Below are 71839 nucleotides of genomic sequence, written 5' to 3'. Positions count from 1 at the left end.
TTAAAAAAAATTCTTCATCAACCTGCCTTACTTTTGGAATGAGGATTTCTAATACTTACAATGCATAATATCAGAACCAAGTTGTGTTTATGGAAACAGTAGACTTAGCTAGGGCTTAGCTTTAAAACCTTAAACTGATTAGGTTACCCTTTTGTCTTCCAGGTTGTAAAAATCTAATATTTACAAAAAAGTTAGAAAGACCTGGTTAGGTGGCTAGAATAATACACCAGAAGTTCATTATCCTACATAAACTAATGTACAACAAATCTCAGAACTATTAGTGAGAGCTCCAAAATATCCTTGAGAATTCAACAAATGAACTTGACTGGATCTAGAGCACCATTACAGATGGAACTGTTGTCAACAATCGTTGTGACCCATAAAAATTGAAGAACAATATTTTTAATAGATGTTACGTTTGTTGTTCTTGTTGTTCTGTCATGTCCAACTACTCATGACCCCACCCGGGATCCTCCTGACAGAGATACTGGTATGGTTTGTCACCTCCTTCTCTAGCTCACCTTACATATGGGGAAACTGAGGCAAAAAGGTTCAAATGGCTTGCCCACTGACACAGCCAGTGTCTGAGGCTGGATTTGAACCCAAGTCCTCCTGACTCCATCCACTGTGTCACCCAGTTGCTCTATTTAATGTCACTAATAATTTTCAAACTAGATGGAATGGAAAGCTTTCAAAATATTGTCAAGGCAGAAGAAATTAAAACCATGTGGGAATGAGGCCAGATACATTTAATCCTATCTGCTACCAGAGTTATTCTGAATATACTTTCAAGGGAGTCTGCCTAAGATGAGCTCACCTTCTGATGTTCTTTTTTAAATTAATTAATTTTTATTTTATTTTAACTTATGGAATAAAACAAGCATTTCTATAACACAGTACAACAAAAAAAGATGATTGTAAATGAAACTGCAAATCTACCATACACAACTTGCTATTTCTTTCAAAGAGAGAAATCATTTTCCTCCTGAAGGATTAGTTTCCATTGAAGTGATCTGCATAAGGTGTCTCCAGGCAAAGGATTTATGAATCATTTGGATATATGTTTTGGGAAGAATTGAATGGATCGAGTCTCCTGAAGGCATTTCTGTTGAAAAGTCAGTGGATCCATAGAAACATACATACTTCTTTGTGAAAAGAGAATAAGGGCTAGGAGTGATATATACACTAATTGACATTCATTTTAAGATAAACTGCAGGAGGCATAAGATCCATTGGTAGTAGCACTTGTAGTGTTTCCTCCATGGCCTGAAATAAACATTTTGTTAAAAATTTATTAAACTCTAACTATTTGCTTTGAAGAGTAGTAATCTCTAACTTTGTTTCCAAGGATCCATGTGAGGGAAATGATTTTGGCAGCCAAACGTCCAAAGCCAAGCTGTGGAGCGGTAATGCAGATACTCTCTTTCCCTGGGAGTTTGAGTGCAGGTGTTTGAGGGCTTTGAGAGACAGTTTTAAAAATTAGTCCACTTTTCCCACGGATGGAAGGTCCTCAGCTTGAGGACCTTTGAATGTTGTGAGCTGCACTGGCTATATAGTTTGCTGGAAGAGATGAGATCCATCAGAAGGGCATGATTGCATGACGACCTTCAGGCTTATTATATGACTTTCTTCTGCAGATTTTGTGGTATGTTATTCATTTGAACATTGCTCTAACTTGGTGGGTAATGACAAAATGATGGAAGACAACTAGAAATCACTGGGCCAATCCACATCCTTTCAGTCATCAAGGACCACTTGAGTATGAAAGTGATGGACCATGAGCATGAGGCAATAAATATGTGAAACTTTGAGAAAACTTGAACATAAAAACACTGTCAATATGCACAGAGAACATGGGAGAAGGGCCATGGCTTATAAAAACAAATGCCTTGCCATGAGTACAGTGGGGTCCTGGATATTATGAAGTACTATATTTTAAGTACTGCAGAAGTAAAATTTTAGAGAGCAATTTAACAAGAAAATAATATTTTTTGAACAGAAATCTGGAGAGATATCACTTTATTGCAAAAGATGAATTAGACTAATTTCATACTTTTTTTGTGTGTGTGTGAGGCAATTGGGGTTAAGTGACTTGCCCAAAGCCACCCAGCTAGTTAAGTGTCTCAGGCCAGATTTGAACTCAGGTCCTCCTGACTCCAGGACTGGTGCTCTATCCACTGCATCACCCAGTTGCCCTGAGACTATTTTCTGCAATGGCAAACAAACATAAGTCAAGATTGAAAATGTCTTCATGGTGTGAGGCTGAAACTCAAATACAAAGACTGCAAGGAAGAGAGGTGAAAACAGTTTTGCTAAGACAGTCAAACAAGTTTATTAGAAAACTATAACAGACACCTCAGCTGTGGTATATTAGAGCTGAGCAAACTTGCTGGAAATGAACTGTTGTTGAGGGAGTCTCCCTCATGACAGGTGAGATTGTGCATCATTTCCTGGAAGGATAGGTCCTGCTGCTTCTCAGTCCTTGGTACGTCCCTTCCCTGAGTGCTCCATAGACATTTACTGACCTCTTGTGGTAGCTCTCCTTTGATACCCAGTTGTAGAGGCAAATGGAATGTGATGCCCTTATAATGCCAAGGAATTATGCCAAACTGGGTCAGAAAAAGATTCTATGACACTGCAGAAGCAGGTGCTTTTTCAGTAGAAGCCAGAAGAATAATATCTTCCCCAGGTAGATGGGCGATAGCCATAGCCATAGCCACCATAACCCAGGCCTCCATAGCCATAGCCACCAAAGCCATAGCCTAGGCCACGGAAGCTACCACATCCACAGCCATAACCAGAGCCATAGTCATAGCCCAGGCCCCCATAATAGCTGCTGTAGTAGCTCATTGTGTCAAGATTCACAGATTTGGATGGATGTCAGGGTTTAGTTTGTGTGAGTGTGTATGGTGCTTTCTGCACAGGGACTTTTATACACTTCTAGCAGGAGGTGTGGCAGATTCACTCCAGAATTGCATCATTCCTGTTAATGGACTTGCAAGAACAAAGTCACATTCTTGTCATTGTTTGTTGCCCGAGAAGAATTTCTCTAGCTAATTAAGGGTATTTTTTTCTTGATTTGCTGTTTCACTATGAAGACTCCAACAAGGATCTCATGCATGTCATGAGAAATGATTATAATGTTGTCAAAGCCTATGTGGTTAATGTGGCTGGTGCTCTAGCCAGTCTTCATGACAGCCCTCTCCTGGGGACATTGTGACATTGTCCTGGTTTCACAGCTTGATGGCCTGACCTTATGATTCTTTAGGTGTGCTTTTGAATTTTATCTCTTTTGATCAATGCTATTTGAGGATGAAGTGACGGCCAATTTCAGATTGAAGTTGAGATAATTTTGGGGAAAAATGTATGGAATGAGTGAATCAAAAAAACATTCCAAAAGCACTAAAACACAAACCACCTCCCCAGTGTTTATACTCTACCAGACATTGTAGGGCTAGGGATACAAAGAAAAGTCAACAGAGTGCATGTCCTCAGGCAGCTCTCAAGTTCTAAGGACAGTGAAAGCATGAAAACAGCAAGGTATATGCCACAAACATGGAGAGTTGATGGAAGAAGACCTCAGAGGCAAAGGCACAAGTTCCTAGGACAGTGAGTTAAGGCCATGTGCCATGGATGGGATTAGACATGAGACTTTCTTGGCCAAGGGAAGGTTAGAGATGATAGTAGAAGAGAGGAGAGGATTCTTGGCAGGGTGGACAGATAGGCTATGCAAAATCAAGCCAGAAGGATATGAAGTGCATTGTCTAAGCCAGGGGTGGGGAACCTGCAGCCTCGAGGCCACATGTGGCCCTTTAGGTCCTCAAGTGTGTCTCTTTGACTGAATCTAAACTTCACAGAACAAATTCCTTTAATAAAAGGATTTGTTCTGTGAAGTCTGGACTCAGTCAAAGCAATGCACTTGAGGACCTAGAGAGCCATATGTGGCCTCAAGGCTGCAGGGTCCCCACCCCTGGTACTAAGCAAAAACAGGTAGGCTGCACTGGGTAGGATTATAAAATGTATGAAGGAGAGTTAAATGTATTGAGACTGGAAAGTTAGGAAAGGGTCACCTGATGAAAAGGGTGAAATGTCAGACAGAGGGTATCTACTTAAACTAGTAAAAAATAAGGAGCAACTGGAGTTTCCAAGGTTATTGGTGTGGTGATTTGAGATTTGGGGTAGTTAAAGTGGGAGAGCAGACAGAAGGATATTTTAGGACAATCTCTTGATTAGGTGATTAGAGTGGGATGTGCTTGGAAGAAGATTGAGGCAGGCAGGCCAATCAAAGGGCTTGCAGAGAGGGGCTGTGAAGGCTGATCTAAGTTGGGGAGAGTATGAATAGAAAGAAGTGTTTGCTATTGATTGGAGAAATGCAAATTAAAAAAACTCTGAGGTACCACCTTACACCTATCAGATTGGCTAAAATGACAAAAAAAGGAAAATGTTGTATATTGGAGAGGATGTGGGAAAACTTGGGCACTAATGCACCATTGGTGGAGTTGTGAACTGGTCCAACCATTTTGGAGAGCAATTTGGAACTATGCCCAAAGGGCTATAAAACTTTGCATACTTTGATCCAGCAATTTCACTGCTAGGTCTATATCCCAAAGACATTCCCCCCAAAAAGGGAAAAGAACCTCTTGGTACAAAAATATTTATAACCACTCTTTTTGTGGTGGCTAATAATTGGAAATTGAAGGGATGCCTATCAATTGGGGAATGGCTAAACAAGCTGTGGTATATGATTGTAATGGAATATTACTGTGCTCTAAGAAATGACAAGCAAGATGATTTCAGAAAAACCTGTAAAGACTTACATGAACTGATGCATAGTAAAGGGAACAGAATGAAGAGAATATTGTACATAGTAACAGCAATATTGTTCAATGAAGATCAATGAATGACTGAGTTATTCTCAGCAATACAATGATTCAAGATAATCCTCATAAGGACTAAACCCTATAAGGACTAATGATGAAGCATACTATCCACCTATATAGAACAACTGATATTATTTGAATACGAACTGAAGCATGCTATTTTTCCACTTTCAGTTTTTTCTTTTATTTGTCTTCTTATACAAAATGACTAATATGGAAATGTTTTACATAATTGCACATGTATAACCTATATCTGATTGCTTACTGTCTCAGGGAGCTGTTTTGGGAGGAAGAAAGGGACAGAATTTGGAACTCAAATCTTTAAATAAAAATGTTAATTTTTTTAAAATGAAAGAAGTGTTTGGATTCTAGAGACTTAGGGAAGGCAGAAAGGACAAATTTTGTCAACTGTTTGGATAGGTGTGGTGATACAGAGGGGTTAAGGCTGTCCCCAAATTTGTGAACCTGATTTCCTGGCTTGGTGATAGCTTGAAAGCTGCAGAGAAGTTTTGAATAGGTAAGTTGCTTTTGAACATGCAGAATGAGGAGATCTGTTGTACAGTTGAGAATTTTGAGATGTGTAGATGACATGAAGTTGAAATTGTCCAATCAGATAGTCCATGATGTGGGACTGGAGCTGAGGAGAGATTTTTGTCTGTATTTGGATATTTGACAGTGAGTTGAGGAGAGAAAAAAACACAGAAAGACAGAGAGAGATAGAGAGACAGAGAGACACCCTGAAACAGAGAGAGACAGAGAGAGACAAAGATAGAGACAGAGACAGAGATGTACCCCAAACCCCTAAGAACTTAGGAAGGTCTAATTTCTCACCACAAAAGAGAGCTTAGTGAAATGCTCTAAATCACTATGGATTAGAAAACTGCAAATTAAAACAACTTTAAGGTACCACCTAAAACCTGTAAGATTGGTTAATATGACAGAAAGGGAAAATGATAAATGTTGGAGAAGATGTGGGAAAACTGGGACACTAATGCATTGTTGGTGGAGTTGCCAAGTGATCCAACCATTCTGGACAGCAATCTGGAACTATGCCAAAGGGCAATCAAATTGCACATACTCTTTGATCCAGTAATACCACTACTGTGGTCTGTGTCCCAAAGACATCATAAAAAAGAGAAAAGAACCTACATGTACAAAAATATTTATAGCAGCTCTTTTTGTGGTGGCAAAGAAGTGGAAATTGAGGGAATGTCCATCAATTGGGGCATGACTGAACAAGTTGTGGCATATGAATGTAATGGAATACTATTATGCTATAAGAAATGATGAGTAGGTAGATTTCAAAAAGACCTGGAAAGACTTACATGAACTGATGCTGAGTAAAGTGAGCAGAATCAGGAGAACATTGTATGTAGTAAAAGTAATATTGTACGATTATCAACTATGATAGACTCAGCTTTTCTCAGCATTACAATGATCCAAGACAATTCCAATAGACTCATGATAGAAAATGCTAAACACATCCAGACAAAGAACTGGGAGTCTGAATGCAAACTGAAGCATACAATTTTCACTTTTTTTGTGGTTTTTCCCTTTTTTTCTGTTTCTTCTTTCACAATATGACTAATGTGGAAATATGCTTAACATGATTGCATATGTATAACCTATATCAGATTGCTTGCTATCTTGGAGAGGGGTGAGGAGGTAGGGAGGTGTAGAATTTGGAACTCAAAATTTAAAAAATGAATGTTGAAAACTAACTTTACATGCAATTGGAAAGTGGAGAGGAAAGAAAGGAGAGTCTTAGAATTCATCCCATAGTCGTTAGATGACAAGACAATTGACACCAGCTTATGCCACTGGAAATGAATAATCAGGCTAGAAGCACAGTGTTAAACCTGTGCAGACATACCAATTGGTTTTCAGTTTCAAAGCCAGTGTTTTCAAGAGCCCAAGGGAGATCAAGATTAAAAAGACTCAGAAGAGACTATTAGTTTTGGTCATGAAGAAGTCACTGAACGCTTTGGAGATAACAGTTTTTCTTCAACATTAGTTTTAGGAATCATGTGGCTAGGACTTTCAAAGACAGTTAGAGGAGAGTTGGCAGGGATCCTGAGATGGCGCCATTGTTTGTAGTATAGCATTGGACTTTTTAAAGGTGGTAGTACTGGGAAATGCTGACAATATGAGTTTGGGCAGGATTATACATTTCAGGCATAGGGAGACAGCCAGCCGGACCTGCAAGTTCAGGTGAAATGCTGGTCCGCAACCTGAGATGGGGTAATGAATGTCAGAGAGAAAGTAACTGAGCTGATTTTACCAACTGAGAGAGTGTAGTAGTAGTAGAGAAGTAGAGTGGTAGTAGAGAAGGCAGATTGTAGTCCTCTGGTTGTGGAATGTCTCAGAAAGTAAGCGATCAGGAGAAAAATGAAGTCAAAGTAGTAGGGACAGTAATAAATGTTGTATTTCTCCTCCCAGCTTCTAAATCTCCTGGAACTGCTTTCTAAAGGATAAGGAAGCCTAATAGAATGTCATATGACAGCTAGACATCCAACTGTGACCTTGAGATTTCATGAAGAGGAACATAAGGGACTAGAATTCAGGAAAATTGGGGTGATGGTCCATCTGTAATTTGCATTGCTCAGTGCATGGCTGGTCTTTGGCTGAGCTGTAGAGCACATAGAAGAGATGAGACCAGTTGGAAGCAGGCGCTCCAGCTCAGGGACTGTGAGACTCACTTGCCGAATGGGGACTTTTGGTCTTAGAGGACACTCAAATTACTCTGCCAGGTCTCTTATAGTTTTTTTTAATGGCCATCGCAAAGTACAGGTTCTAGATATTTTTTGTTTGTTCCCATTTGGGAGAACTTAGATCCAGAGATAGGCTTTTACCCCCTTAAATTGTTTTTCAATTTTGTTACAGAGAATGAAATAATTTTTTCCCTGGGAAAGCTGTCACAGAGATAAATCATCTTCTTCCTGAAGGATTAGGTTCCATTTAAGTGACCTTCACAGGATGTCTCCAGGCAAAGGATTTATGAATCATTTGGAGATATGTTTTGGAAAGAATTGAATGGATCAAGTCTCCTGAGGACATTTCCTGTGAAAAGCAGTGAATCCATAGAAACATACATGCTTTTTTTGTGAAAGGAGAACAAGGACTAGGAGTGACATATACAGTAATAGACATTAATTTTAAGATAAACTGTAGGAGGTATATGATGCATTGATAGTAAGATTTGTAGTGTTTCCTCCACTGCCTGAAACACTGGTTCAATCAAACATTTCAACAGATAAAAATTGATTAAGCTCCAACTATTTGCCTTGTTGAGTACTAAGCTCTAACTTTCTTCCAAAGGATCTATCTGAGGGACATAATTTTGGTGGCCAAAGGTCCAAAGCCAAGCTGTGGAGCAGTAAGCAGAGACTCTTTTCCCCTGGGAGTTTGAGTTCAGGTGTTTGAGGGGTTTGAAAGACAGTCTTTAACAATTAGTCCACTTCCCCCCTCAGCTAGAGGCCCTTCTAATGTTGTGAGCTGCACTGGCTGTGTAGTTTACTGGAGGAGATGGGACCTGTCAGAAGGGCATGATTCCATGACAACCTTCAGGCGTATTATGTGACTTTCTTCTGTAGATTTAGTGGTATGGTGTTCACTTGCCCAGTGCTCCAAAACTTCAACTTCGGTGGGTATTGTCAGAAAGATAGAAGCCAACTAGAAATCACTGGGCCAATCCACATCCTTTCAGTCATCAAGGTCCATTTGTATCTGGAAGTGATGGACCATGAGCATGAGGCAATAAATATGTGAATCTTTGAGAAAACTTGATCATAAAAACCCTGTCAATATGCACAAAGAATGTGGGAGAAGGGTCATGGCTTACAAAAACAAATGCCTTGCCATAAGTACAGTGGGGTCCTGGGTATTATGAAGTACTAAATTTTAAGTACTGCAGAAGTGAAATTTTAGAGAGGGATATAACAAAGAAATAAAAATTTTTTGAACAGAAATATGGAGAGATATCACTTCATTGCAAAAAATGAGTTGGAGACTATCTTCTGCAATGACACACAAACATAAATCAAGATTGAAAATGTCTTCATGATGTGAGGTTGAAACCCAAATACAAAGACTTCAAGGAAGAGAGGTGAAAACAGTTTTGCTAAGACAGTCAAACAAGTTTATTAGAAAACAATAACAGATTCCTCAGCCATGGTATATCAGAGCTGAGCAAACTTGCTGGAGGTGTAGTTGGAGAGGTCTTAACATTTTCCAGGAGGATGGGTCCTGCTGCTTCTCAGTCCCTGGCACTTCCCTTCCCAGTGCTCCGTTGGGATTCACAGACCTCTTGTGGTAGCTCTCCTTTGATACCCAGTTGTAGAGGCAAATGGAATGTGATGCCCTTATAATGCCAAGGAATTATGCCAAACTGGGTCAGAAAAAGATTCTATGACACTGCAGAAGCAGGTGCTTTTTCAGTAGAAGCCAGAAGAATAATACCTTCCCCAGGTAGATGGGCGATAGCCATAGCCATAGCCACCATAGCCCAGGCCTCCATAGCCCCAGCCGCCAAAGCCACAGCCTAGGCCACGGAAGCTGCCACATCCACAGCCATAACCAGAGCCATAGCCATAGCCCAGGCCCCCATAATAGCTGCCGTAGTAGCTCATTGCGTCAAGATTCACAGATTTGGATGGATGTCAGGGTTTAGTTTGTGTGAGTGTGTATGGCACCATCTGCACAGGGACTTTTATACACTTCTAGCAGGAGGTGTGGCAGATTCATTTCAGAACTGCATAATTCCCATTAATGGACTTGCCTGGGCAGAATCACATTCTTGTCATTGTTTGTTGCCTGAGAAGAATTTCTCCAGCTCATTAAGGGTGTTTTTTCTTGATTTGCTGTTTCACTATGAAGACTCCAACACGGTTCTCATGCTTGTCATGAGAAATAATTGTAACGTTGCCAAACCTTAGGTGGTTAATGTGGCTGGTGCTCTAACAAGTCTTTATGGCAGCCCTCTCCTGGGACATTGTGACATTGTTCTCATTTCACAGCCTGATGACCTGACCTTATGATTCTGTCTCTTTTGAGCCATGTTGTTTGAGAACAAAGTGACAGCAAGTTTCAGGTTGGAGTTGAAATAATTGTGGGGAAAAATGTATGGAATTAGTGAATCAAAAAACCATTCCAAATGCACTAAACACAAACTGTCTCCCAATGTTTAGCAGCCATTGTCCTCAGGGATAGACATACAAAGAAAGGTCACCAGAGTCACTGTCCTCAGGAAGCTTCAACATTGGAAAAACAGTGAAAGCATGAAAACAACAAGGTACCTGCCACAAACATGGGGAATTGATGGGAGAAGACCTCAGAGGCAAAGGCACAAGCCCCCATATGTGCCATATATTTGATTATACTTGAGACTCTCTTGGACCAGGGAAAATCAGAGGTTACAGGAGGAGAGAAGAGAGGATTCTTGGAAGGGTAGACAACCAACCAGTGCAAAATCAAGCTTAAGTGATATAAAATTCATTGTCTGATCAAAAGCAGGTAGGCTACATTGGGCAGGACTATAAAGGGTGCAGAGGAGAATTAAGTGTACTGAGAACTATAATGGTAGGAAGGGGTCAGCTGATGAAGAGGGTGAAATGCCAGATGGAGGGTTTCTACTTAAACTAGTACAGAAGAGAAAACAACTATAGTTTACAAGATTATTGGTACAGTGATTTGGGATTTGGGGTAGTTAAAGTGGGAAAGGAGTTAGAAAAATATATTAGGACAATCCCCTTGATCAGAGGATGGATCTAGGTGGGAAGAAAATTGAGGCAGGGAGATCAATCAAGGAATCTTGCAGAGAGGGCAGTGAAAGCTGATCTAATATGGCAGCTGTATAAGCAAAAAGAAGCGTTTGGCTTCCAGAGACTTTGGGAAGACAAAAAGGAGACGTTTTGCCCACTGTTTGGATAGGTGTGATGGTACAGAGTGGTCAAGGCCTTCCCTGTGTCTGTGAACCTGTTTCCCCAGCTTGATGACAGCTCTCCTAAAAGCTGTAGAGAAGTTTTGAATAGATAAGTTGCTTTTGAAGAGGTAGGATAAGATCTGTTGTAGAGTTGTATTTTTTGAGATATGTAGGGGACATGAAGTTGAAATTGTCCAATTGGACTGGAGCTCAGGAGAAATTTTTGCCTGTATCTAGAGATGAAACAGTGAATGAGAGAGAGAGAGAGAGACAGACAGACAGACAGAGACAGAGAGAGACAAAGGGAGAGAGAGGTACCCTGAAACCCTGAGAACTTAGGAAGGTCTACTCTCTCACCACAAGAAAGAGCTTAGTTGAGAGGAAAGAAAAGAATGTTAGGGTCAAGAACCTGATTTCTAGGATCTTCAAAGTCAGTGAAAAGAGTGCAGGGAAGGACTCTAAGTAGGCTCCATTGATTGCAGTACAGTCATGGACTTTTTAAATGTGGAAGTACTGGGAGGTGCTGCTAGTTTGAGTTTGGGTAGGCTCATGCATTTTGAGCATAGGTAGATGGCCAGATGGTCAAGTGAGTTCAGGTGAAATGCTCTTCTGGCATTTGAGATGTGGTAGTGAGTGTCAGAGAGAAAGCAACTGAGTCCGTGACAGATGAGGATGTTACTAACTGAGACAGTGTACAGAAAGAAGAGAAGGCAGGCTGTAGTTCTCTGGTTGTGGAGTGTCTCTGAAAGATTATAAATGACCATGTGAAAAATGAAGTCAAAATGGTTGGGACAGCAATAGACATCGCATCTCCCTTCCAGCTTCTAAATATCTCAAAACTTCACTCTAAAGGATAAACTTAATAGGATGCTATATAGGATGCTTAATAGGATGCAGACATTCCACTGTGATTTTGAGATTGCATGAAGAGGGGCATAAGAAACTAGATTTCAGGAAAACAGAGGTGATGTTGCAAATGCTCAGTGCATGGCTGGTCTGTGGCTGAGTTGTAGACCATTTAGAGGATTACAGCTCATTTGGAAGAAGAGCTTTCATCTCAGGGCTTATGACACTTCTTTGAAGATACTGGGACTCTTGGACTTGGAGGACACTCAGGGAATTTTGCCTGTCTTCTTAAAGTTTTTTTTTTTAAGGCTACCATGAAGTATAGCTACTAGATATATTTTATTTGTTTCCATGTGGGATAACTTGGATTGATAGATGATCTTTTCCCCCATAAACTTATTTCAACTTTGCTACAGAGAATGAATTGTTCTTTTCCCAATGAGAGCTGTGAAGTAGAGAAATAACCTTTTTCCTGAAGGGTTAGTTTCCACTGAAATGATTTTCATAGGATGTCTCCCAGAAAAGGATTGAGGAATCATTTTGAGATACATTTTGGGAGGAATTAAATGGAATGAGTCTACTGAGGACATTTTCCTTGAAAAGCCATTGGATCCACAGAAAATACATGCTTTTTTGTGAATGGAGAATAAGGGCTAGGAGCAGTGTATATAGTCATTCATTTTAAGATAAACTGAAAGAGGCATACAATGTATTGGTAGTATCACTTGTAGTGTTTCCTCCACTGCCTGAAACACTAGTTCAATCAATAACATTTTAATCAGTAAACATTTATTAAGTTCCTACTATGTGCCAGGTAGAGTAAACTCAGGCTTTTTTCCCCAAGGACCTACCTGAAAGACATGATTTTGGGGATCAAAAATCCAAAGCCAGTCTGTGCAGCAGTAAAGCTGATATTCTCTTTCCCTGGGAGTTTGAATTGATTAGTGAGTTCAGGGGTTTGAGGGGTTTGAGAGACATTCTTTAAAAATTAACCTTCTTCTCTTGTGGATGGAAGGGCCTCAGCTCAAGGGCAGTGCTGTGAAGTGGACTGGCTCTGCAGTTGGCTGGAGGAGATGGGAGCCATCAGAAGGGCACGGTTTCAGCACTACCTTCAGGCCTGGTAAATGACTCTTTTCTTTTTTTTAAAATTAATTTATTTTGAATTATCAATAATCACTTCCGTAGACTTTTGAGTTCTAAACTTTTCTTTCCTTTCCTCCCCACCTTCCTCCCCAAGATGGCACCCAATCTGTTATAGGCTATACATATACATTCCTATTAAACATATTTTCACATTAGTGATGTTGTAAAGAAGAATTAGAACCAATAGGAGGAACCACCAGAAAGAGGAAACAAAACACAACAGAAGAAAAAAAATAGCAAATAGTATGCTTCGATCTGCATTCAAACTCCATAGTTCTTTCTTCATATGTGGATAGCATTTTCCATCATGAGGCCTTTGGAGATGTCTTAGATCCTTGTATTGCTGGGAAGGGTTAAGTCTATCAATATTAGTCATCACACAATGTGGCTGTTACTGTGTATAACACTCTCCTGGTTCTGCTCACTTCACTCAGCATCAGACCATACAAGTCTTTCCAAATTTTTCTGAAGTCTGTCTGTTCATCATTTCTTATAGCACAATAGTATTCCATTATATTCATATACCACAACTTCAGTCATTCCCCAACTGATGGGCATTCCCTCAATTTCCAATTCTTTGCCACCAGAAAAAGAGCTGCTATAAATATGGTACATGTGGGTCCTTTTCCCATTTGTATGATCTCTCTGAGATATAGCCCTAGAAGTGCTATTGCTGGGTCAAAGCTATGACTCTTTCCTATCGTCTTTAAGTGTGCCATTTACTTATGCAGCTCTCCATAACTTCAAATTGGTGAGTGATAACAAAGTGGTGAAAGACAAGTAGAAAAGTAATGGGCTAATCCACATTCTGAGAGTCATCAGGGACACTTGGATCTGGAAGTGATGAACTGTGAGCATGAGGTGATGAACATATGACTCTTTGAGAAACCCTGAACATAAAAACCCTAGCAGTATGAGCGTACAATGTGAGAGAGGTGGCGTGGGCTATAGAGGGAAATGTCTTGCCATTGGCACAATTGGAGCCTGGATATCATGAAACACTAAAACTTAAGGAAATGATGTTTTTTTTAAATACTATTCAAAATGCAGAGCTATCACTTCATTGCAAAAGAAGAACTGGAGAATAAGTCTGCAATGATGCAGAAGAGTAGGTCAAAATTGAACATCTCTTCACAGTATGAGGCCAAAACCCAAGTACAGTGAGATCAAGAAGGAGTGGGGAAAAGAGTTTTGCTAAGCTAGTGAAACACATCTTAACGGACGCTTCATCTGGGTTAAATCAGAGCTGAACAAACTTACTGGAAATAGGTTGTTGTTGGGGGAATCTCCTTCATGAAAGGAGAGACTTTGCATCATTTCCCAGAGGAAAATTCATCTTGCTCATTGTTCTGTGACACTTGGCTGCTCTGGGTGCTCCATAGGGATTCCAAGACCCTCTTTTGGTAACTCTTCTATCCCACCCAGCCATATAGGCCGATGAGATTTGATATTTTTACAAAGTCATGGAATTATCCCAGAGCATGGTGGTAACATGTATTCCATGACAGCCATGGAGTAAGCAATTTTTAGTAGAAGTCATAGGAATAAAACCTTCCACAGGAAGATGGCTGGCAGTAGCCATAGCTATAGCCACCATAAACTGGGCATCCACAGTCACAGCCACCAAAGGCATAAGTGAGGCCATGGAAGTTGCCACATCCACAGCCATAACCAGAGCCATAGCCATAGCCCAGGCTTCAGTAGCAGCTGCCATAGTAGCTCACTGTGTCAGGATTAATTTAGTTGGATGAATGTCAAGGGTAGGTTGTGTGAGTATGTTTAATATGATCTGCATAGGGACTTCTAGACACTTTCAGCAGGAGACCTGGTAGATTCTCAGCAGAAATGCACATTTCCAATTAATAAACTTGTCAGGGAAACATCACATCCTTCTTATTTTTTGTTCCCTAAGAACAATTCATCCAACCCATTGAGTGTTTTCTCTCCATTTGCTATTTCTCTGAGAAGGCTCTGCCATGATCTTGTTCCTGTAATGAGAAATGATTACAGTGTTGTCAAAGCCTATATAGTTTATGGTACTGGTGCCCTACCCAGGCTTCATGACAGCCATCTCCTGTGTGGCACTGTCCTTCTTCCATTATAATTGTCACCCTGGCCTTCTGACTCCTTAGGTAGGTGGTTGAATCCTGTCTCTTTTAATCAGTACTGTTTGAGACCAAATTAGCAGGATCCCACACGTTTCAGATTGGAATTGAGATGATGGTTAAGCATCAATGTATGGAATAGGTCAATCAAATTACCATTCTGAAAGCACCCCAAGCACTTCTCCAGTGCTTGCGATGTGCCAACAATTGTGTTAAGTGCTGGGGATACAAAGAAATGTCAACAGAGTCCTTGCCCCTGGGCAGCTCTAAAATTCCAAGATCAATGAGAACTCCCACAAACAAGGAGAGCTGGTGGGGGATCACAGATGTGAAAAGTGGTAACAGCACTTGTTATAGGTGGGATTAGAGCTGATACTCAAAGGGAGCAGGGAAAATCAGAGGGGAAGGGAAGAGAAAGGAGAACAATCTGGGCAGGTTGGTTAGCAAGACAAGGAACAGGGACATGCAGTTTCTCAATTCTGGGAAAGCTTTCAAGGGACAGACTATAAAATGTGGAGAGGGGAATAAACTATACCAAGATTGAAAAGGGAAGAGGCTAGTTTATGAAGAGGGTGAAATACCAGACAACAGTATCAATTTGTACTAGCACATAACAGGAGGCAGCAAGAATTTACCAGATAACACGTGGCCTGGGGCTTTTGAATGTTGGAGGGAGTGAGGAGTAAGATGAATGTTTTAGGAAAATCCCTTGGGCAGCTGAGTGGAGGATGGATTGTACTAGAAAGAGGATTGAAGTGGGGGGAGCAATCACAAAGCCCTTGCAGAGAAACATTGTGAGGTCCTGATCTAAGAAGGAGACTGTATGAGTGGAAAGAAGGATAGGTATTTCAGGGGTGTGGTCCAGGTTAGAAGGACAAGTTTTGCCAACTGGTTAGGTGAAATGACAGAGAATTTTTAAGCATGTCTCTGAAGGTCTGAATCTGAGTTCCTGGCAGCAGGCGGGTGCTATTAAAGTGGCAGAGAGGTAGGCTGCTTTTAAAGAAGTAGGATGAGGAGCTATGCTCTAAACTTGGAGGCTTTGTGATGTCTAGGGCGCCTCAAGTCGAAATTGCATACATTGACAATTCATGATGTGTGACTGGAGCTCAGGAGAGATGTAGGGCTGGAGCTGAAGTTATGGCAGGGAGTGGCAGGAGGAAGGTCTCTGAAGCCTTGTCTCTGAAGCCTGAGTCTAGCCTCTTGCCCCTGGAGAAAGCATAGCAGAGAAGAAAGAAAAAAGACACAACCTTGGGGTTCAGTCAGAGTAAATGTGAATGACATGACGTGATGGTGAACTAGTTAAAATGAGCAAGAAGGAACAGTCAAGCAGGAAGAACAGTATCAAGCACACCCAGGATCTCCAGTTAGCCAGAAGAGTCAAAAGCCAAAGGGGAGCCAAGAAAAAAAGGGGATTCAGAAGAGGGCATTCATTTGGGCAATGAGGACATCACTGGGAACTTTGTAGAGAGCAATTGTATTGTTTCCTCCATTGTCTGAAAAACAAGTTCAATCAATAAACATTTATTTAGCACTGACTATGTGCCAGGTAGAGTGGTAAGCTTTGGCTTTTTTCCACCATGAACTGAGGGACTTCATACCAGGGATTATGTTGGTCCACAGAACTGAGGAATCCAAAGGACTTGACACAGTTTGTGGGGCAACAAAGTAGATGTTCTCTTTCCCTGGGAATTTGAGTTGATTAGAGAGTTCAGGTTTTTAGATGATTTGCAGGATTGTCTTGCAATAACACTTCCACAGTGGAAGAATGGGCCTCAGCTCGAGGGCAGTGTTGTGTGTTGGACATGGCGTGTAAGCCACTGGAGAAGAGGGGACCCACATGATGGGTAAGATTCCATAATAACCTACAGACCTGATAAATGACTATCTTATGTAATTTTTGTGGTGTGCCAGTCACTTTTGTCTCACTCCAAAACTTCAAATTGGTTGATTATAACGAAGTAGTAGAAGAAAGCTATAGAAGGGATAGGCTAAGCCAGATACTGACAGTCATCAGGCACTTTTGATCTGGAGGCGATGAACTATACGACGCATGAGACAATGAACATGTGAATCTTTGAGAAACCCTGAAGATAAAGCCCCTGTCTGTGTCCAGAATGTGGGAAAGGGGTCACAATTTATAAGGACAAGTTCCATGACTTTAGCAAAATGGAGCCTGGGCTAAAGTACTAAAATTTAAATATTGTAGAATTCAAATTCTACAGGGCAACTAAGTGGTACATTGGATGGAGTACTGGGCCAGGAGTCAGAAAGCCTAGTCTTCCTGAATTCAAAGTCTCAGATGCTAACTAGCCTATGTGACCTTAGGCAAGTCACTTAACCCTGTTTGTCTCCATTCCTCATTTGTAAAATGATCTAGAAAAGGAAATGGCAAACCACTCCCATATCTTTTCCAAGAAAACCCCAAATAGGGTCATGAAGAGTTGGATGTGACTGAAACAACTGAACAACAACAAAAGAGCTTAAATTTTAGAAAGACATTTAATAAGGAAATAGTGATTTTTTAAACAGCAATCTCTTCACTATATGAGGCTGAAACCTGAGTACAGGGACTTCAAGGAAGAGAGGTGAAAACAGTTTTGCTAAGTCAAAGAAACAAGTTTATTATAAAGTTGTAACAGACACCTCAGCTGTGGTATGTCAGAGCTGAGCAAACTTACTGGAAATGAGCTGGCATTGGGGGAGTCTCTCCCGTGAAAGGTGAGATAGTACAGCTTTTCCCAGAAGGACGAGTCCTGCTGCTTCTTAGTCTCTGTCACTTCAGTACCCTGAGTGCTCTGTAAGGATTCCAAGACTCTCTTGTAGTAGCTCTCCTATGCCACCCAGCTATAGAGGCAGATGGAATGTGATGACCTTATAATGCCATGGAATTATGCCAAGCTGGGTCAGACAAGGATTCCATGACAGACTTGGAGCAAATGGTTTTTCAGTAGAAGTCAGAAGAATAATACCTTCCATAGCAAGATGGGCGGCAGCATCCATAGCCATAGCCACCATAGCCCAGGCCTCCATAGCCATAGCCACCAAAGCCATAGCCTAGGCCATGGAAGCTACCACATCCACAGCCATAACCAGAGCCATAGCCATAGCCCAGGCCTCCATAGTAGCCACCATAATAGCTCATCATGCCAGGATTCACGGATTTGGATGGATGTTGAGGGTAGATTGTGTGAGTGTGTACAGTACCATGTGCACAGGGGCTTTTATACTCTTCCAGCAGAAGGTGTGGCAGACTCATTTCTGAATTGTGTAATTCTCATTAATCAAATTACCAGGGCAAAATCACATTATCTTTGTTTGTTTCTTGAGAATAATTCTTTCAGCTCATTAAGGGTGTTTCTCTTGATTTGCTTTTTCTCTGAGAAGACTTTGCCAGGATCTCATTCTTATAATGAAAAATGATTATAGTGCTACCAAAGCTTATATGGTTAATGTGGCTGGTGCCCTACCCAGACTTGCATGGCAGCCCTCTCCCAGATGTCACTGTCCTTCCATTATATTTGTCAGCCTGGCCTTCTGGTTCTTTAGACAGGCTATGGAATACTGTTTCTTTTAATAAGTGTTTCTGGGAACTCAAGTGACAGAGCAATTCATGCAAATTTCATATTGGAGTTGAAATGATGATGGGGCACAACTATATGTAATATAGGTCAACCAATCATTTCAAAAGCACCTGAAGAACAAACTGCATTCTCAGTGTTTGCATTGTGCTAGCTTCTGTACTCAGCAATGGGAATACAAAGAAATGTCAACAGAGTCCCTATCCTCCCAACAGGGTTCTAAGGCCAATGAAAATATGAAAACGCCGGGGCACCTGCCACAAACGTGGAGAATTGACGGTAGAAGATCACAGAGGCAGAGGCACAAGCCACTGGGAGAAAGGGTAAGGCCACTTGCCACAGTCAGGATTAGAGCTAAGACTCTCCTGGACCAGAGAAAATCAGAGGGGAGGGGCAAAAAGAGGGGAGAATTCTGGGTAGGGTCAACAGCCAGTCAGTGCAAAAGAAAGCAGAAAGGATATGCAACTTGCACTGCTCAGTACATGGCTTGCCTTCAAGTTCCAGACCAGGTCTTCAGTTTAGGCCCTAGGACATTTACTTGAAGGAACTGGGAGTCTTGAGCTTAGAGGCCACTCAGGGGTTAGTGGTAGCTCTTTTCAGGTGTTTTAAATGCCACTATGTGGTACAAGTACTAGATATATTGTGTCTGTTCTCAGGTGGGGGAACATGGATCCAGAGTTGCCATTTTCCCCTCATAAACTGATTTTCAACTTTCCTAAAGAGAATGAAATATTACTCAAATAATTGGTGCCCTGCTGGGCGCCTACAGGTGAGAGGGGTAGAGAAATCAGAAGAATGCTTTAGGAAAATGCCTTGGGCAGCTGAGTGGAGAAGGAAGAAAACTGAGGCAGGGAGGCCAATGAAAGGCTCTTGTAGAAAGGTGTTGTAAGGGTTTGATCTAAGGGGAGTATTGTGTGAGTGGAGAGGTGTCAAAGAGAGAAATGATTTTCTTCCTGAAGGATTAATTTTCACTGAAGTGACCTCCAAAGAATGCCTCCTGGCAAAGGATTGGTAAATCATTTGGAAATGTGTTTTGAGAAGTGAATGAAATGATGCTGCTGAGGGCATTTCTGTAAAAAAAAACTAGTGTATCCATAGAAACAAATAGTTTTTTTTTGTGAATGGAGAATAATGACATGGAATAATATATAGTAATAGAAATTAATTTTTATTTTATTTTTGCTTTAATTTAGAAATTCATTATAAACTAAAAAGCAGTAAAAAGGATGAAATCTATTGGTAATAGCACTTGTACTGTTTTCACCACTGTCTGAAACACAATTTTAATCAATAAACATTTATTGAGCACCTACTGTGTGCCCGGCAGAGTGCTAAGCTCTGGCTTTCTTCCCAAGAATCCCTCTGAGGGACAGGATTACAAGGTACAAGTTGGTTTATGGAGTTGAGGAATGCAAAGGTGCCAAGGCCTGTTGTGAAACAGCAAAGTAGATGGTCTCTTTCCTGGGAATTGAGTTGCTTAGAGAACCCAGGTGTTGGATTTGCAGGATACCCATGCAGCAATGAGTCTACTTCCCCTGTTGAAAGGTAGGATTTAGCTTGAGGGCAATGTTGCAAGTTGAATCAACAGTGCAGGTGGCTGGAGGAGATGACAAACACCCAAAGGGAAAGTTTCCTTGACAACTTTGAGACTTGGTGTATGGTTCCCTTCTGTTGCCTTTATGTTGTTCCATTGACTTGTGCTGTGCTACAAAACTTAAAATTACTTGATAATAAAAAAATGGTGGAAGACAGGTAGATAAAGTATAGGCTAAATTCTGGTAGTCCTTAGAGATACCTTGGATCTGGAGGTCATAAACCATGAACATGAGGGCCTCAACATGTCAATCCTTTTGAAACCTCAAAGATGAAATATCTCTCTGTGAGCACCAAAAACATTGGAGAAGGGAAACAGCTTATAGTTGGAAGCTGAACATTATGAAGTACTAAAATTGAAGTCCTACAGAAATCAAATTTTAGAAAGACATATAACAAGAAAATAATATATTATTTCAATAGAAAACTGGAGCAGTATCTCTTCATTGCAAAAGATGAATTGGAGAATAAATCTTCTGCAATGGCATACAAGCATAGGTCAAAATTGAAAATCTCTTCACAATGTGAGGCTGAAACCCAAGCATAGTGAGGTCAAGGAGACACGAAAACAGTTTTGCTAAGACAGTGAAAGAAGTTTATTAGAACATTGTAACAGGCATCTCAGCTGTGGCATGTAAGATTTGGGTAAACTTGCTGGAAATGAGTTGCTGTTGAGAGAGTGATCTCCCTCATGACAGGTGAGATTCTTCATCATTTCCAAGAAGGATGGGTCCTGCTGCTTCTCAGCGCCTGCCACTTCAATGCGCTGAGTGCTCCAATAGGAATTGCAAGTCTCTCTTGTGATAACTCTTCCATGTCACCCAGCAGTAGTGGCAGATACAATGATGTCCTTACGTGCTATGGAATTAGCTCCAAACCCAAGGATTCCTTGACAGCTCAGAAAGAAGTGGTTTTTCAATAGAAGCCATAGGAATAATACCTTCCACAGCAAGATGGGCGGTAGCAGCCATAGCCATAGCCACCATAGCCCAGGCCTCCAAAGCGATAGCCACCAAAGCCACAGCCTAGGCCCCGGAAGCTGCCACATCCACAGCCATAACCAGAGCCATAGCCATAGCCCAGGGTTCCATAGTAGCTGCCCTTACAGTAGCACATTTTGTCAGGATTCAGAGATTTGGATTGATGTCAGTGAGAAGTGGTGAGTGGCTATGGCACCAGATGCATGGGGAACTTTTATACACGTCCAGCTGGAGGTGTGGCAGATCTATTTCAAAATTGCGTCATTCACATTAATGAAATTGCAAAAGCAATATCACATTCTTTCCATTTTTTGGTTCCATGAAAACAATTACTCTAGCTTATTAAGGGCATTTTTTCTCAATTTGTTGTTTCTCTGAGAAGGCTCTGTCAGGATTTCATTCTTGTAATGAGAAATGATTATAGTGTTGCCAAAGCTTATATTGTTAGTGTGGGTGATGCCCAACTCATGCTTCATGGTAGCTCTCTCCTGGGGGGCATTGTCCTTCTTCCATTAGGCTTGCCATCCTAGTCTTCTGATTCTTGAGACAGGCTATGAAATCCTGTCTCTAATAAGTGCTTCTTGAGACTCAAGTGACAGAATCACACTAGTTTCAGGTTGGAGTTGTGATAGTCTTGGGGCACAACTGTATGGAATAGCTCAATCAATCAACCATTCCAAAATCAGTCCATGCACAAACCAGTCCTCCAATGTTTGCGTTGTGCCAGCCATTGTGCTCAGAGCTAGGGATACAAAAAATGTCAACAGAGTCCCTTTCATCAGGCTGCTCTAAAGTTCTAAGGCTGGTGAGAATATGAAAACAGCAAGGTATCTATGACAAACAGTTGTAGGGAGACTATCTCAGAGGCAAAGGCACAAGCTAGTAGGGGAAACTTGCAACAGGTGGGATTAAAGCTGAGATTCTGTTAGGTCAGGGAAAGTCAGATGGGAGGGGTAGAAAGAAGAGAGGATTCTGGGCAAGTTGGACAGCCAACTAGTGCAAAGGCAAACAGAAGAAACATGGAATGTGCTGTTCTAACTAAAGGCATGAAGTATGGTGAGGATAATAAAATGTATGAAGTCTAGAAAAATAGGAAGAGGCCAGCTCATGAAGAGCAAGAAATGCCTGGAAGGAGGTATCTATTTAAATCAACATAGAAAAGGAAGCAACTGGAGGTTACAAGATAATTGGTGCCCTCCTTGGCACCTACAGGTGAGAGGGGTAGAAGAATCAGAAGAATGTTTTAGGAAAATGCCTTTGGACAGCTGAGTGGAGAAGGAAGAAAACTGAGGCAGAGGCCAATGAAAGATTCTTGTAGAAAGGTGTTGTGAGGGTCTGATCTAAGAGGGGTATTGTGTGAGTGGAGAGCAGTGTTTGGCTGCCAGAGATATTGTGAAAGTAGAAAAGATTTTTTTTTTACCACCTGATCAGATAGGTGTGATGATAGGGAGGGGTGAAGGACTTTCCTGAAGCTGTGAACCTCAGTTCTTAGCTTGATATTGATGTTATGGAAAGGAGTAGAGAACTTGGGAATAAGTTGTTGCTGTTGTTATTCATCTTTCCTTTCCCAAAAGGACCAATGACATCATTGGGTGACGTCTTGACTTGGGCATGAATTGGATTTAAGTGAGGCAGAGTTATACAAAATCATCAGCTTCACTCTCTCTTACTGAATCATCAAAGTCCAATGGCAAGACAAAGTCAAGATGACTGCAGATATCCTCGGATGCAGTGGATGACCTTGGCATCTTCGATGTCTGACCAATCTCTAAGCACTCTACAATGCCTGCTTCAGACACATTCATGGCTGTTGGAACAAATTGTTCTTATCTGCCCATTCTGCTAAAGGAAGTATTCACATGCCTGGGGTAGACATCTCCCCGAGGTTACGCTCAACCTAGTTTAGCCCATCTCCAAAATGGTTTTTTACCTAGGTGTGGCTGCTGTGAATGATACAGCTTCTTGGAGCCACAGGTGATGGCTCAGTGACAAATAGACACTAAAGATGGATAAACGGTGCTGAAAAGAGCTCAGCAGACCATCACTGTAGTGGTACTAGTCCTCCCTGAACACTCCATATACCTGTGGGAAGAGGTAGGGTATTTTTAAAGAGGTCAAATTAGATCTGTTCTAAAGTTGGGGGCTTTAGATGTTTATCAATTTGAAATTTTCTAATCCGATAGTTCATGATGCGGGACAGGAGCTCAGAAGAGAACCAGGTCTGGGTGTAGAGATGTGGTAGTGAGTGGCAGAGAGAAGGTTCTTAAAGCCTTGAAACCTGAGGAGGATCTACTCTTTCACCCCTGAAGGGAAGCATGGTGGAAAGAAAAGAAAAGAGACACAACTTTCAGGTTCAGCCAAAGATAGTGGGCATGAAATAATGTGACAGTGGGTCAGCCAAAGTGACCAGGAAGGAAGTCAAGCTAGAAGAACATTATCAAATACCCAGGAGCACCAGTTGGTCAGTGGTGTCAAAAGCTGAAGGGAGGTTAAGAAGAAGGAAAATTTAGAAGTGGCCATTCCTTAGTTTAGGTCATGAGGACCTCACTCAGTACCTTGGAGAGCTCAGTTGTTTTTGAAGATGGGGGTGGTCAGGAAACGGAGTTCAGGCCTTTTTAAGACAGTGAAAAGATAGCAACCAGGGACTCTAAGTATGCTCTAATGACTACAGTATAGCCATGGACTTCTAAAATGTTCAATTCCTGATAATATGAGTTTAGGTAGGATCCTGCATTCAGGGCATGATTAGACACCAGCTAGGCATGTTAGTTCAGGGGAGATTTGGACTGGATCTGGACATGGAGTAGTGAGGGCCAGAAAGAAGGGAACTGAGGCCATGGCAGATGAGGAGGTCACCAACTGAGAGAACATGGTAGAGAAAAGAGAAGGCAGGCTGTAGCTTTTTGGCTGTGGAATTTCAGAAAGATTTCAATTGACCAGGAGAAAAATGAGCTCAAGGCATTTGGGGCAACAATATGTATCTCCTCTCTTCTCTCAGCTTCCAAACCTTTCAGAACTGCCCTCTAAAGGAAAAACAATCCCAATAGGATTTCACATGGCCACCAGAAATCCCACTATGACCTTGAAAATGTATGAAGAGGGGCTTAAGGAACTAGCCCTCAAGAAAATGGAGGTGGTGGTCTATCTGTAGCCTACTATGTGTCAGGTAGAGTGCTGAGCTTTGGCTTTCTTCCAAGAACCCCTCTGAGGGACAGGATTACAAGGGACATGTTGGTTTATGGATCTGAAGAATCCAAAAGCCCCAAGGCCTGTTGTGGAGCAGCAAAGCAGATGGTCTCTTTTCCCAGGAGTTGAGTTGCTTAGAGAGCCCAAGTGTTTGATTTGCAGGATACTCATATAGCAATGAGTCTACTTCCCCTGCAGAAAGGTAGGCCTCAGTACAAGGGCAGTGTTGTGAGTTGGATCAACAGTGCAGGTGGCTGGAGGAGATGACAAAGACTCAGACGGAACAACTTTCAGACTTGGTGTATGACTGCCTTCTGTAGTCTTTGTATTTCGCCACTGACTTGTGCTGTGCTACAAAACTTCAAATTGCTTAATGAAAACAAAATAGTGAAGACAGATAGACAAGGTATAGGTTAAATTCTGGCAGTCATTGGGGACACCTTAGATCTGGAGGTCATAAACCATGAACATGAGGCCCTGAACATGTCAATCTTTTTGAAATCTTGAAGATGAAAACCCTGTCATCGTGCGCAGAGAAAGTGGAATTAGGGAAATAGCTTATAGGTACAAATGCCTTACCTTCAGTAAAGTGGGGGTGGGACATTATGAAGTACTAAAATTTAAGTACTACAGAAATGAATTTTTAGAAAGATATTTAACAAGGAAATATGTTTTTATTTTCAGTAGAAATCTGGAGATATGTCCCTTCATTGCAAAAGATGAATTGGATAATAAATCTTTTCCAACATAGGTCAAAATTGAAAATCTCTTCACAATGTGAGGCTGAAACTCAAGCACTGGCAGGTCAAGGAAGAGAGGTGAAAACAGTTTTGCTATGCCAGTAAAACAAATTTATTAGAACATCATAACATACATCTTAGCCATGGTGAAATTGGAACAAACTTGTGGGAAATGAGCTGTTGTTGGGGGCAGGAGAGATTCTGCATCATTTCCAAGAAGGGCAGGTCTTGCTGCTTCTCTATGCCTGCCACTCTCTATGAGTTCTTCATATAAATTCCAAGGCTCTCTTCTGTATCACCCAGCCTTAGAGGTAGATGGAATGTGATGTCCTTACTAGGCCATGAAATTATCTCAAGCAGGGTCAGACAAGGATTCTGTGACACTGGCGGAGCAGGTGGTTTTTTAGTAGAATCCGGAGGAATAATACCTTCCACAGCAAGATGGGCGCCAGCAGCCATAGCCACAGCCACCATAGCCTAGGCCTCCATAGCCATATCCACCACAACCCAGGCCTCCATAGCCATAGCCGCCAAATCCACAGCCTAGGCCATGGAAGCTGCCACGTCCACAGCCATAACCAGAGCCATAGCCATAGCCCAGGCCTCCACAGTAGCTGCCCTTACAGTAGCTCATTTTGTCAGGATCCACAGATTTGGATTGATGTAAATGAGAAGTGGTGAGTGGGTACGGCACCAGATGCATGGGAACTTTATACATGTCCAGCTGAAGGTGTGGCAGATCTATTTTAGAACTGCGTAATTCACATTAATGAAATTGCAAAGGCAATATCACATTCTTTTCATTTTTGTTCCATGAAAACAATTGCTCTAGCTTATTAAGGGTATTTTCTCTCAATTTGTTGTTTCTCTGAGAAGACTCTACCTGTATTTTCATTCTTATAATGAGAAATGATTATAGTGTTACCAAAGCCTATGTGGTTAAATATGGCTGATGCCTACCTCGCCTTCATGACAGCCATTTCCCAGGTGGCATTGTCCTCCTTCTAGTATGTTTGTCATTTTGTCCTGATTCTTTTCACAGGCTGTGAAATTGTGTCTCTTTTAATATGTGCTTTTTGAGGCTAAAGTGACAGAATCATACTAGTTTCAGATTGGAGTTGAGATGATGGTGTGTCACAACTATACGGAATAGTTTTAAATCAAACAAAGACAATGAAAGGAGAGCAGGGAGAGTTCCTGGGTGGGCATCAAAGACCACACAGTAAATCCATCAACCTTTTAATTGTAGAAGTACCGGGAAGTGCCTACAATATGAGTTTACATAGAATCATGCATTTTTAGATCATTGCATATTTAAGCAACCAGTGGAACAAGAGAATTCAGGGGAAACACTGGGCTGGACCTGGAGATGGTAGAGAAGGGAGTTGAGCCCAGGGCAAATGAAGTCACCAACCGAGAGAATGAAATGGAGAGAAGAGAAGGCAATCCGTAACTCTGGTTGTGAAGAATCTCAGAAAGACTTCAATTGACCATGAGAAGAATGAGGTAGTTGGGGCATCAATAGGTTCTCTTCTGAGCTCCTAATTCTTTTATAGGTCTACTCTAAAGGATAAGTAACCTCAATAGGTTGGACATGACCACAGAAATCCTACTGTGACCTTGAGATTACGTAAAGAGGGGCTTAAGGAACTAGCCCTCAAGAAAATGGAGCTAATGGTTTATCTGGAGTGCCTCTTGAGAAGTACAGACCTGGCAGTAAAGGGGCTTCCAGTTCAGGCCCTAGAACATTCATTTGAAGGAACTGGGGGGTCTTAGGCTTACAGGATCCTCAGGGTTAGATAGTGCTAGCTCTCACAAGGAGTTTTAGTGGCCATCACATGGAATAGGTATCAGATCTATTTTGATTTTCCCCAGGCAGGAGAATTTAGATCTAGAGGTGGCGATTCCCAATCAGAAACTCAGAAACTGAATTTTGACTTTGCTGAAGAGAATGAAATATTCTTTGCCCAAAGAGAGCTGTCCAAGAGAGAAATAATCATCTTCCTGAAGGATTAGTTTCCACTGAAGTAACTTCCATGCAATGTATCCTGGCAAAGAATTCATGAATCATTTGGAGATGTGTTTTGGGAAGAATAGATTGAAATCAGGCTGCTAAGAGAATTTCTGTAGAAAAGCAATTGGATTCATAGAAGTGGACAGACTTTTTATAAATGGAGAATAATGCTTAGGAGCCATATGTAGTAATAGAAATTCATTTTAAGCTAAAAAACAGCAGCAGAATAAGATCCATTTGTAGTGGCACTTGTCTTGTTTTCTTCACTGTTTGAAACAAAAGTTCAATTAATAATCATTTATTAAGAACCCATTATATGCTGGATAGAGTGCTAAGCTCTGGCTTGTTTCCTGAGAACCCATCTGAGGGACATGATTATGGGGCCATCATATGAAGCTCAGGAATCTAAATGCCTCAATGCCAATTTTGGAGAAGCAAAGCTCTCTTTCCCTGGGAGTTTGAGTTGATTAGAGAGTCCAGGTGTTTGAATGATTTTCAGGACTCTCTTGCAAGAATGAGTCCACATCCCCAGTGGAAGGGTGGGCTTCAGATCCAGGGCAGACTTGAACCAATAGTGCAGGTGGCTGCAGTAGATGGCACCCACCCAACAGGAAAGTTTCCATGACAACCTTCAGACTTCGTATATGATTCTCTTCTGTATTCTATGTCGTGTGCCAAAATTACTTGTGTTCTGCTCCAAAACCTCGAATTTCTTGGTGATAATAAAGTGGTGGAAGACAGATAGATGAGGGAGAGTCTAAGCCTAATTCTGAAAGTCATCAGGGGCACCTTGTATCTGGAAGTCTTAAACCATGAACATGAGGCCCTGAACATATGAGTTTTTGGAAACCTTGAAGATAATCCTGACCACATACATAGAGAACATGTGAGGAGGGTTATAGCTTAGAGGGACAGATTCCTTATCTTTGGTAAAGTTGGAGTTAGATATTATGAAGTACTAAAATGTAAGTGCTGTTGAAATAAAATTTTAGAAAAACATTTAATAAGGAAAAATACACTTTTTTTCAATAGAAATTTGAAGAGGTATTTCATTGCAAAAGGTAAATTGGGTAATAAATCTTCTGCAATGATGCAGAAGAGTAGGTCAAGAGGAAAAATCTCTTCATGATGTGAAGCTGAAACCCAGGTATTGGGAGGTTGAGGAAGAGAGGGGAAAACAATTTTGATAAGAGAGTGATGCAGGTATATTAGAACATTGTAACAGACACTTCAGCTGTGGTGTATCAAAGTTAAGCAACCGCACTGGAAATGAGCAGTTGTTGAGGGCATCTCCCTCATGAAAGGTGAGATTCTGCATCATTTTTCCTGTCCTTTTACTTCTTAGTGCCTGCCAGTTTGCTGCTCTCAGTACTCATTAGGGATTCCAAGGCCCTGTTGTGGTGTCTCTTCCAGGCCATCCAGCCATAGAGGCAGATAAAATGATGTCCATACAATGTCATGGAATTAGCCCAAAGCAGGGAGGGACAAGATTTCTGTGACAGGCCAGAAGCAAGTGGTTTTTCAGTAGCAGCCATAAGAATAATACGTTCTACTGTAAGATGGGTGGCAGCAGCCATAGCCATTGACATTAGACCATAGCCTAGACCGTGGAAGCTACCTCATCCACAGTCATAGCCCAGGCCCTCATGGTAGTTGCCATAGAAGCCCATTGTGTCTGGGTTCACAAATACAAATGGATGGCAAGGGCAGGTTGCGTGAGTGTGTATAGCACCATCTGCACAGAGCTTTTAGACACTTTTAGAAGGAGGTGTGGCAGTTCCCTAGCAGAAATGCATATTTCCTATTAACAAGCTCATGGGGCAAAATCATGTTCTTGTCATTATTTGTTCCATGAGAACAGTTCCCCCAGCTCATTAAGGGTATTTTCTCTTGATCTGCTGTTTCTCAGAGAAGGCTTTGACAGGTTCTCATTCTTGCAATTAGAGATGATTATAGTGTTCCAAAGCCTATGTGGTTAATATGGCTATTGTCCAATCAAGGCTTCATAGCAGCCCTCTCTCAGATGTCACTGTCCTCCTTCCATTACACTTGACAGACTGGTCTTCTGATTCTTTTGGCAGGCTATGAAATCCTGCCTCTTTTAATAAGTGATTCTTGAGACACAAATGACAGAATTACGCAAGTTTCAGATTGGAGTTGAGGTGCTGATGGGACATTCTCTCATTTCTTTTCCCAATTTTTCTCCCACCTCTCTTTTTTGATTTTTAAAATCCTTTTTTAGCTCTTTCAGGAGAAATTTTGGAGCCTGAGACACATTCATATTTCTCTTTGAGGCTTCACATATAGGCATTTTGACATTGTTGTCCACTTCTGAGTTTGTGTTTTGGCTTAATTTCTGGTCTATGTTGTGACTTTTGAGATTGAGCTCTGGTCCTGGGGTACCAGGTGAATGTCCCAAGCTTCTTGAATGAAAGGCAAAGGACTAGTCACTGGCTTTCTGTGCTGGGGCCTCTGGGGCTGGCAGCTTACCTGCTGCACTGGAGTCCCCCAACCTAGTCTAACTGGCTGTGCTAGGTCCTCCAGTTCAGGGGAGATTCTGGGCTGGAACTGGAGATGGGATAGCGAGTATCAGAGAGAAGGGAACTGAGCCCATAGGAGATGAGGATAGTGAGATAGTGTAGTGGAGAGAAAAGAAAGCAAGCTATAGCTCTCTGGTTGTGGAGCATCATGGAAAGATTTCTATTGACCAGGAGAAAAGTGAACCCAAGGTAGCTGGGTCAGAAAAAGTTGCCTCCCCAATCCTCCCAACTTCTAATCCTCTCCCAACTCTTCCCTAAAAGATAAGGAATCTCAGTAGGATATCACAGGAAAACCAGAAATCCCACTTGACCTTGAGATTGCTACTACTAACACTAGTACTAGGGACTAGTACTCAGGAAACTGAGGTGATGGTCTGTCTGTAACCCACACTGCTCAAGGCATGGCTTATCTTTTATTAACATTGTGAGCATACAGAGGAGTACAGATTTAATCATAGAAGGGCCTCTGGATCACACCCTAACAGATTTACTTGAAGGAACTAAAACTCTTGGGCTTAGAGTTTACTCACAGAGTTATGCTAGCTCTCTTATGGTGTTTTAATGTCTACCATGTAGTATAGGTACTAGTTCTATTCTGTTTGTCCCCAGAGGGGAGAACATGGATTCAAAGGTGGCATTTGCCCCCTAAAACTGATGTTCAATTTTGTTCAAGAGAATGAAAATTTTTTGCCCAATGAGAGCTGTCCAATAGAGAAATGATTTTTTTTCTGAAGGATTTGCTTCCAATGAAGTGACTTCCATAGAATGTCTCCTGACAAATGATTGGTTAATCATTTGGAGATATAGTTTGGGAGGAATCAAATGTAATGAGGCTGCTGAGGACATTTCTTTCAAAAAGCTGGTGGAGCCATAGAAATGGACAGGCTTCTTGTGAATGGAGAATAATACTAGCAGTGATATATAGTAATAGAAATTCATTTTAATTTAATAATCAGCAGGAGGAATAAGATCCATTGGTGGTGGCACTTGTACTGTTTCATCTACTTCCTGAAACACAAGTTCGATCAATAGATATTTATCAAGAATCTAGTATATGCAGGCAGAGAGCTAAGCTTTGGCTTTCCTCCCAAGAACCCATCTGAAGGACATGGTTTTGGAGTCCATGTTGGCCTATGGAGTTGAGGAATCCAAAGGCCTGAGGCAGATTATGGAGCAGCAAAGCAGATGGTTTCTTTCTCTGAAAGTTCAAGTTGACTAGAGAATTTATGTGTTTGAGTAGTTTGGAGAAGATTCTTGCAACAATTAGCCTACTTCCATCAGGTATGGGACAGCCTTGGCTCATGGGCAGTGCTGTGAGTTGGACTGGTTGTCCAGTTGGGTGGAGGAGATGTCACCCACCCAAAGAGCAGGGTTCCATGACAACCTTCAGACTTAGTTCTGTAGTCTTCTGTAGTCTTTATGGTGTGCCATTCACTTGTGCTGTACTCCAAAATTTCAAATTGCTTGGTGATAACAAATTGGTGGAAGACAGCTAGACAAAGCATAGGCTAAGCCAGATTCTGACCATCATCAGGGACACCTTGGATCTAGAAGTGATGAACCATAAATGTATGGGCATGAACACATGAATCTTTGAGAGACCTGGAAGATAAAACTCTTATCCATGTATGCCAAGAACTTGGGAGAAGGGCTACAGCTTAAAGGGACAAATGCTTTTGCTTTAGATAAAGTAGGAGTTGATCATTATGAAGTATTAAAATTTAAGTACTACGGAAGTTACATTTTAGAAAAATATTTAACAAGGAAATAATGTTTTTTAAACAGAAATTTGGAGAGGTATTGCTTCATTGTTAAAAGATAAATAGGAGAGCAAATATGCAATGACATGGAGAAGTACATCAAAGTTGAATACCTCTTCATGATGACAGGCTGAAATTAAAGTACAGGGAGGTCAAGAAGGATTGATGGAAACAGTTTTGCTAAGCCAGGGAAACAAATTTATTATAAAATCATAACAGACATGTCCGCCATGGTATAGTAGAGATGAGTAAATTGCTGGAAATGAGCTATCATTGGAGGAGTCTCCTTCATGACAGGTGAGATTCTACATCATTTCCCAGAAGGACAAGTCCTGCCATTTCACTGCCCTAAGTGCTCCATAGAGATTCCAAGGCCCTGTTGTGGTAGCTTTCCCATGCCACTCAGCTATAGAGGCAGGTAGAATGTGATGTCCTTACAAAGCCATGGAATTAGCCCAAGGAAGACAGGGACAAGGTTTCCATGACAGGCCAGGAGCCAGTGGTTTTTCACTAGAATCTATTGGAATAATACCTTCCATAGCAAGACGGGTGCCAGTAGCCATAGCCATAGCCACCATAGACCAGGCCTCCATAGCCATAGCCACCAAAGCCATAGCCTAGACCATGGGAGCTGCCACATCCACAGCCATAACCAGAGCCATAGCCATAGCCCAGGCCCCCATAGTAATTGCCATAGTAGCTCATTGTGTCAGGATTCACTTAGATGGATGTTAAAGGTAGATTGTGTGAGTGTGTAGGGCACCATCTGCATGGGGATTTTTCTACATTTCCATCAGGAGGCGGGGCAGACCCAGGCCAGAATTGCACAATTCCCATTAAAGAAATTGCCAGGCCAAAATTACATTCTTTTCACTGTTTGTTCTCTGAGAATAAATTCTCAAGCTCATTAAAGTTGTTTTCTCTTGATTTGTTCTTTCTCAGAGAAGGCTCTGCAAGGATCTTGTTCTTTTAATTAGAAATGATTATAGTGTTGTCAAGCCCATATCATTAATGTGGCTAGTGCTTGACTTCATGGCATTCCTCTCCCCATTCATATTTTCCTCCTTCAATATGCTTGCCATCCTGGCTTTCTGATCCTTTTGACAGGCCGTGGATTCTTGTTTCTTTTAATCAATGCTGTTTGAGAATGAAATGACAGAATCACGTAAGTTTCTGAATGGAATTGAAATGGTAGTGGGGCACAACTTCGTGGGTTACATCAATTAAACAAGCATTCCAAAATCAACCTAAGCACAAACCAACTCCCCAGTGTTTGTACTGAGCCAGCTATTGTGATCAGGGCTATGGATAGAAGAACTTGTCAACAGAGTCTTTGCTGTCCAGCCTGTGAGAACATGAAAAAAACAAGGTACCTGCCACAAACATGAAGAGTTGATGGTAGATCTCAGAAATGGATGCACAAGCCACTGGAGGAAAGGGGTTCTGTTATAGGTAGGATTAGAGCTGAGACTCAAAGGGAGTCTAGAAATTCATAGGGGAAGGGGAGGAGAGAAGAGAGGATTCTGGGTAGGGTGGACAGGCAGCCAGTGCAAAGGCAAGCAGAAGGGACATAAAATGTGTCATCTGAGTGAAAGAAGATTGGCCAGCATGGGTAGGTCCATAGAATATGGGCAAAGAAATGAGACTGGAAAGGTAGAGAAGGGGCCATCCGATGAAGAGGGCAAAATTCCAGGCAAGGTATCTGTTTAAATCAGCATAGAACAGGAAACAACTTGAATTTACAAGATAATTAGCCTGCGACTTTTGCAGGTTAAAGGGGGAGAGGACTCAGAAGAATGATTTAGAAAACTCCCTTGTGCAGTTGAGTGGAGGAGGAGTCTGGGTTCAAAGAAGACTGAAGCAGGGAGGCTAATGAAAGGCTCTTGCAGAGAGGTGCTGTGATGGTCTGATCTAAGGTGGGGACCATGTGAATGGACAGAAGTGTTTGGAGTCCAAAGATGTTATGAAGGTAGAAAACACAAGTTTTGCTAACTGATCTGGTAGGTGCCATGATAGTAAGGAGTCGAGGTTGTCCCTGAGGCAGTGAACCTGGGTTCCAAGCTTGATCTTGGTGCTCTTGAAAGGAGTAGAGAAGCCAAAAAGAAGTAGGGTGCTTTGGATGAGGCAGGATGAGGGGATCTGTTCTAGACTCAGGGGGTTTGAAGATGTTTAGGGGACATCAAGTTGAAATTATCCAATCAGAGGGTAATGTTCCATATTCATTACGGGCCTGGTACTCAGGAGTTATTCTGGTCTAGATCTGGAGATGCGACAGTGAATGGCAGAGAAAAGGCCCCTGAAGGCATGATCCTAAGGAGGGTCTACTCTCTCACCCCTTGAGAGATCATAATGGAGAGAAAAGAAAAGAGACAGAAGATTGGGGTTCAATCAGACACAGTGGGCCTGAGACAATATGAGAGTAGGCCAGTTAAGGCAACCAAAAAGGAGCAGTCAGGCTGGACATGCAGTGTTTAGCATATCCATGAGCACAAGTTGGTCAGTGGTGTCAAAAGCTGAAGGGAAATCAAGAAGAAGGAAGTCTGAGAAGAGCCTATTAATTTGTGCTATGAACACATCATTAAGCACTTTGGAGAAAACAATTCCTCTTGAAGTTTGGGGTCAGGAATTGGATTTTTCAGGGCTTTCCAAGTCCATGAAAGGAGAGCATCTAGGGATCATGAGGTGGCTTCAATGAATGTAGTAGCCATTGGACCTTTTCAATGTGGAAGTACTGGGAAGTGCTGATAATATGAGGTTGGGTAGGAACATGAAATCTAGGCATAGGGAGACAGCCAGCTGAACAAATGAGTTCAGGAGAAATGCTGGGCTGGACCTTCAGATGGAGTAGTGAGTGTCAGAGAGGAGGGAAGTGAGCCCATGGCAGATGAGGAGATAACTAATTGAGAGAGTTTCGTGGAGAATAGAGAAGAAGGCTGTAGCTCTCTGGTTGTGAAGCACCTCAGAAAGACTTCTATTGACCAGGAGAAAAATGAGTCCAAGGTGGTTGGTACAACAATAGGTGTCTCCTCTCTCCTCCCATCTTCTAACCTTCTTACAACTGCATACCAAAGGATAAGGAAGCCTAATAGGATATCACATGACAACCAAAAATTCCACTGTGACCTTAAGATTGTATTAAGGTGAGCATAAGGTACTAGAAGTTGTGAAAATGGAGGTGATGGTCTGTCTGTAACCTGCACCACTCAGTGTATGGCTGGTCTTTGGTTAAGCCAGAGAACATGCAGAGAAGTCCAGACCACATGGCAGATGAGCCTCTAGCAAGCAATTTGGAACTATACCCAAAGGGCTATGAAACTGTGTATGCCCTTTGATCCAACAATAGCACAACTATGTCTGCACCCTAAAGAGGTCATAAAAATGGGAAAAGGACCCACATGTACAAAAATATTTATAGCAGCTCTTTTTGTGGTGGCCAAGAATTGGAAATTGAGGGGAAGCCCATTAATTGAGGAATCGCTAAATAAGTTGTAGTATATGAATGTAATGGAATACTATTGTTCTATAAGAAGTGATGAGCAGGGAGATTTTAGGAAAAACCTCCAAAGACTTATATGAACTGATACTGAGTAAAGTGAACAGAACCAGGAGAACATTGTACGCAGTAACAGCAACATTGTATGATGACCAACTTTGATAGACTTAGATCTTCTCAGCAATACAATGATCTAAGACAATTCCAAAACTCATGATGGAAAATACTTCCCACATTTGGAGAATGAACTATGGAATTTGAATGTGGATCGAAGCACACTATTTTCTCTCTCTCTTTTTTTTCTTCCTTGTGGTTTTACCCTTTTGTTCTGATTTTTCTTTCACAACATGACTAATGTGGAAATATGTTTAAAATGATTGCTGTCTTAGGGAGAAGAAAAATTTGGAACTTAAAATCTTATAAAAGTGAATGTTGAAAACTAAAAGTAAATAAATTTAAAAAAGGACCTCCAGCTCAGGCCCTAGTACCTTCACTTGAAGGAACTGGGACTTTTGGGGGGTGGGGCTAGTTCTCTTAAGGTACTCTAATGGCTACCACGTAAAAATGTACTAGATCTATTCTGGTTGTACTCAGATGAGAGAATTTGGATCCAGAGGTAGAAGTTTGCCCCCAGAAACAGAATATCATCTTTGTTAAAGAGAATGAAATACTCTTTGCCCAATGAGAGCAGTTCAAGAGAAGAATGATCTTCCTAAAGGATAAGTTTCCACTGAAGTGACCTCCATAAAATGTTTCATGGCAAAGCATTGGTGAATCATTCGGTCATGTGTTTTGAGAGGATTAGTGTGAAATAAGACTGCTGACAGCACTTCTGTCAAAAAACATTGGGGTTCATAGAAATGGATGGGTTGGGCTTTTTATGAATGGAAAATAAAGCCTAGAAACAACATTTAGTAACAGAAATTCATTTTAAGCTAACAAATAGCAGAAGGAATAACATATGTTGGTAGTGGCACGTGTATTGTTTCCTCCACTGTGTGAAACAAAAGTGTAATAAATAATCGTTTGTTAAGCACCCACTTTGTGCCAGGCAGAGTGCTAAGCTCTGGTTTTCTTTCCAAGAGCCTGTATGAAGGACATGAATACAGGGACATTGTTGGCCTATGGGACTGAGGAAACTAAAAGCCCCAAGACTTGTTGTGGAACAGCAAAGCAGATGTTCTCTTTCTCTGGGAGTCTGAATTGCTTAGAGAGTTTAGGTGTTTGAGTGATGTGCAGGGCACTCATGCAACAATAAGTCTACTTCCCCTAAGGATGGGCTGGCCTCAGTTCAAAGGCAGTGTTGTGAGTTTGATCAACAATGCAGGTGGCTGCTGGAGATGGCACTCATCCAATGGGAAAGTTTCCATGACAACTTACAGGAATGGTATATGATTCTCTTCTGTAGTTTGCATGGTATACCATTCACTTGTACTGTGCTCCAAAACTCAAATTGCTTGTTGATAAATTGCTGGAAGTGATCTAGACCCTGGCTTCTTAAACTTTTTGCACCTGCAACTTTTTTTTTTGCATTTTGGCAGCAGTGTTGGCTGTGTGTGGCCTGAGGGCATGCGCAATGTAGAGTGCCGCATGCTTTGTATTCAGAACCAAGGCTGCAGTGAAGTTGTCAGATGTAACACTGGCAAGAGCTGCCAGAAACACCTCAGATTCATTACATCTGATTTTTAATTAAGTTTTGGCTCTTGCTCAAACCTTTCACTGCTTACTGCCAAATTTTTATGGGGTCACAACCCACAGTTTAAGAAGTGGTTATCTAGACAAGGGATGGGCTAAGCCAAATTCTGACAGTCATCAGGGACACCTGGGATCTGGAGGTCATGAACCATGAACACGAGGCCCTGAACACATGAATCTTTTTGAAACCTTGAAGATACAAACCCTGTCTATGTGCACAGAGAACATGGCAGTTATAGAGACAAATACCTTATCTTTAATAAAGTTGGGGTTGGACACTAAGAAGTACTAAAATGTAAATGCTACAAAAGTCAAACTTTAGAAAGACATTTAACAAGGAAATAATATGTTTTTTTCCCCATAGAAATCTGGAGAGGTATCATTTCATTGGAGAATAAATCTTTTGCAATGACAATCAGTCATAGCTCAAGATTAAAAATCTCAGATTGACACCCAAGTACAGTGAGGTCAAGGCAGAGAGATGAAAAAAGTTTTGCTGAGCCAGTGAAGGAGGTTTAACAAAACATTGTAACAAATACCTCAGACACAGTGTATCAGAGCTGAGTAAACTTGCTGGAAATGAGCTATCATTGGAGGAGTCTCCCTCATGACAGGTGAGATTCTACATCATTTCCCAGAAGGACAAGTCCTGCCATTTCACTGCCGTTAAGTGCTCCATAGAGATTCCAAGGCCTTGTTGTGGTAGCTCTCCCATCCCACCCAGCCATAGAGGCAGGTGGAATGTGAGGTCCTTACAAAGTCATGAAATTAGCCCAAAGCAGGGCAGGCAAGTTGCCATGAGAAGCCAAGGGCAAATGCTTTTCAGTAGAAGCCATAGGAATAATACCTTCCATAGCAAGATGGGCACCAGCAGCCATAGCCACAGCCACCATAGCCCAGGCCTCCATAGCCCAAGCTGCCAAAGCCACAGCTGAGGCCATGGAAACTGCCACATCCACAGCCATAACCAGAGCCATAGCTATAGCCCAGGCCCCCATAGTAGCTGCCATAGTAGCACATTGTGTCAGGATTCACTTAGATGGACGTTAAAGGTAGATTGTATGAGTGTGTAAGGTACCATCTGCATGGGGACTTTTATACATTTCCAGTAGGAGGTGTTGCAGATTCCTTCCAGAATTGCACAACTCCCTTTAATGAAATTGCTCGGGCAAAATCACATTCTTGTCATCATTTTGTCCCTGACAACAATTCTTCCAGCTCCTTAAGGCTGTTTTCTCTTGATTTGTTCTTTTTTTGAGAAGATTATGTTATGATCTCATTTCTGTAATGAAACATGACTATAGTGTTGCCAAAGCCTGTTGTTAGTGTGGCTGATGCCCTCTCTAGACTTCATGGCAGCCCTCTTTTGGGTGGCTCTGCCTTCTTTCCATTATGCTTTCCATTCTGGCATTCAGAATCAGGGTAGGTGAATCCTGTCTCTTTAACAAGTGCTTCTTGAGATTTAAGTGACAGAGTTACACAAGTTTTAGATTGGAGTTGAGTTGGTGGTTGGGCACCAGTGTATGAAATAGGTCAATCAAACAACAATGCCAAAATCAATCCAAGCACAAACCAGGTCCCCAGTATTTGCACTGTGCCAGCCACTATACTGAGGGCTAGGGATACAAAGAAATGTCAAAGGATCTCCTGTTTCTGGGAGTTCCAATATTCTAAAGCCCTTGAGGATATAAAAAACAAGCACTTCTGAGGAACATGGGGAATTGAGGGGAGAATATCTGAGAGGAAAGGTACAAGTCATTCCTATAAAGGGATAAGACCACATGGCATAAGTGATATTAGAGCTAAGACTGTATTGGACCAGGGAAGGTCAGACAGGAAGGCAAAAAGAAGAGAGCATTCTGGGCAGAGTGGACAGCCATGCAGTGCAAAGTCAAGCAGAAGTATCTGAGGGAACGCAAATAGGTCAACATGGGCAGGACCATGAAATATGGGGAGGGTGCTGAAGTATACCAAGACTTGAAATGTGGGGAAGGGCCATCTGATGAAGAGGACAACATGTCTGATAGAATGTCTCTATTTAAATCAGCGCAGGAAAGGAAACAAGGAGGGGTTACCAGATAACAAGTGTGGGGCCTGGGATGTTTGGGTGTTATAGGGGAAAAGGAGCTAGAAGAATGCTTTGGGAAAATTTCTTGGGTAGCAGAGTAGAGAAGGGATCTGGGTGGGAATCCAAGCCAAGATTCTTTCAGAGAAAGGAGGTGAGTGAGTATTGTGTAGAGAAGTCAGGCTGTAGCTCTCTGATTGTGGAGTGTCTCAGAAAGACTTTCATTGACCAGGAGAAAAATAAGCTCAAGATGAATGGGAGAGCAATAGATATCTCCTCTCTCCTCCCAGTTTTGAAACCTCTTACAGCAGCACACTAAAGGATAAGGAAGCCCAATAAGATGTCATATGACAGCCAGTAATCACACTGTGACCCCAAGATTGCAAGAAGAGGCACACAAGAGACAGGAACTCAGGAAACTGATATGATGATCCATCTGTAATATGCACTGCTCAGCGACTGGTTGGTCTTTGGCTGAGTTGGAAAACATCCAGAGGAGTCCAGACCAGTGGGTAGAAGGGCCTTCAGTTCAAACCCTAAGAAATTCACTTGAAGAAACTGGGACACTTAGGAGGCTGCCCTAGTTCTCTTGGTGTGTTTTAATGGCCAACACATAGTTACAGGTATTAGATCTATTCTTTTTGTTCCTAAGAGGGAGAATGTGGATTCAATTGGCATTTCTCCCATATAGATTGATTTTTGTCTTTGCTAAGGAGAATGAAATATTCTTTGCCCAATGAGACCCATCCAAGAGAGAAATGATTTTATTCCTGAAGGATAAGTTTCCATCTAATTGACTTTCATATATTGTTTCCTGACAAACAATTGGTAAATCTTTTGGAGATATATTTTGGAAGGAATCAAATATAGTGAGGCCACTGAGGGCATTTTTGTCAAAAATCTAGTAGAAATATAGAAATATACATGCTTTTTGTGGAAGGAGAATAAATGGCTAGGAGCCATATATAGCAACAGAAATTCATTTTAAGCTAACATACAGCAGGAGGAATAAAGTTTATTGGTAGTGACAATTCTACTATTTCCTCCACTGTTTGAAACACAATTTCAATCAATAAACATTTATTAAGCACCTACTATGTGCCACATAGTATGCTAAGCTCTGTCATTCTTCCTGAAAACCCATCTGAGGGACATGATTTCAGGGACCCTGTTGACTCATGGAGCTGAGCAACCCAAAGGTCCCAAGCTGGTTGTGGAGCAGTAAAGCAGATGCCCTCTTAATCTGGAAATTTGAGTTGATTAGAGAGTTTAGGTGATTCAAAACCTTTGCAACAATGAATGTACTTCCCCCATGGACAGATGCGCTTCAATTTGAAAGCAGTGTTCTGTGTTGGACAGGTTGTACAATTGGCTGGAGGAGGTGCGGCCCACCCAGTGGAGAGGTTTCATAACAACTTTCAGACTTGGTAAATGACTCTCTTGTGCAATATTTGTCATGGGCCATTCACTTGTGCTTTGCTCCAAATCTTTAGATTGCTTGGTGATAACAAAGAGGTGGAAGACAGCTAGACAAGTGATTTGTTGTTCAGTCATTTTTCACTCATATCCAACTCTTACTCTTAGTGATTGCATTTGGTGTTTTCTTAGCAAAGATATTGCAGTGGTTTGCCAATTCTTTTTCCAACTCATTTGACAAATGATGAAAGTAGGCAAATAGGGTTAAGTGACTTGCCAGGGTCCCATAGACTAATTAATTTTCAAGACCAAATTTCAACTCAGGAAGATGAGTCTTCCTAATTTCAGGTCTGACACTTGACCCATGGCACCACCTAACTGCCCCAGACAAGACATAGGTTGAATGAATTCTCTGCCATCAGGGACACCTGGTCTGGGGTCACCAACCATGAACATGACACCATAAGCATGTGAATCTTTTTGAAACCTTCAACATAAAAGCCCTGTCCTGTGTGCCTAAAACATATGAGAAAGGATGCAGGTTATATGGGACAAATGCCTTCCATTTAGTAAGGTGTGGCTGAAATACTACGAAGTACTAAAATAAAGTACTACAAGAAGTCAAATTTTAGAAAGATATTGAAAAGGGAAACAATATGTTTTCTGAACAAAAATCTGGAGAGGGATCATCTGATTGTAAAAGATGCATTGGAGGGCAAATCTTCTGCAATGATGTACATCAAAGCTGAAAATCTCTTCATGATGAGAGGCTGAAACCCAAAGAGAGTGAGGTCAAGTAGGAGAGGCAAACACAATTTTGCTAAGCCAGTGAAACAAGTTTATTAGACAGTTGTAATAAATGGCTCAGCCATGGTCTATCAGAACTGAATAAACTTGCTGGAAATGAGTTGTCATTGGAGGAATCTCCCTCGTGCCGGGTGAGATTCTGCATCAAATCCCAGAAGAACAGGTCCAGCTGCTTCTCATTCTCTGCCCTGAGTGCTCCATAGGAATTCCAAAGCCCTGTTGTGGTAGCTCTCCCATGCCACCCAGCCATAGAGGCAGGTGGAATGTGATGTCCTTACAAGGTCATGGAATTAGCCCAAAGCAGGGCAGGACAAGTTGCCATGATAGGCCAAGAGCAAATGGTTTTTAGTAGAAGCCATAGGAGTAATATCTTCCATAGCGAGATGGGCGGTAGCAGCCATAGCCATAGCCACCATAGCCCAGGCCTCCATAGCCATAGTTGCCAAATCCACAGCCTAGGCCATGGAAGCTGCCACATCCACAGCCATAACCAGAGCCATAGCCACAGCCCAGGCCCCCATAGTAGCTGCCATAGTAGCACATGGTGTCAGAATTCAGTTAGTCTGATGGATGTTAAAAGTAGATTGTGTGAGTATATATGGCACTATCAGCACAGTGACTTTTATATACTTCCAGCAGGAAGGGGGCGTGGCAGACGCAGAACCAGAATTGCATAACTTCCATTAGCGAAATTGTCAGGGCAAAATCCCATTCTTGTCATTGTTTGGTCCCTGACAACAATTCCTCCAGCTCAGTAACAGTTTTATTTTTTCTTAATTTGTGGTTCCTCTGAGAAGGCTCAGCCATTATCTTGTCACTATAATGAGAAATGATTATCGTGTTGCTAAGGCCTCTGTGGTTAATGTGGCTGATGCCCTACCCAGGCTTCATGGAATCCCTCTCCCAGATGGGATTGTTCTCCTTACATCACACTTTTCTTTCTTACCTTCTGATTCTTGGTCTGGGCAATGGAATGCTGTCTCTCTAAAACAATGCTTCTTGAGACTCAAGTGACAGAAAAATTCACAGAAATTTCAGATTGGAGTTGAGATTGTGGCGGAGCATAGCTTTGTGGATTCCATCTGTCCAACAACCATTCAAAAAACCAATCACTTCCCCAGTGTTTGCACTGTGACAGCCGCTGTGCTTATGTTAGGGATACAAAGGAATGTCAACAAAGTCCCTGTCCTCTGGTAACTATGAAATGTTAAGTTTAGGAAGACCATGAAAAAACCAAAGCACCTGCCCCAAACATGGAATGTTGATGGGGGAAGATGTCAGAAGCAGAGGTAGAAGCCATTAGGGGAAAGGAGATTTTAAAACTGAGAATATAATGGAATACAAAGTCAGAGAGGGAGAGAGAAGAGAGGATAGAATTCTGAGCAGATGTGAGAAATAATTCATCTGGACCCCTACTCCATTCCAATCAATATTAATCAATTTGATATGATTTCATAGGGGTAGGGATTATAAGTTCTGTATATTAAGTTGTGACCTGTAGATTGTAAGTTCACTTGCTTAATCATAGGAAGCTAACTAGAGGCCCTCCACCCTTATTTTTGTTTGTTATGGTGACCAAGAATGGTGGTGGTGACTTAATGATGTGGAAAGTCCCTTAACTTATTTTTGTCTGAGTCTAAGCATTGTCCAAGTAAAAGAAAGTAGACTAGCACTGGCAAGACCATCAAATTGTGGGGAGCAAAATAAAGTGTACTGAGACTGGAAAGGTGGGAATGGGCCAGCTAAAGAAGAGGGTGAAATGCCTATTTAAATCAGCACAAAATAGGAAGCAACTGGAGTTTACAAGATAATTTGTGCAAAGTCAGGGACTTGAAGGGCTTTAAGGGGAACAGGAGTCAGATGAATGCTTTAGGAAAATATCTTAGGCTGCTGTTTTTAGAAGCAACGTGAGTGGGAAGATGATTGAAGCAGGGAGGCCTATCAAAGGCACTTGCAGAGAGGAGCTGTGAGGCCCTGATCTAAGATGGGAGATAATGCATTTGAGAAAAGTGTTTGGATGCCAGAGATATTATGCAGGTAGATAGAAGGAGTCTTGTGAACTGATCAAATAGATGCAGTGATAATGAGGGGTCAAGGAGGTCCCTGATAGGGTGGACCTAAAAACCTTGGCTTGATGTTCGTGATCTGGAAAGGAATAGAGAATTTGAGAAGAGGTAGTATGCTTTGGACAAAGCAGGAAGAGGAAATCTCTACTAGAATTGGGAGCATTGAGATATGTAGTAAGAATCAAGTTAAATTTCTGAATATTGGCAGTTAATGATGTGGTACTGTTACTAAGGAGAGATGAATGTCCGCATTTGCAGATTTCACAGAGAGTGGCAGTGAAAAGGTCAATGAAACCCTGAGACCTAAGTAGGGTCTACTGTTTCACCTCTGTAGAATGTAGAGAAGAGAGAAGGGAAAAGAGACACAAATGTATGGTTCAGCCAGAGACAGAGGGTCTGAGATGATGGGATGATGGGCCACCTAAGTCTGTCATAAAGGAAGAGTTAGGCTAGAAAAGCACACACACCCAGCAGCACCTGTTGGGCAGAGCAGTCAAAATTCTAAGGCAGGTGAAGAAGAAGGAAGACTCAGAAGAGGCCATTAGTTTTGGTCATAAGGCTATCACTGGGAACTCTGGAGAGAGTAGTTTCTCTCAAAGTTAAGGTCAGGAACCTGATGTTCAGGGCTTTCAAAGACAGTGAAAGGAGAGTAGCCAGAGACCCTGAGTAGGCCCAAGTGACTTCAGTAGAGTCATGGACCTTTTAATTTTGGAAGTCCTGGAAAGTGCTGATTATGTGAGGTTGGTAGGGTCATGCAATCTGTGTGGGGGCAGAGAGTCTGGTGTATAAATTAGTTCCAGAGAAATGCTGGTTTGGAACTGGAGAAGGGATATTGAGCACCAGAGGGAAGGGAACTGAGCTCATGGCAGATCTGAGAGAATATAGTGGAGAGAAGAGAAGGCAGGCTGTAGTTCTCTGATTGTGGAGCATCTCAGAAATCCTTCACGTGAGTTTAGAAAATTGAGCTCAAAGAGGTTAGGGCAGCAATAACTGTCTCATCACTCCTCCCATCTTGCAATCCTTTTTCAACTCTTCTTTCAAGGATAAGGAAGCCAATTAGGATGTCAATGACAATCAGAAATCCCACTGTGACCTTGTGATTGCATGAAGAGAGGTACAAGAGCCTAGAAGGCAGGAAAATGGAGGTGATGGTCAGGCTGTAACCTGCACTGCTCCGTGCATGGCCAGTCTTTGCCTAAGCTAAGGAGAGTATCCACAGAAGTCCAGACCATGAGGCTGAAGGGCCTCCACCTGAAGACCCAAGAGACTCACTTGGAGGAACTGAGATTCTTCATTTTAGAGAATACTGAGGGGCTTAACTTAGCATTTGAAGGGTGTTTCAACAGCCCTCACATAGTATAAGTATTAGATCATTTTTGTTTATGCCGAGGGGGCATAACACGGTTTCAGAGATGGCATTTGTCCTACCCACCCCTAAACTGATTTTTGTCTTTGTTAAACAAAATGGAATATTCTTTGCCTAATGTGAAGTGTCCAGGAGAAAAATTATCTTGTTCCTGAAGAATTTGTTCCCATTGAATGATTCCTGACAAACCACTGGTGAATCTTTTGGAGGTATGTTTTGGGAGAAATCAAGTAGAGTGAGACTGTTGAGGGCATTTCCCTCCAAAATCCTGTAGATATACAGAAATGTATATTTTTTTTCCTTTCAAATCAGAATAATTCCAAGGAGACATATATAGTAATAAAAATGCATTTCAAATTAATGATGGTACTGGCACTTGTATGGTTTTCTCCACTGTCTGATACACAAGTTCAATTAATAAACAATTATTCACCAACCACTCAGTGCCAGAAAATGTGCTAAGCTTGGCTTGCTTCCCAACGACCAATACAAAGTGAATGATTTCAGGGACCATATTGGCCTATAGAGGTGAGGAATCTAAAGGCCCATAGACAGCAAGCAGAGCCACAAAGCAGATGTTTTCTTTCCTTTGTGTCTGAGTTTATTAGGGAGTTGAGGTTTTTGAGTGTTTTACTGGATGCCCTTGCAACAATGGAACCTCTTTCTCTGCTGACAGGAGGACTCAGCTTGAGGTTAGTATTATAAGTTGGACAGGCTGAGCAGTTGTCCTCAGGAGACTGGGCAAACAAAAGGTACAAGGTTCCATGACAACCTTCAGACTTCGAGATGACTTTCTTTTGTAATTTTTGTGGTGGGCTATTCAATTGTGCTGTGCTCCAAGACTTCAGATTACTTGCTGACAACAAAATGGTGGAAGAAAGCTATGCAAGGGATGTTTTGTTCAGTTATTTGTAAACTGGGAGATCATTCAGGGGTTTCTTGGTAATGATAACAGAGTGGTTTGTCATTTTCTTCTCCAGCTCATTTGACAAATGAGGAAACTGTGGCCAGTAGGGTTAAGTGACTTCCCCAGGGTCATGTAAACTAGTGTCTGATGACAGATTTGAACTCAAAAAGATGATGCTAGGCCCAATTCTGGATAAAATACACCACCTAGCTGCCCCAACAATAGCTTTAGCCAATTCATACAGAATCAGGGACACCTTGGAACTGGAGGTCATGAATCATGACACATGACACCATAAACATGTGAAACTTTTTGCAATCTTGAAGAAAATTGCCTGTCCCTGTGTTGGTAGAACATGTGAGAAGGAATGCACTTTAAAGGGACCAATGCCTTGAGTTTAGCAATGTGGGGTCTGAGTATTATGATATACTAAAATGAAGCACTGCAGAAGTCAAATTTTAGAAAGACATTTAACAAGGAAAAGGTGTTTTCTGAACAGAAATCTGGAGAGGGGTCACCTCATTGGAGACCAAATCTTCTGCAATGATGGGGATAAGTACCTCAAGGCTGAAAATCTCTTCTTGATGAGAGGCTGAAACCCAAGTAGGGTGAGGTCAAGGAGGAGAGGCAAACACAGTTTTGCTAAGCCAGTGAAATAAGTTTATTAGAAAGTTTTAACAGAAGGCTCAGCCATGGTCCATCAGAACTGAGCAATCTTGCTGGAAATGAGTTGTCATTGGAGGAGTCTCCCTCATGACAAGTGTGATTCTGCATCAGATTCCAGAAGAACACATCCTGCTGTTTCTCAGTCCCCGTCACTTCCCTGTCCTGAGCGCTTCATAGGGATTCCAAGGCCCTGTTATTTTAGCTCTCTCATGGCATGCAGTCATAGAGGCAGATGGAATGTGAGGTCCTTACAAGGCCACGGAATTAGCCCAAAGCAGGGCAGGACAAGTTGCCATGATAGGCCAAGGGCAAATGGTTTTCAGTAGAAGCCATAGGGGTAATACCTTCCATAGCAAGATGGGCGCCAGCAGCCATAGCCATAGCCACCACAGCCCAGGCCTCCATAGCCATAGTTGCCAAAGCCACAGCCTAGGCCCCGGAAGCTGCCACATCCACAGCCATAACCAGAGCCACAGCCATAGCCCAGGCCTCCATAGTAGCTGCCCTTACAGTAGCACATTTTGTCAGGATTCACTTAGTTGGATGGATGTTAAGGGTAGGTTTTGTGAGTGTGTAGGGCACTATCTGCACTGGGATTTTTATACATTTTCAACAGGAAGGAGGTGTGGCAGTAGCAGAACTAGAATGACATAACTTCTATTAACCAAATTGCCGGGGCAAAATCCCATTCTTTTCATTGTTTGTTGTCTGACAACAATTCTTCCAGCTCAGTTACGGTTTTATTTTTTCGTGGTTTGTAGTCCCCCTGAGTCACCTCAGCCATTATCTTGTTGCTGTAATGAGAAATGATTATGGTGTTGCCAATGCCTATGTGTTTAATGTATCTGATGACCAATGCAGGCTTCATGGCATCTTTTGTGACAAGTGGTCATCTCACAATGTTGCTGTTACTGTGTACGGTGTTCCGCTGGTTGTGCTCATCAGATTTGGCTCAAGGAGGGAATAACATAATCGGTTAAATATAGAAATCTAACTTGCCTCATAGCCAGTAGGAGGGAAAAGGGGAAAGAAAGGGATGGGGGAAGCAGAAGGGATGGAAGAAGTAGTAAGAGTAAAGGGGAAGAAAAGGGAGGAAATGGGAGGCAAGAGTGAGGGATCCAGGACTGAAGGAGGCTGGGATCAAAAGCAGAACACTAGTGACGAGGCAAAGGAGAAAGAAAAGCACAAACAGGGTGAAATAGGATGGAGAGAAAGACACAGATAGTAATCATAACTATGAATATGATTGGGATGAACTCATAAAATGGAAGCAGGTAGCAGAATGGATTAAAAACCATAATCCTACGATATGTTGTTTACAGGTGACACATTTGAAACAGAGGGATACACACAGGTTAAAGGTAAAAGGTTGGAGTAGAATATATTATGCTTCAGCTGAAGTTAAAAAAGCAGAGGTAGCAATCCTGATGTCAGACATAGCAAAAGCACAAAATCATCTTATTCAAAGAGATAAGGAAGGAAACTATATCCTGCTAAAAGGCACCATAGAGAATAAAGTAATACCATTACTAAACATATATGCACCAAGTGGTATAGCATCCAAATTATTAGAGAAGTTCAAGGAGTTACAGGAAGAAATAGACAGCAAAACTATACTAGTAGGGGACCTCAACCTCCCCTTCTCTGAACTAGATAAATTTAACCACAAAATAAACAAGAAAGAAATTAAGGAGGTGAATAGAATTTTAGAAAAGTTAGATATGGTAGACATCTGGAGAAAATTGAATGGGGATAGAAAGGAATATACTTTTTTTCTCAGTGGTACATGGCACATACACAAAAATAGACCAAGCACTAGGGCATCAAAACCTGACAATCCAGTGCAGAAAGGCAGAAATATTAAATGCATCCTTTTCAGATCATGATGCAATAACAATTATATGTAATAAAGGACCATGGAAAGATAGACTAAAAATTAATTGGGAACTAAATAATCTCATCCTAAAAAATGAGTGGTTCAAACAACAAATTATAGAAACAATCAATAACTTCATTCAAGAGAATGTTAATAATGAGACAACATACCAAAACTTATGGGATGCAGTGAATGCAGTTCTTAGGGGGAAGTTTCATATCACTAAATGCTTACATGGATAAAATAGAGAAAGAGGAAATCAATGAATTGGGCATGCAACTAAAAAAAACTAGAAGGAGAATAAATTAAAAATCCTCAATTAAATACCAAATTAGAAATACTGAAAACCAAAGGAGAGATTAATAAAATTGAAATTAAGAAAACTATTGAACTAATAAAGAAAACTAAGAACTGGCTTTATGAAAAAACAATAAAATAGATAAACCTCTGGTTAATTTAATTTTAAAAAAAGAAAGTAGAAAAACAAATTACCAGTATAAAAAGTGAAAAGGGTGAATCTACCACCAAGGAAGAGGAAATCAAAACAATAATTAAAAACTCTTTTGCCCAACTGTATGCCAATAAATTTGACAATCTTAGTGAAATGGATGAATATTTACAAAAATGTAAATTGCCCAGATTAACAGAAGAGGAAGTAAAATACTTACATAACTCCATTTCAGAAAAATAAATTGAATAAGCCATTGATGAAGTACCTAGGAAAAAATCTCCAGGGGCAGATGGATTTACAAGAGAATTCTATCAAACATTTAAAGAACAATTTATTCTAATACTACATGGACTATTTGGAAAAATAGGCAAAGAATGAGTTCCACCAAATTGTTTTTATGATGTTAATATGGTGCTGATACCTAAACTGGGAAGAGTCAAAATGGAGAAAGAAAATTATAGACCAATTTCCCTAATGAATATTAGAGGCAAAAATTTTAAATGAAATATTAGCAAACAGATTACAACAACTTATCACAAGAATAATACACTATGACCAGGTAAGATTTATACCAGGAATACAGGGCTGGTTCAATATTAGGAGAACTATCAGCATAATTGATCCTATCAACACTAAAGCTAACAGAAACCACACGATCATTGAGTCACCTCCACCATGTTTTACTTGGTCACCGTAATAAGGGAAAAAAAGGGTGAAAGGCCTCTAGTTAGCTTCCTATGGTTAAACAAGTGAACTTAAATCTGCAGGTCACAGCTCTGGGTTGTAATATATAGGACTTATGATTCCTACTCCCATGGAATCATATCAAATTGATTATTACTGATTGGAATGGAGTAGAAGTCTAAATGAATTATTTCTCATATCTGCTCAGGATCCTACCCTCTCTCCTCCTTCCACCTTTAACTTTTTCTATTCTATTGTGTTCTCAGTTCTAAAATCACTTGTGGTACATGGCTTTTCCCGTTTCCCCTACTGGCTTGTGCCTCTGTTTCTGATGTTGTCTCCCATCGACCCTCCATGACTGTGGTACTGCCTTGTTTTTTTTTTATGTTCTCTCTCACCTTAAAACTTCAGATCTATCTGAGGACAGGGAATGTGTTGACATTCCTTTGTTTCCCTAACATGAGCATAGCCGCTGTCATAGTGCAAACGCTTTTGAGGTGGTTGGTACTTTGATGGCTTTTGGAATAATTGTTGGCTGGTCAGATTCCATACAGCTGTGCTCCACTACTTTCTCAACTTCAATCTGAAACTTCTGTGAACTATTCTGTCACTTGAGTCTTAAGAGCATTGATTTAGAGAGACAGGATTCCATCACCCAGGTAAAGAATTGCATGACCCTACCAACCTCACATAATCAGCACTTTCCAAGACTTCCACAATTAAATATTACATGCCTCTACCAAGGTCACAGGGGATCTGGGTCTCCGGCTATTCTCCTTTCACTGTCTTTGAAAGCCCTGAACATCAGGTTCATGACCTTCATCTTTGAGAAACTCTCTTCTGAATCTTCCTTCTTCTTGAATTGCCTTGGACTTTTGACTGCTCTGCCTAACAGATGGTGCTGGGTGTGTTTGACACTGATTTTCTGGACTAACTGTTCCTTTCTGGTGGACTTAGGTGACCCATCCCATCAGCTCGGATCCAGTATCTCTAGCTGAACCTTACCTTTGTGCTTCTTTTCCTTTGTCTCTTTTCTATGTTCTACAAATATGAGACAGTAGACCCTCTTAGGTCTCATGGCTTTATTGACCTTCTCACTGCCACTCACTGTGAAATCTTCAAATTCTCTATTCCTTTACAGATAACAAACAACTAGCCAAGGTTTTAGGTTCACCATATCAGGGACTCTCTTTACCCCTCATTATCACTGCATCTATTTGATTAGTGTACACAACTTATTCTATCTACCTACATAACATCCCTGGCATCTAAACACTTCTCTCAAATCCCACAGCCCACATCTTAGATCAGGGCCTCACAGCTCCTCTCTACAAGAGCCTTTGATAGGCCTCCCTGCCTCAATCTTTTTCCCACTCAGATTTCTTCTCCAAGCAGCAGTCCAAGGTATTTTTCCTAAAGCATTCATCTGACTCCTATTGCCCCTAAAGCCTTCCAAGTCCTTGGCCTTGTACCAATTATCTTCTAAGCACCAGTTGCTTCCTTTTTTGTGCTAACTTAAATAGGTAGCTTCTATCTGGCATTTGGCCCTCTTCTTTAGCTGGTCCATTCCCACCTTTCCAGTCTAAGTACTCTTTATTTTGCACCCCACAATTTGATGGTCTTGCCAGTGCTAGTCCACAGTCTTCGACTCAGACAATGCACTGCATGTTCCTTCTGCTTGCCTTTGCACTGGTTAGCTGTTCACACTATGTGAGGATTAAAATTGTCCCACCTACAATAAAAAAGACTGAGGCAACTCTGAGCCAGTGGCACTTAATTAATAGGTCCATGGTCTTCTCTAATGAAATGGACCTCAGATGTTCCTCATCATCTGAGATGCTCTCTTTTTCCATGGGATTTTTTTGATAAGGTTTCATAACAGATTTGATAATTGAACATTGTAAAGAGAATACAGAAAGTACAGAATCCCAATGATTGATAATTCTTGCTTTGTGGGGGAAAAAAATGAGGCATCAGCTAGAAATGGTACTTCAGCAGGAGGATCTTAGGTTGGTTGAGGCATGGGTCATCTCCACTGACTAAAAGATCATAAGATGGTCACTTGTTTATATTGGAGAAGTGAGCATGTCTGGAGGCACAAAAATAAGTTGGATGACTTTACATGTCATCAAGTCACCTCTGCCATGCTGGGTTTGTTCACCATAACAAACAAAAATAAGGGTGGAGGGCCTCTAGTTAGCTTCCTATGATTAAGAAAATGAACTTACAATCTACAGGTCAGTGCTCTGGGGCATAATCTATAGAATATATAATCCCTATGATGTTGGAATCTTATCAAATAGATTATTACTAATTGGAATGGAGTAGGGGTCCAAATGAATTATTTCTCACATCTGTTCAGAATCCTATCCTCTCTTCTCCCTCCCACTCTGACTTTCTATTCCATTATATTCTCAGTTCTAAAATCACCTGGTACATGGCCTTTCTCCTCTCCCCTAGTGGCTTCTGCCTCTGAACCTGACATCTTCCCCCATCAACCCTCAATGTTTGTGGCAGGTGCCTTCGTTTTTTTTAATGTTCGCCCTGGCCTTAAAAATTCAGAGATAGCTGACTACAGGGACTCTTTTGACATTCCTTTGTACCCCTAATATCGGCACAGTGGCTCTCACAGTGCAAACATTGGAGAGGTGTTTGGTTTTTGGAATGGTTGTTGAATGGATGGATTCCATGAATCAATGCTCCACCACAATCTCAACTCCAAACTGAAATTTCTGTGAACTATTCTTCCACTTGAGTCTCAAGAAGCATTGATGTAGAGGGATAAGATTCCATCACTCAGACAAAGAATTAGAGGGCAAGGGAAGGTAGTGTGATGGAATGAGAACAATGCCACTGGGGAGAGGGATGCCATGAAATCTGGGTAAGGCATCAGCCACATTAGTCACATAGGCTTTGGCAACATGATAATCATTTCTCATTACAGCAACAAGATAATGGCTGAGTCTTCTTACAGGAACCACAAATGAAGAAAAAATAAAACTGTTACTGAGATGGAGGAATTGTCAGGGTCAAAACAATGACAAGAATGGGATTTTGCCCTGGAATTTGGTTAATGGAAGTTATACAAGTCTGGTTCTGCTACTGCCACACCTCCTTCCTGCTGAAAGTGTATAAAAGTCCCTGTGCAGATAGTGCCATATATACTCACACAACCTAAACTTTATATCCATCCAACTAAGTGAATACTGACACAATGTGCTACTATGGCAGCTACTATGGGGGCCTGGGCTATGGCTATGGATCTGGTTATGGCTGTGGACATGGCAGCTTCCGTGGTCTAGGCTGTGGCTTTGGCGGTTATGGCTATGGAGGCCTGGGCTATGGTGGCTATGGCGGCTATGGCTATGGCTGCTACCGTCCATCTTGCTATGGAAGATATTACTCCTATGGCTTCTACTAAAAACCATTTGCTCTTGGTCTATCCCGGCAACTTGTCCTGCCCTACTTTGGGCTAATTCTATGGCCTAACAAAGACTTTACATTTCACCTGCCTCTATGGCTAGGTGGCAATGGAGAGTTACCACAACAGAGCCTTGGAATGCCCATGGAGCACTCAGGGCAGGGAAGTGGCAGGAACTGAGAAGCAACAGAACCTGTTCTTCTGGGATTTGATGCAGATTCTCAGCGGTAATGAAGGAGACTCCTCCAATGACAACTCATTTCCAGCAAATCTGCACAGCTCAGATAGACCACAGCTTAGCCATCTGTTAAAACTTTCTAATAAATTTGTTTCACTGGCTTAGCAAAACCGTGTTTGCCTTTCCTCCTTGACCTCACTCTACTTGGGGTTCAGCCTCTCATCAGGAAGAGATTTTCTTCAGCCTTGTAGTGCTTATCTACATCATTGCAGAAGATTGTCTCTCCAATGCATCCTTTGCAATGAGGTGATCCCTCTCCAGATTTCTGTTCAGAAAACATTTTTTTTGTTGTTAATTGTCTTTCTACAAGTTGACTTCCATAGTGCTTCATTTTAGTACATCAGGGCCCCCTTTACTGAAAGGAAGGGATTTGTCCCCTATAAGCTTCATCCCTTTTCACATGTTCTAGGCACAAAGGGACAGGCCTTTTATCTTCAAGATTTCAAAAAGTTTCACAGTTTATGCTGTCATGTTCATGGTTCATGACCTCCAGATCCAATATGTCCCTGATTCTGTCAGAACTGACTTAACCTGTTGTCTGTGGCAGCTAGGTTGTGCATTTTATTGAGTGTTGGGCTTAGAGTCATCTTCTTGAGTTAAAAACTGTCTTCAGACACTAGACCCTGGGCAAGTAACTTATCCCTATTTACTTCAGTTTCCTCATCTGTCAAATGAACTGGAGAGAAAAATGACAAACCACTCTGTTATCAATACCAAGAAATCTCTGAATAATCTCACAGTTTACAAATAAGTGAATGAAACATACCTTGAATAGCTTTTTTCCACCATTTTGTTGTCAGCAAGCAATCTGAAGATTTGGAGCACAGGAGAGGTGGATAGCCAACCACAAAGATTATAGAAGACAGTGTTACTCCAAATCTGAAAGTTGTTATGGAACCTTGTACCTTTTGGTGGCCCTACCTCCTCAGGTCAACTGCACAGCCTGTCCAACTCCCAATGCTGACTGCATGCTGAGGCCTCCTGTTCACAGAAAGAGAGATTCCATTGTTGCAAGGGCATGCAGCAAAACGCTCAAAAAACTCACCTCTCTAAGAAACTCAAACACCAAGGGAAAAAAAATCTGCTTTGCAGCTCAGCTTGCTATCTACAGGCCTTTGGATTCCTCACCTGCATAGGCCAACATAGCCCATGAAATCATGACCTTTTGTGGGTCCTTGGGAAGAAAGCTTAGCCCAGTATATTCTCTTGCACTGAGTGTTTATTGTTTAATTTTGTTTATTGATTGAACTTGTGTTTCAGAGAGTGGAGAAAACAGTACAAGTGTCACTACCATCATTAACTTAAAATGCATTTCTATTACTATATATATCACTCCTTGGTATTATTCTGAATTGAGAAAAAAGCATATACATTTCTGTATATCCACTGGATTTTAGAGGGAAATGCCCCAAACAGCATCACTCTATTTGATTTCTCCTACAATATAACTCCAAAAGATGTACCAATTGTTGGCTAGGAGACATTCTATGAGGATCAATTCAATGGGAATATATATTCCAGGAAAAACCTGGTCACCTCACATCAGGCAAAGAATATTCCATTCTTTTTAGCAAAGACAGAAATCATTTTGGGGGGGTGGCACAAATGCCATCTTTGAATCCATGTTATCCCTCCTAGGGACCAAGAGAAGTTATTTATTACTTATACTATTTTAGGCTGATGAGACACCCTAAGAATGCTAGGACAAGCCACTGAATGTCCTCTAAAAGGTAGAATCTCTGTTTTTTCCAAGTGGGCCTCCTAGGTTTTGAGCTAGAGGTCCTTCAGCCTTGAGATCTGAGCTTCTCTATATCTTCTCTATCTTCACCAAAGACCAGCCATGCACTGAGTCATACAGGGTACAAACAGGCCATCACTTCCATGTTCCTTAGCTTTAGGACTTCACACCTAATCTCTCTCTAAACTGCTCTCTCCAAAGTCCCTAGTGATACCCTCATGACCAAAACTCATAACCACTTCTGAGTCTTCCTTCTTGTTGACCTGTCTTAGAATTCTGACTGCTCTGCCCAATAGGTGCTTCTGAGTGTGCCTGACACTTCTTTTCTGGCCTATTCCTTTCTGGTGGACTAAGGTAACCCATCATCCCATCATCTCAGACCCATTATGTCTCGCTTAACCATACATATGTGACTCTTTTCCTTTCTCTCTTCTCTATGACTTACAGTGGTGAGACAATACATCCTACTTATGTATCAGTGTTTTGTTGATCTTTTTCTGCCACTCACTGTGAAATCTTCTCTCCTGAGCTCCAGTCCCACAACATGAAATGTCAATGTCCACAAATTTCAACTTGATGTTTACTACATATCTCAAATCCCCTATGTCTAGTATAGATTTCCTCATCCTGCCTTGTCCAAAATGTAGAACCTCTTCCCAAATTCTCTATTCCTTTCCATATAACAAACAACTAGCCAAGGTTTTAGGTGCATAGTCCCAGGGATGACCTTGACCCCTCATTATTATGGTACCTATTTGATCAGTTTACGAAACTTGTCCTATCTACCTTCACAATATCTCTGGAATCCCAACACTTCTCTCAAACCAAAGGTATACACCAAAGGTATTTTAAATTTTTTTCCAAGGTATTTTTAAAAGCAGTCATATGACTCCTGTTTCACCTAAGACCCTCTAAGATCCCTGGCCTTGCACCAATTATCTTGTAAACTCCAGTTGTTCCCTGTTTTATGCTGATTTAAATAGGTAGCATCTATCTGGCACTTTTCTCTCTTCTTTAGCTAGCCCACTCCCACCTTTTCAGTCTCAGAACACTTTATTTTGCTCCCCACAATTTGATGGTCTTGCCAGTGCTAGCCTACAGTCTTTTACTCAGACAAAGGACAGCAACTCCCTTCAGGTTGTCTTTGCACTAATTGGCTGTCCACACTGAGTGGGGATTAAAATTGTCCAAACTACAATAAAAGAGACTAATCCAGAGCTCTGAGCCAATGGCACTTGATTAAAGAGTCCATGGTCCCCTGTAATGAAGAGCACGTCTGACCTACCTCATGATCTGAGAAGCCCTCTTTTCCTGGAGCCTTATTTTTACAAGGTTTGATAAAAGATTTTGGTTGGGCGAGGCATGGGGCATCTCCCCTGATTAAGTGGTCATAAAATAGTCACCTGCTCATGTTGGACAAGAGAAGCTTGTGTGGAGGTACAAAAATAAATTGGGAGAATTTCCTTGTCATTGAGTCATTTCAAGCATGCTGTACTTCATCACCCTAATAAGGAAAAATAAGGGCAATGGTACTTTAGTTAGCTTCCTATGCTTAAATAAGTCGACTTAAATCTGCAGGTCACAGCTCTGGGGTCTAATATCTACGACTTATAATTCCTACCACTATGGATTGATTAATAGTGATTGGAATGGAGTAGAGATCCAAATGAATTATTTTTTATGTCTGCTCAGAATTCTATTCTTTCTCCTCCATTCCTCTCTAATTTTCTCTATGCTATTGTATTTCCAGTTCTAAAATCACTTGTTGCATATGACCTTTCCCATTTGTCCTAGTGGCTTTTGCCTCTGTTTTTGACATTGGCCCCCATCAGCTATCCATGATTGTGGCACTGCTTTCATTTGTTTTTTAAAGTTCTCCCTGACTATAAAACGGCAGAGCCACCTGAGGACAGGGATTCTGTTGACATTCCTTTGTTTCCCTAACATGAGCATAGTTGCTTTCACAGTGTAAACACTGTTGAGGTGGTTGGTACTTTCTTGGCTTTGGAATAGTTGCTGGATGAATGGATTCCACAAAGCTGTGCTCCATCACTATCTCAACTCCAATCTGAAATTTCTGTGAACTGTTCTGTCACTTGGGTCTCAAGAAGCATTGATTTAGAGGGATAGGATTCTACCACCCAGATAAATCATCTGAAGGTCCAGGGAGGAAAGTGTAATGTAAGGAGAACAATGCCATCTGGGAGAAGGGTGCCATGAAGACTTGGAAGGGCATCAGCCACATTAACAACATAGGCCTTGGCAACTTGAAAATTCATTTCTCATTACAGCAACAAGATAATGGCTGAGCCTTCTCAGAAGAAACACAAATGAAGAAAAAATAAAACTGTTACTGAGCTGGAGGAATTGTTGTCAGGGACCAAACAATGACAAGAATGGGATTTTGTCCTGGAATTTGGTTAATGGAAGTTATGCAATTCTGGTTGTGCATCTGCCACACCTCTTTCCTGCTGGAAGAATATAAAAGTCTCTGTGAAAGTAGTGCCATATATACTCACATAACCTAAACTTTACATCCATCCAACTAAGTGAATCCTGACACAATGTGCTACTATGGCAGCTACTATGGGGGCCTGGGCTATGGCTATGGCTCTGGTTATGGCTGTGGAAGTGCCAGTTTCCATGGCCTAGGCTGTGGCTTTGGTGGCTGTGGCTATGGAGGCCTGGGCTATAGTGGCTATGGCTATGGCTGCTACCGCCCATCTTGCTATAGAAGATATTATTCCTATGGCTTCTACTGATAAAACCATTTGCTCTTACCCTGTCATGGCAACTTGTCCTGCCCTGCTTTGGGCTAATTCCATGGCCTTGTATGGATATCACATTCCACCTGCCTCTATGGCTGGGTGGTACAGGAGAGCTACCACGACAGAGCTTTGGAATGCCTATGGAACACTCAGTACAGAGAAGTGGCAGTGACTGAGAAGTAGCAAAACATGTTCTTCTGGGATATGATGCAGTATCTCACCTGGCATGAGGGATACTCTTCCAATGATAACTCATCTCCACCAAGTTTCCTCAGCTCTGATAGACCACAGCTGAACCATCTCTTAAAATTTTCTAATAAACTTGTTTCACTGGCTTAGCAAAACTATTCTTGCCTGTCCTTCTCGATCTCAATCTATTTGGTTTTCTGCTTCTCATCATGAAGAGATTTTCAGCATTGATGTATTTATATACATCTTGGCAGAAGATTTTGTTTCCATGGGATATTTGCCATGAGCTGATACTTCTCCAGATTTCTATTCAGAAAACATTTTTTGTTGTTAAATGTCTTTGTAAAATTTGGCTTCTGCAGTACTTCATTTTAGTACTTCATAATACTCAGGGCCCACTTACTGAACTCAAAGCACTTGTCCCTTTAAGCTGCATCCCTTCTCACATGTTCAAGCATACAAGGATAGGCATTTTACCTTACCGATTTCAAAAAGTTTCACATATTTATGGTGTCATGTTCAAGGCTCTTGACATCCAGATCGAAGGTGTCCCTGACTGTGTCAGAATTAACTTAACCTATGGTCTGGGGCAGCAAGGTGGTGCATTTTATCAATTGTTGGGCCTAGAGACATCTTCTTGAGTTCAAAACTGTTCTCAGATGCTAGTTTATATGACCCTGGGGAAGTCACTCAACCTCATTGGCCACAGTTTCCTCATCTGTCAAATGAGCTGGAGAAGAAAATGACAAAACATTCTGTTATCATTACCAAGAAATCCATGAATGGGCTCCCAATTGAAAAACAACTGAACAATAAATCCCTTGTATAACTTTCTTCTACTCTCTTGTGGTCAGCAAGCAATCTGAAAACTTGAAGCATAGCAAGAGTGGATAGCCCACCACAAAGATTACAGAAGAGAGTCATAATCCAGTGTAAAGGTTGTCATGGAACTTAGTACCTTTTCTTCTACCAGTGTCCTGAGGCCAATTGCTCAGCCTGTCCAACTTATAGTGCTGACCTAAAGTTGGGTCCTCATGTCAACAGGGAAAGAAGTTTGATCGGTACAAAGGCATTCAGGAAAACACACAAAAACCTCAACTCCTTAATAAACTCAAACACCAAAGGAAAGAAAAAATCTGCTTTGTGGCTCAGCATGCTTTCCATAGACCTTTAGATTCCTCACCTTTGGAAGTCACTTAACCCTATTGGCCACAGTTTCCTCATTTGTCAAATAAGTTGGAGAAGAAAATGACAAACCACTCTGTTATCGTTACCAAGAAATCCTTGAATGGTCTCCCAATTGAAAAACAACTGAACAATAAATCACTTGTATAGGTTTCTTCCACAGTTTTGTTGTCAGCAAGCAATCTGAAAGCTTGAAGCAGGAGCCAAGGTGGCACAGTAAAAGAAGTGACTTGGTTGAGCTCTTCCCCCAAACCTCTCCAAATACCTGTAAAAAATGGCTCTAAACAAATTCTAGAGAAGCAGAACCCACAAAAAGACAGAGTGAAACAAATTTCCAGCCCAAGACAACCTGGATGGTTGAGTAGAAAGGTATATTGTGCCGGGCTGGGAGAAGAACACAGTTTGGCATGGGCACGCAGGCCGCAGCAAACCTGGAGCAGGCCTCAGAGGACTGAATCGCGGGCAGCTGTGGTGGTTTCCAGACTTCTCAACCCATGAACACCACAGACAACTTAGAAGGTCAGTAGGACAAGTTTGTGTCTGCGGAGAGAGAGAAAGGCGGGTCCCAGCCCCATTTCTGGAGCTCGGCCCCTGCGGTGGCAGCTGCCTCCTGAGCTTCTGGCCCACAGACTGAAGGGGAATTGAGTGGCTGATCAGAGGGGTATTGCAGGGATCTCTCTGCTGGTGTAGGATTCTCTTGCTTTGCCAGTGCTTGGATCTGGGTCACAGTTCTGGGTGGCGGTCCTGGTGCAAGGAGAAGTACTGGTGTGGTGGAGCTTGTAGTGACAGTGGAGAGGAAATCCTCCTGACAGTTCCAAGACAGAAAAGAGTGCTTGCAGTCACTCATAGACCAGAGCACAGGCCAGGAAAAGAGGAAACACCTCACCCCTTATCATACCACCTTGGAAGAACTGAAAATTTACAGGTCCCTAGAAACATCTCTGAAAACAGCTGCACAAACCCCCTGAAGCTTGGGACAGTACTTTCTCCACACTGGAAACAGACCCCTACCTTAACAAAGAGTTTATAACTCAAGTAATTGGCTGGGATCATGAGCAAGCAGCTCAAAAAGGGTCAGACTATATTATCTTACTTTGGTGACAAAGAAGATCAAAACATACAACCAGAAGAAGACAATGAAGCCAAAGCTCCTATATCCAAAGCCTCCAAGAAAAATACGAATCAGTCCCAGGCCTTGAAAGAACTCAAAAAGCATTTTGAGAAGCAAGTAAGAGAAATAGAGGAAAAACTAAGAGTGATGCTAAAGGAGACCCAAAAAATACTGAAGAAAATAACACCTTAAAAAATAGCCTAACTCAAATGGCAAAAGAGGTCCAAAAAGTCAATGAGGAGAAGGATGCCCAGAAAGCAAAATTGGCCAAATGGAAAAGGAAGTCCAAAAGATTGCTGAAGAAAATACTCCCTTAAAAAGTAGAATGGAGCAATTAGAAGCTAGTAACTTTATGAAAGATCAAGGTATTGTGAAACTAATCCAAAAGAATGAAAAAATAGAAGAGAATGTGAAATATCTCATTGGAAAAACAACTGACCTGGAAAATAGATCCAGGAGAGAGAATTTAAAAATTATTGGACTATCTGAAAACCATGATCAAAAAAAGAGCCTAGACATCATCTTTCAAGAAATGATCAAGGAAAACTGCCCTGATATTTTAGAACAAGAGGGCAAAATAGAAATTGAAGGAATTCACTAATCACCTCCTGAAAGAGATCCCCAAAGGAAAACTGCTAGGAATATTGTAGCCAAATTCCAGAGTTCCCAGGTCAAGGAGAAAATATTACAGGCAGCCAGAAAGAGACAACTCAAGTATTGTGGAAACACAATCAGGATAACACCAGATTTAGCAGCTTCTACAGTAAAGGAAGTCAGGGCATGGAATATAATATTCTGGAGGGCAAAGGAGATAGGATTACAACCAAGAATCACTTACCCAGCAAAACTGAGTATAATCCTGCAGGGGGAAAAATGGTCATTCAGTGAAATCAAGCATTCTTGATGAAAAGACCAGAGCTGAATAGAAAATTTGACTTTCAAATTCAAGACTCAAGTGAAAAATGGAAGAGGTAAACAGGAAAGAGGAATCATAAGAGACTTATTAAGATTGGATTGTTTACATTCCTGCATGGAAAGATGATATTTATAACTCATGAGTCTTTTGTCACTATTAGGGTATTGGAGGGAAAAAATTATATGTATGTATGTATAGATAGATAGATAGATAGATAGATAGGTAGGTAGATCGATAGAGGCCACAGGATGAGTTGGAAGATGAAGGGATGATATCTGGAAAATAAAATTAAGGGGTGAGAGAGGATTATACTGGGAGAAGGAGAAAGGCAGAGGTAGAATGAGGTAAATTATTTCACATAAAACAGACAAGAAAAGGCTTTTACAGTGGAAGGGAAATGGGGGAAGGTGAGAGGGAATGAGTGAATCTTATTCTCATAGGATTTGGCTTAAGGAGGGAATACCATACACAATGGGGTATGGAAATATATTTTACCCTGCAGGAAAACAAAGGGGGAAGGGGACAAGTTAGCAGGGGGTTGATAGAGGGGAGGGCAGATTTGGGGAGGGAATAATCAGAAGCAAACACTTGTGAGGATGGACAGGGTCAAAAGAGAAAATAGAATAAATGAGGGGTAGGATAGGATGAAGGGAAATATACTTAGTTTTTCACAACATGACTACTATGAAAGTGTTTTGCATGACTACACATCTATAACCTGTATTGAGATGCTTGCCTTTTCAATGAGGGTGGGTGGGCAGGGAGGAAGGGAGAAAATTTGTAATCCAAAGTTTTAAAAACACATGTTAGAAATAAAAAAAAAAAGAATATGAGCTTTTTAAAGTCAGGGACCTCTTTTGACCTTTCTTTGTATCTCCAGTGGTTAGTAGAGAGCCTGACACATAGTAGACCTTTAACAAATTCTCGTTGACTTACAAAAAAAAAAACCCAAAAAAGAAAAAACAAAAAAAAAAACCTTGAAGCATAGCAAGAGTGGATAGCCCACCACAAAGATTACAGAAGAAAGTCATAATCCAATTGTAAAGGTTGTCTTGGAACTTTGTACCTTTTGTTGTGCCAGTGTCCTGAGGCCAACTGCTCAGCCTGTCCAACTTACAATGCTGACCTAAAGCTGGGTCTTCATGTCAACAGGGAAAGAAGTTTGATCGCTACAAGGGCATCCAGGAAAACACACAAAAACCTCAACTCCTCAAAAAACTCAAACACCAAAGGAAAGAAAACATCTGCTTTGTGCCTCAGCAAGCTTTCCATAGACTTTTAGATTCCTCACCTACATAGGCCAACAGGACCCCGGAAATCTTGCCCTTTGTATGGGTTCTTGGGAAGAAAGCTGAGCTTAGCATATTGTCTGGCACTGAGTGGCTGCTGAATAATTGTTTATTGATTGAACTTGTGTTTCAGACAGTTTAGAAAACAGTACAAGTGCCACTACCATCATTAGCTTAAAATGCATTTTTAGTACTATATATCAGTCCTTGGAATTATTCTGATTTAAAAAAAAACAACAAAACCAACCATGTTCATATCTGTATATCCACAGGATTTTAGAGGGAAATATGCTCTCAACAGCCTCTTTCTAGTTGATTTCTCCCAAAACATACCTCCAAAAGATTCACCAATGGTTTGTCAGGAATTATTCTATGAGTATTAATTCAATGGGAACAAATCCTTCAGGAAAAAGATAATTTCTCTCTTAGACACCTCACATTGGGCAAAGAATATTCCATTCTCTTTACCAAAGCCAAAAATCAGTTTAGAAGTTGCTGGGATAAATGTCATCCATGAATCCACATTATGCCCTCTAGGGATAAAGAGAAATGATCTAATACTTACCTTATGTCAGGGCTGTTGAAACACCCTTCAAATGCTAAGATAAGCCCCTCAGTGTCCTCTAAAAGGAGGAATCTCAGTTCCTCCAAGTGAATCTCTTAGGTCTTGAGCTGGAGGTCCTTCAGCGTCATGGTCAGGAATTCTATGGCTACTTTCTTTAGACATCCTTTACACAATTTTAATCCCCACACAGTGTGGACAGCCAGTCAGTGCAAAGGCAACCAGAAGGGAGTTGCTGTCCTTTGAGTAAAAGAAGGTAGGCTAGCACTGGAAAGACCATCAAATTGTGGGGAACAAAATACAGTATACTGAGACTGGAAATGTGGGAATGGGCCAGCTAAAGAAGAGGGCAAAAAGCCAGACAGAAGCTATCTATTTAAATCAGTATAAAACAGGAAGCAACTGGAGTTTGCAAGGTAATTGGTGCAAGGTCAAGGACTTGGAGGGAATTAGGAGAAACAGAAGTCACACGAATACTTTAGAAAAATACCTTCGGCTGCTGTTTGGAGAAGGAATCTGAGTGGGAGAAGATTGAGGCAGGGACGCCTATCAAAGGCACTTGCAGAGAGGAGCTGTGAGGCCCTGATCTAAGATAGGGCTATAGGTTTGAGAGAAGTGTTTGGATGCCAGAGATGTTGTGAAAGTAGATAGGACAAGTTTTGTAAACTGATCAAATAGGTGCCATGATAATGAGGGGTCAAGGATGTCTCTGATGTGATGAACCTAAAACCTTGGCTAGATGTCTGTGATGTGGAGAGGAATAGAGAATTTGAGAAGAGGTAGTATGTTTTGGACAAGGCAGGATGAGGAAATATGTAATAGAAGTAGTGGCTTTTAGATATGTAGTGAGCATCACATTAAAATTTGTGGACATTGACAATTCATGTGGTGGGACTGGAGCTCAGAAGAGATGAACATCTAGATCTGGAGATTTCACAGTTAATGGCAGTGCAAAGGTCACCAAAGCCCTGAGACCTAAGGAGGGTCTACTGTATCACCTCTGGCAGAGATAGAGGGTCTGAGATGATGGGATGATGGGCTACATAAGTCCACCAGAAAGGACAGTTAGGCCAGAAAATCAGTGTCCATCACAACCAGGGTCACCTGTTGGGAAGAGCAGTCAAAATTGTAAGAAAGGTAAAAGAGAAGGAAGACTCCAAAATGGTTGGATCATTTCACAACTCCACCAACAATGCATTAGTGTTCCAATTTTCCCACATCTTCTCCAACATTTATCATTTTCCTGTTTTTTCATGTTGGCCAATCTGATAGGTGTGATATGGTACCTCAGAATTGTTTTGATTTACATTTCTCTAATCAATAGTGATTTAGAACATTTTTTCATATGACTATAGATGGCTTTAATTTCTTCAACTGAGAACTGGCTGTTTATATCATTCGACCATTTATAAATTGGGGAATGACTTGTACTATTCTTATACTTGACTTAATTCTCTATATATTTTAGAAATGAAGCCCTTATCAGAGACACCGGTTGCAAAAATTCTTTCCCAGTTTTCTACTTCCCTCCTAATCTTGGTTGCATTGGCTTTGTTTGTATAAAAACTTTCCAATTTGATATAATCAAAATTATTCATTTTGCATTTCATAATGTTCTCTGTCTCCTGTTTGGTCATGAATTCTTCTGTTCTCAATAAATGTGACAGTTAAACTATTCCTTGCTCTCCCAGTTTGCTTATAATATCAGCCTTTATATCTAAATCATGAACCCATTTTGGCTTTTTTTTTGGCATATGTTGTGAGATTTTAGCCTATGCCTAGTTTCTGCCATACTCTTTTCCAGTTTTCTCAGAAGTTTTTTGTCAAATAGTGAGTTCTTATCCCAGAAGCTGGAGTTTTTGGGTTTATCAAATAAGATTACTGTAGTCATTGACTAGTGTGTCTTGCATACCTAACCTATTCCACTGATCCACCACTCTGTTTCTTAGCCAGTACCAAGTGATTTTGATGACTGTTGCTTAATAATACATTTTAAGATCTGGAATGGCTAAGTCACCTTCCCCTGCCTTTCTTTTCATTAGTTCCCTTGATATTCTGCAATGTAAGTTATTCCAAATGAATCTGGTTATTATTTTTTTCTAGCTCCATAAAATAAATTTTGGTAGTTTGATTGGCATGGAATTGAAAAAGTAAATTAGCTTAGATAGAATTGTCATTTTTATTATATTAGCTTGACCTACCCATGAGGAACTGATGTTTTTCCAATTATTTAGATCTGACTTTATTTGTGGGAGAAGTGTTTGGAGCAGAGCCAAGATGGCAGAGAGAAAGCGGTGACTTTCTTGAGCTCTCCCCCAAACCCCTCCAAATACCTATAAAAAATGACTCTAAACAAATTCTAAAGCAGCAGAATGCACAAAAAGACAGAGTGAAACAAATTTCTAGTCCAAGACAGCCTGGATGGTTGAGTGGAAAGGTATATAGCACCGGGAGGGGAGAGAAGCACAGTTGGGCATGGACAGCATGGGTACGCAGGCCGCAGCAAACCTGGAGCAGGCCTCAGTGGACTGAATGGCTGGCAGCTGTGGGGATTTCTAGACTTCTCAACTTATGAATGCCAAACACAACTTGGAAGATCAGTGGGAATAGTCTGTGACTGCGGTGAGAGAGAGGGTAGGTCTCAGCCATAAATCTTGAGCATGGCCCAGGGCAGGGGCTGCTTCCTGAGCTTCTGGCCCACAGACTGAAGGGGAATTGAGTGACTGATTAGAGGGGGATTGCAGGGATCTCTTTTCCAGCGCTGAGGCAGGAATCTCTTGTTTGCCTGTGCTTAGATCTGGGTCACAGTTCTGAGGGGCAGTCCTGGGGTGAGGAGGAGTGCTGGTGTGATGGAGCTTGTTGTGGCAGTGGAGAGGAAACACCTCGTCCCTTATCATAGCACCTTAGCAGAACTGAAAATTTACAGGTCCCTAGAAGTATCTCTAAAAAGAGCTGTACAACCCGAAGCTTGGGACAATACATTCTCCACATTGGAAGCAGACTCTTACCTTGCAAAGAGTTTAAAACTCAAGTAGTTGGCTAGGATCATGAGCAAACCTCACAAAAAGAGTCAGACTATATTATCTTACTTTGGTGACAAACAAGATTAAAACATACAACCAGAAGAAGACAACAAAGTCAAAGCTCCTACATCCAAAGCCTCCAAGAAAAATATGAATCAGTTCCAAGCATTAGAACAGCTCAAAAGGGATATTGAGAAGCAAATAAGAGAAGTAGTGGAAAAACTGGGAAGAGAAATGAGAGTGATGCAAGAAAATCATGAAAAATAAGTCAACAGCTTGCTAAAGGAGACCCAAAAAATTACTGAAGAAAATAACACCTTAAAAAACAGCCTAACCCAAATGGTGAAAGAGGTCCAAAAAGTAGAAGAGTAGAAGAATGCCCTAAACAGCAAAACTGGTCAAATGGAAAAGGAAGTCCAAAAGATTACTGAAGAAAATACTTCCTTAAAAATTAGAATAGAGCAATTGGAAGCTAGTGATTTTATGAGAAATTAAGACACTGTAAAACAAATTCAAAAGAATTAAAAATTAAGAAACAATGTGAAATATCTCATTGCAAAACAACTGACCTGGAAAATAGATCCAGGAGAGAGAATTTAAAAATTATTGAAATATGTGAAAGCCATGATCAAAAAAAGAGCCTAGACATCATCTTTCAAGAAATGATCAAGGAAATCTGCCCTGATATTTTAGAACCAGAGGACAAAAAAGAAATTGAAAGAATCTACCAATCTCCTCCTGAAAGAGATACCTGAAGGAAAACTGCTAGGAATATTGTAGCCAAATTCCAGAGTTCCCAGGTCAAGGAGAAAATATTATAGGCAGACAGAAAGAAACAATTTAAGTATTGTGGAAACACAATCAGGATAGCACAAGATTTAGCAGCTTCCACATTAAGGGGCCACAGGGCATGGAATATAGTATTCTGGAGGGCAAAGGAGATAGGATTAAAACCAAGAATCACCTACCCAGCAAAACTGAGTATAATCTTTCAGGGGCAAAAATGGGCATTCAGTGAAATAGGGGACTTTCAAGCATTTTTGATGAGAAGACCAGAGCTGAACAGAAAATTTGACTTTCCAATACAAGATTCAAGTGGAACATGAAGAGGTAAACAGGAAAGAGAAATCATAAGAGACTTATTAAGGTTGAACTGTTTACATTCCTGCATGGAAAGATAATATTTGTAACTCATGAGACCTTTGTCAGTATTAAGGTAGTTGGAGGGAAAAAATTACATATATATATATATATATACACACACAAACACACACACATATATATGTAGATAGATAGATAGATAGATAAAGGGCACAGGGTGAGTTGAAGATGAAGGTGTCATATCTAGAGAATAAAATTAAGGGTTCAGAGAGGATTATACTAGGAGAAGGAGAAAGGGAGAGGTAGAATGGGGTAAATTATCTCACAAAAAAAAAAACAGAAAGGAAAAGGCTCTTACAGTGGAGGGGAACCAGGGGAAGGTGAGAGGAAATGAATGAATCTTATTTTCATAGGATTTGACTTAAGGAGGGTATAACATACACATTCAATTGGGTATGGAAATCTGTCTTACCCTACAGGAAAATAGAGGGGGACAAGAGAGTAGGGGGATGATAGAGAGGAGGGCAGATTGTGAAAGGGAGTAATCAGAAGCAAACACTTGTGAGGATGGACAGGGTCAAAAGAAAGAATAGAATAAATGGGGGGCAGGATAGGATTAAGGGAAATAGAATTTGTTTTTCACAGCATGTCTACTATGGAAGCATTTTGCATAACTGCACATGTATAACCTATATTGAGTTGCTTGCCTTTTCAATGAGGGTGGGTGGGGAGGGAGGAAGGGAGAATATTTGAAACCCAAAGTTTTAAAAACACATGTTTAAAAAAAATGTTTTCACATGCAACTGGGAAATAAGAAATACAGGAAATGGGGTACAGATCTATCCTGCCCTACAGGAAAATAGAAGGAGAAGGGGATAAAAGAAGCGGGGCAGAGATAGCAGGGAAAGCAGACTGGGGAAGGGGTATTCAGAATGCATGCCATCTTGGGATGGGGGGAGGGGAGAGATGGGGTGAAATGTTGAAAACAAAAAATAAATAACTATATTGATGAATAAAAAAATTCAGTATTAAAAAAAAAGAAAAGTGTTTGGAAGGAGGCCCTGGCACACAAAACCATTGACCAGCTCCTGGGCTCCCAGAACAACATGCTTGCGTCAGTGCCACCTGCTTCCCAGCAGGAGAGCTCAATTTTTTTTTAAAAGCCAGGAAATAAGCAAACACCATGAGCAAAAAGAAACACATCATAGATTCTTATTATGGGGACAGTGAAGATCAAGTCTGAAGTTCTGAAGAGGACATTATTGTCAACAAACCCACAACTGAAACCTCAAAAGGAAATATGAATTGGTCTGAAGTCCTAAAAGCCTTGGAATAGCTTAGGAAGGATTTTAAAAGTCAAATAAGAGAGGTAGAAGAAAAATTGGGAAAAGAAATGAGAGGTATGCAAGAGAGAGTCAATAGCTTGGAAAAGGAAGGACAAAAATTAAAAACAAAAACAAAAACAAGGCATCTCCTCCACCATACTGGGTTTGGTCACCATAAAAAATTAAGGGTGGATATCTTCTAATTAGCTTCCTACAATTAATCAAATGAACATACAATCTACAAGTCATACCTTGGTTGGCCTAAAATATAGAATTTATGATCACTACCCCTTGTGGAGTCTAATCCAATTGATTTATGTTGATTACAATGGAGTAGGGCTCCAAATGAATTATTTCTCACATCTACTCAGAATCCTATCCTCTCTCCTCCCTCCCTCTTAGACTTTCTATTCCATTATATACTCAATTCTAAAATCTCCTGTGGTACATGGCTTTTCTCCTTTCCCCTAGTGGCTTGTGCCTCTGCTTCTGACATCTTCCCCCATCAACATTCCATGTTTATGGCAGGTGACTTTTTTTTTTAATGCTCTCCCTGGCCTTAACACTTCAAAGCTACTTGAGGACAGGGAATCTCTTGGCATTGCTTTGTATTCCTAATATCAGCACAGTGGCTCTCACAGTGCAAACTTTGCGGAGGTGTTTTGTTTCTGTAATGATTGTTGGAAGAATGGATTACACAAAGCAATCCTCTACCACAATTTCAACTCCACTCTGAAATTTCTGTGAACTATTCTGTCACTTGAATTGCAAGAAGCATTGATTTAGAGAAATAGGATTCCATTGACCAGACAAAGAATCAGAAGGCAAGGGAAGGTAGTATGATGGAAGGAGAACAATGCCATTGGGGAAAGGAATGCCATGAAACCTGGGTAAAGCCTCAGCCACATTAGTCACATAGGTTTTGGCAACATGATAATCATTTTTCATTACAGCAATCAGATAATGGCTGAGCCTTCTCAGAGGAACCACAAATGGAAAAACAAAACTGAGCTGGAAGAATTGTTGTCAGGGACCAAACAATGACAAGAATGGGATTTTGTCCGGGAATTTGGTTAATGGAAGTTATGCAATTCTGGTTGTGCATCTGCCACACCTCTTTCCTGCTGGAAGAATATAAAAGTCCCTGTGAAAGTAGTGCCATATATACTCACATAACCTAAACTTTACATCCATTCAACTAAGTGAATCCTGACACAATGTGCTACTATGGCAGCTACTATGGGGGCCTGGGCTATGGCTATGGCTCTGGTTATGGTTGTGGATGTGGCAGCTTCCATGGTCTAGGCTGTGGCTTTGGCGGCTATCGCTATGGAGGCCTGGGCTGTGGTGGCTATGGCTATGGCTGTTGGCGCCCATCTTGCTATGGAAGGTATCATTCCTATGGCTTCTACTGATAAAACCATTTGCTCTTACCCTGTCATGGCAACTTGTCCTGCCCTTCTTTGGGCTAATTCCATGGCCTTGTAAGGACATCACATTCTACCTGCATCTATGGCTGGGTGGCATGGAAGAGCTACCACAACAGGGCCTTGGAATGCCTATGGAGCACTCAGAGCAGGGAAGTGGCAGCGACTGAAAATCAGTAGAATATGTTCTTCTGGGATATGATGCAGAATCTCACCTGGCATGAGGGAGACTCCTCCAGTGACAACTCATCTCCAGCAAGTTTGCTCAGCTCTGATATACCACGGCTGAGCCATCTCTTAAAACATTCTAATAAACTTGTTTCACTGCCTTAGCAAAACTATGTTTGCCTCTCCTCATTGACCTCACTCTACTTGTGTCTCAGCTTCTCATCAGGAAGAGATCTTCAGCCTTGAAGTGCTTATCTACATCATTGCAGAAGATTGTCTCTATCATGCGTCTTTTACAATGAGGTGATTCCTCTCTAGATTTGTGTCCAGAAAACATTTTTTCCTTACTAAATGTCTTTCTACAATTTGACTTCTGCAGTGCTTCATTTGAGTATATCATAATACTCAGGGTTCCCTTTCCTGAAAGGAAGAGATTTGTCCCCTATAAGCTTCATCCCTTTCATATGTTCTAGGCACACAGGGACAGGCCTTTTATCTCCAAGATTTCAAAAAGTTTCATATGCTTATGCTGTCATGATCTCCAGATCCAAGATGTCCCTGATTCTGTCAGAATTGACTTAACCTGTTGTCTGGGGCAGCTAAGTGGTGCATTTTATTGATTGTTGGGCCTAGAGTCATCTTCTTGAGTTCAAAACTATACTCAGACAGTAGTTTGCATGACCCTGGGCAAGTAACTTAACCCTATTCACTTCAGTTTCCTCATCTGTCAAATGAGCTGGAGAGAAAAATGACAAACCACTCTGTTATCATTACCAAGAAATCTCTGGATAATCTCACAGTTTACAAATAACTGAACAAAACATCCCTTTAATAGCTTTCTTCCACCATTTTGTTGTCAGCAAGCAATCTCCAGATTTGGAGCACAGGATGGTTTATAGCCAACCACAAAGATTATAGAAGAGAGTCATATTCCAAGTCTGAAGTTTATCATGGCAGCTTGTACCTTTTGTTGGCCCTATCTCCTCAGGTCAACTGCATATTCTGTCCAAAATCAATGCTGACTGCATGCTGAGGCCTCCTGTTCACAGAAATAGAGATTTCATTGTTGCATGGCCATCCAGCAAAACACTCAAAAACCTAAACTCCCTACGAAACTCAAACACCAAGGTAAAGAAAACATCTGCTTTGCAGCTCAGCTTGCTGTCTACAGGCCTTTAGATTCCTCACCTCCATAGGCCAACGTGGCCCATGAAATCATGCCTTTTGTGTGGGTCCTTGGGAAGAAAGCTGAGCCTAGCACATTCTCTTGCACTGAGTGTTTATTGTTTGGTTTTGTTTATTTATTGAACTTGTGTTTTAGACAGTGGAGAAAACCTTACAAGTGCCACTACCATCCTTACCATAAAATACTTTTCTATTACTATATATTACCTCTTGGTATTATTCTGAATTGAGAAAAAAAGCATGTACATTCCTGTATATCCACTGGATTTTAGATTGAAATGCCCTCAACAGCATCACTCTATTTGATTTCTCCTAAAACACAACTCCAGAAGATTTTCCAGTCATTTTCCAGGAGACATTCTATGAGGATCAATTCAATGGGAATAAATATTTCAGGAACAGTGTAATTTCTCTCCTGGACACCTCACATCAGGCGAAGAATATTCCATTCTTTTTAACAAAGACAAAGAATCAGTTTGGGGTGGAGGGGACACATGTCATCTCTGAATCCACATTATCCCCTCTAGGGACAAACAGAAGTGATCTAATACTTATACTATGTGTCAGCTGATGAGACACCCTGAGAATGCTAGGACAAGCCACTGAATGTCTTCTAAAATGAAGAATCTCTGTTTTTTCCAAGTGAGCCTCCTAGCTCTTGAGCTAGTGGCCTTTCAGCCTCGAGGTCTGAGCTCCTCTGAATCTTCTGTAGCTTAACTAAAGACCAGCCATACGCTGAGATGTACAGGGTACAAACAGACCATCACCTCCACTTGCCTTAGCTCTAGGACTTTGTACCTCTTTTCATGCAATCTCAAGGCAACAGTGGGATTTCTAGTTGCCATGAGATATCCTATTGTGCTTCCTTATTCTTGAAAGTGGAGTTGTAAGGGGATTGCAAGGTGGGAGGAGAGATGAGACACCTATTGCTGCCCCAATCTCCTTGAGGTCTGTTTTTTTTTTCCTTTTTTTGTGGTCTCGTGAAGAATTTCTGAGATGCTCCACAATCAGAGAACTGTAGCCTGCCTTCTCTTCTCTTCACTACACTCTTTCAATTGGTGCCATGGGCACAGTTCCCTTCTCTGTGATGTCAATATCCTTCGTCCAGCTCCAAACCAGCATTTTTCTGAAACTAATTTTGTTCAGCTGGCTGTCTGTCCATGTCCACACTGAATGATCCTATGAACCTCACAGAATCAGCACTTGCCAGGAGTTCCATATTACAAAGTCCATGTCTTTACTGAGCACATTAGGCCCTGCTCAAGGTCTCTGGCTACTCTCCCTTCATTGTCTTTGAAAGCTCTGAACATCAGGTTCCTGACCTTTCCCTTTGAGAGAAACTGCTGTCTCCAAAGTTTCCAGTGATACCCTCGTGACCAAAACTAATAACCTGTTCTGAGTCTTCCTTCTTCTTAA

At 41.3% G+C, this 71839-nt stretch overlaps 4 protein-coding genes across 4 annotated transcripts in view; 1 reads left to right on the top strand and 3 right to left on the bottom strand.

The window, feature by feature from the left end:
* Positions 1–14315: 14315 nt before the first annotated feature.
* On the bottom strand, positions 14316–18039 carry LOC114029282 (keratin-associated protein 19-5-like). Its single transcript, XM_027843639.1, has 2 exons — positions 17864–18039; positions 14316–14484 (listed from the first exon to the last, which is right to left on the bottom strand). Exons 1-2 carry the CDS (start codon positions 18037–18039, stop codon positions 14316–14318), a joined length of 345 nt encoding a protein of 114 aa, XP_027699440.1.
* Positions 18040–25197: 7158 nt separating this feature from the next.
* LOC114029225 (keratin-associated protein 19-3-like) lies at positions 25198–25627 on the bottom strand. Its single transcript, XM_027843591.1, has one exon. It carries the CDS (start codon positions 25603–25605, stop codon positions 25375–25377), a length of 231 nt encoding a protein of 76 aa, XP_027699392.1. The 5' UTR covers positions 25606–25627; the 3' UTR covers positions 25198–25374.
* Positions 25628–37295: 11668 nt separating this feature from the next.
* LOC114029223 (keratin-associated protein 19-3-like) lies at positions 37296–41335 on the bottom strand. Its single transcript, XM_027843590.1, has 2 exons — positions 41159–41335; positions 37296–37386 (listed from the first exon to the last, which is right to left on the bottom strand). Exons 1-2 carry the CDS (start codon positions 41302–41304, stop codon positions 37296–37298), a joined length of 237 nt encoding a protein of 78 aa, XP_027699391.1. The 5' UTR covers positions 41305–41335.
* A 27525-nt stretch (positions 41336–68860) lies between these two features.
* Positions 68861–71839, top strand: part of LOC114029310 (keratin-associated protein 19-3-like) — a 5981-nt gene continuing 3002 nt past the window's right edge. Inside the window, exon 1 of the mRNA XM_027843676.1 lies at positions 68861–68918. Coding sequence (XP_027699477.1) covers positions 68861–68918 — 58 coding nt within the window. The remainder of the gene's footprint in view (positions 68919–71839) is intronic.

Source organism: Vombatus ursinus, unplaced genomic scaffold (assembly GCF_900497805.2).
Source record: "Vombatus ursinus unplaced genomic scaffold, bare-nosed wombat genome assembly UNPS02014924.1, whole genome shotgun sequence".
NCBI lineage: Eukaryota > Metazoa > Chordata > Mammalia > Diprotodontia > Vombatidae > Vombatus > Vombatus ursinus.
Note: the sequence above shows the minus strand (reverse complement) of the source record. Positions and strands in the feature narration are given on the sequence as shown.

Excerpts from the sequence above, each read along its gene's own strand:
- LOC114029282 (XM_027843639.1), bottom strand. The coding sequence starts at position 18,039 with ATGATGAGCTATTATGGTGGCTACTATGGAGGCCTGGGCTATGGCTAT. Across the intron at positions 14,485-17,863 it reads CGCCCATCTTGCTATGGAAG|CCTGGGCTATGGCTATGGCT; the intron begins GTATTATTCTTC and ends CTGCTACTGAAG.
- LOC114029225 (XM_027843591.1), bottom strand. The coding sequence starts at position 25,605 with ATGAGCTACTGTAAGGGCAGCTACTGTGGAGGCCTGGGCTATGGCTAT.
- LOC114029223 (XM_027843590.1), bottom strand. The coding sequence starts at position 41,304 with ATGTGCTACTATGGCAGCTACTATGGGGGCCTGGGCTGTGGCTATGGC. Across the intron at positions 37,387-41,158 it reads TATGGTGGCTATGGCTATGG|GGGCTATGGAGGCCTGGGCT; the intron begins CTGCTACCGCCC and ends CTTTGGCAGCTT.